Source organism: Lottia gigantea, assembly GCF_000327385.1.
Source record: "Lottia gigantea unplaced genomic scaffold LOTGIsca_75, whole genome shotgun sequence".
NCBI classification, from domain to species: Eukaryota; Metazoa; Mollusca; class Gastropoda; family Lottiidae; genus Lottia; species Lottia gigantea.
The window spans coordinates 705,714-777,802 of NW_008710508.1; the positions used below are offsets into that span (position 1 = coordinate 705,714).

At 32.3% G+C, this 72,089-nt stretch overlaps 2 protein-coding genes across 2 annotated transcripts; one reads left to right on the top strand and one right to left on the bottom strand.

The window, feature by feature from the left end:
• Positions 1-12,896: 12,896 nt before the first annotated feature.
• On the top strand, positions 12,897-35,818 carry LOTGIDRAFT_236119 (hypothetical protein; the record flags this gene model as incomplete). Its single annotated transcript, XM_009066315.1, has 20 exons — positions 12,897-13,271; positions 14,252-14,564; positions 21,418-21,564; positions 21,785-21,972; positions 22,405-22,546; positions 22,791-22,939; positions 25,587-25,686; positions 26,231-26,318; positions 27,678-27,786; positions 28,125-28,415; positions 29,163-29,234; positions 29,489-29,648; positions 30,052-30,204; positions 30,555-30,732; positions 30,999-31,139; positions 33,182-33,305; positions 34,343-34,586; positions 34,788-34,886; positions 35,027-35,118; positions 35,288-35,818. 20 exons carry the CDS (start codon positions 12,897-12,899, stop codon positions 35,816-35,818), a joined length of 3,696 nt encoding a protein of 1,231 aa, XP_009064563.1.
• A 1,572-nt stretch (positions 35,819-37,390) lies between these two features.
• On the bottom strand, positions 37,391-59,106 carry LOTGIDRAFT_221869 (hypothetical protein; the record flags this gene model as incomplete). The annotated part of the gene is made up of 21 exons (XM_009066316.1): positions 37,391-37,420; positions 37,556-37,647; positions 39,589-39,687; positions 39,821-40,064; positions 40,416-40,539; positions 40,636-40,776; positions 42,592-42,772; positions 43,726-43,875; positions 44,178-44,343; positions 45,178-45,249; positions 45,972-46,076; positions 46,338-46,535; positions 47,430-47,505; positions 47,646-47,724; positions 48,918-49,011; positions 49,203-49,351; positions 49,739-49,891; positions 51,232-51,336; positions 53,078-53,230; positions 54,294-54,597; positions 58,756-59,106. Coding segments are annotated over 21 exons (3,066 nt in total), but the record flags the coding sequence as incomplete, so codon positions are not given.
• Between the last annotated feature and the right edge of the window lie 12,983 nt (positions 59,107-72,089).

Consider the following 72,089-nt stretch of genomic DNA (forward strand, 5'->3'; position numbering starts at 1 on the left):
ATGGAGTAGTAGAATATGATTACAAATTACCATGAGACTTTCAGCAATTTCAGAACTTCAGGGACTTATATAATAATGTTTTAGTGTGGTTCCCGTGAAAATGTAATGTCTATTGCACATGGATGTGAATAGATTATACATGTATGATAAATGTTAGGTTTATATGAATATATATGTATGATAACATTTAAATTTATGTGAATATATAATGAAAATATTTAAATTTATGTGAATATACATATACGATAAATGTTGGTGCACATGGATGTTAAAGTAATATACAGGTAACGTTAGGTTTATTTGAATATATATGTATGATAATGATAGGTTTTGAAATATTCTATATCGCTCTACAATTGTTATGATTTAACAGTGAAAATAGTTATTATTGTAAATGTTGTATGATACATATTATAATATAATGTTCGGTGCACATGGATATCAAATGTTGGGTTTATATGAATATACATGATAAATGTTAGGTTTATGTGAATATACATGATAAATGTTAGGTTTATGTGAATATACATGATAAATGTTAGGTTTATGTGAATATACATGATAAATGGTAGGTTTATGTGAATATACATGATAAATGTTAGGTTTATGTGAATATACATGATAAATGTTAGGTTTATGTGAATATACATGATAAATGGTAGGTTTATGTGAATATACATGTAAAATGTTAGGTTAGTGTGAATATACATGATAAATGTTAGGTTTATGTGAATATACATGTCAAATGTTAGGTTTATGTGAATATACATGATAAATGGTAGGTTTATGTGAATGTACATTTAAAATGTTAGGTTAGTGTGAATATACATGATAAATGTTAGGTTTATGTGAATATACATGTCAAATGTTAGGTTTATGTGAATATACATGATAAATGTAAAGTTTTTGTCAATGTACATGTCAAATGTTAGGTTTATGTGAATATACATGTCAAATGTTAGGTTCATACGAATATAAATGTATGATAATTGTTCGGTTTATATGAATATAAATGTATGATAAATGTTAGGTTCATATGAATATAAATGTATGATAAATGTTCGGTTTATATGAATATAAATGTATGATAAATGTTCGGGATATATGAATATAAATGTATGATAAATGGTTTATGTGAATATGTATGATAAATGTTAGGTTAATGTCAATATACATGTATGACCAGAATGATATGAAAGTAATCAAATCCAAATTAAATGGTATTAAATGTTTATAATACGTTTAATGGTAATTATTTTAAATGGCAGGTGTTGAAAGATAAATTAATCCTAAAAAAACAGCAGGGATATCGTGTACGTGTATTGTATTTTAGCATCAAAGTTAATTGTTTCTACAGAATTATAGACTTAAAATACGTCTGGGTGACGTGATCACTTAAAACGTCTGGAATATAGATGGATAATTCAGGACCATTGTCACAAGACAAAGTCAGATGAGTTGTCAGATGAGTTGTCTAATAGGGTCAAGCTTGTCTGGGTTAAGTGAAAGTGCATCTTTAACATAAATAGACAGCTACTATTGAGACATACGTCCGGTAATTCAGATCCAACACTTGTATCCCTAGCGATTAACTGAAGCCAGTAAACTACATATGCTATTTAAAGAGAACGCATAAGTCAGACTCTTGTTTTGAAGAAAGTTTTCTTGAATACTTCTTGGCTTTGTCTGTCTTGGATGTAAGAAGGTGGACCCATTCCCTGAGTGAAATTTGAACTTTAGACGTAGATTTGAAATTAAGATACTATTTATGAATCGTCACAATGCATCGAAAGTTAAAATATCGAATAAAAAACAAGGAATTGTATAAAGACAATAGACGCTTAATAATGCACCAAGAAATGTTGTTCTATCAACAAAAGCTAATCAATCCTGTAACAGTTTTATGTCCCTATAATCATTATAAAAAGTATGTCATTGAATTTTGATGATTTCTTTAGTTAATAAATACAATAAAATCCAATTTTATTAGAAACGTGATATAAAACCTTGACGTTAATGTGAGGAAACGTACAAAGCCAATGACAGAAATACTAGGATATTCGGAAATATAATAATGTATGTCAGAAACTACATCAACAAGAATAAAATTACATAATCCTTTATTCAAATAGATGAAATTTTCAATCTTACTTCAGTAAAATAAATACATGCCAAGGTTTTCTGTCTCATATTGTAAAGATATCAGAAATCAAAAGGAACAGTTACATGCCATGAGTTTTCAACTAGAATGTCTTTGTCACTCGGTTGGCAATTAAGAATAAACTCAGGAGAGGGGGGGGGGAGGGTGTGTGATTATTCTTTATATTCTGCATTTTGTTATAATGAAATAAAAATTGCTATTGGGAAATTTGATAACCTCTCGGCATATTTGTTAAAATTGTTCATTAACACGTCTCTCAGCAGCATGCTATACAGACTTTTAGTTTTAATAAGAGTGTTTACCTTTATATTTTACACCTGTACCCCACTACTCTCTTATGTTCTTTACCTTTAAATGAAGTTTTAATAAGAGTGTTTACCTTTATATTTTACACCTGTACCCCACTACTCTCTTATGTTCTTTACCTTTAAATGAAGTTTTAATAAGAGTGTTTACCTTTATATTTTACACCTGTACCCCACTACTCTCTTATGTTCTTTACCTTTAAATGAAGTTTTAATAAGAGTGTTTACCTTTATATTTTACACCTGTACCCCACTACTCTCTTATGTTCTTTACCTTTAAATGAAGTTTTAATAAGAGTGTTTACCTTTATATTTTACACCTGTACCCCACTACTCTCTTATGTTCTTTACCTTTAAATGAAGTTTTAATAAGAGTGTTTACCTTTATATTTTACACCTGTACCCCACTACTCTCTTATGTTCTTTACCTTTAAATGAAGTTTTAATAAGAGTGTTTACCTTTATATTTTACACCTGTACCCCACTACTCTCTTATGTTCTTTACCTTTAAATGAAGTTTTAATAAGAGTGTTTACCTTTATATTTTACACCTGTACCCCACTACTCTCTTATGTTCTTTACCTTTAAATGAAGTTTTAATAAGAGTGTTTACCTTTATATTTTACACCTGTACCCCACTACTCTCTTATGTTCTGTACCTTTAAATGAAGTTTTAATAAGAGTGTTTACCTTTATATTTTACACCTGTACCCCACTACTCTCTTATTCTTATGTTCTTTACCTGTAACTTCAACAACAGGCTTGATGCCAAATATTTAGTCTATCACGAATAACTTGATGTTGTATAACACTCCAGGACATGTGGTGTCTTTATTGGCACTGGGTAGTTTATTTTTTACTCATTTTACCTATAAACTTTGGTTTATTATTCTATACTCACATAAGGAGGACAAAACATATAACTCCTGCCAACAAGATTCTTTACTTTACGTTAAAATGATAAAATCGTATGGAAGTAAAACAATCCACAGAATTGATCCACTTTGGGCCCGTAGCTACAGAGAGGACGCCCGAAAAAATTTATTATAAAGACGAATATCGTCATTGTCATATTTCCTTCTCTTGAATGAATATTGTGCAATTTTTTTCTAATCCTTCAAGAAGCTTCATTTCCAGTTCATATTACTGAAAAAGGTATTCACCAGTGAATAATACTTTGACCAAATATATAAAGGATAAACTGTAATTTGAATTGAATATTAAGTTATTTAACAGAACACTATTAACTCTGTCCTTGGTCTGAAGATGTGAAAAAGGTGTCAATAGCGTAACAGATCTCCGGAAAGAACGGGTGTTCCATTATCGGCGTGTGTTTTATCAGCTTATTCGTGGAAAACGGTGAAAGAATTCAGTTTGAAATGACACTAAGCGCGTGATTTACAACTACATTAAAATGTTCGTCAACTTCCTAGTACAGAAGGAACAGTGCGCTGCAACTGCAGATTTTATACAAAAATGGCAAATATAGCTATCTAGTATATCGAAAGATCTTGAAACCTGATCAAATATCGTGAAACAAGAAGTTTTTCTGTGTGAGAAAAAGTAAAAGTCAAATGATAAAGATATTAAAAGGAAGCGATAGAAACCAATAAGATTTGCCGTAGGCTGTCCATTTATTGTGAGGAGATGGCTATTCTTTGAGTAGAGTAGTAAGTGTATGGTGTATTGAAATGAGTGGTACATTGTTATATAGATGGTATTCAAATCCGGTTGTTGTTATATATAGATTACTAACTATCTTTCATTATCTATAGTTGACTCTTTAAAGCACGATAAACATATTGTTAATTAAAAGGTTTTCTTAATTGTTCTATTTTCTTGGATATACTTTGTAATATCACTTCTGTAAGTATTATTTCATATTAACTTTTACAAGTGTTCTTACTTATTCTTTTCAAAGTTAGAAGTAATTGTAGTGCGGATGCCGAATTGACACATGGACCTACTGTCATGTACCTCATAAAGCGACATCTTCATTTGTAACATGTTAGATGTTTGAAACAATTTAGTTTTAATTTGATACGCTTCTGGTGTTAACGGGTCAATACCTGTTATTGAGAATATCATTGCAAATATAAAGCGGAAATTTTTAATTAACACGCTTTCAAGTTTTGCTGTGATTTTTTCTTTAGGTCAGGGTCTTTTGGCTTTTGATTCGGTCATCCTTATTATCAATCTTAGGCCAATTTAAAATGTTACATGTGTGTGAAACTTGAAGCTGTCTGATAACAACGTTTAAGATAACTTAAAAATATGTTGTAAGCTTTAAAATTCTTTTTCTTTATTGCGTCGTGGCCACAAATAGCTTTATGTCAAAATTGATATATGAAAATAAAATTGAAACTGAAAACAAGATAGAATGTCAAGCTTAATTTTTAAAATTCTACTATTGGTGAAGCATTTATCGGTTTTCTTTACAGATGCGATTTGAGTCCTCAAGAAAAGGAGAATTTTCCATCATAAACATATTTGGTCTATAATATTGGTGATTTTTCATTTACGATCGCTTGAAATATTCAGATTACAAAAACAAATGTCTATATAATGGCAGATATACCAATTACGAAATTTAAGATATTTATGATAAAAATATCGATAAGTCGAAAGTAATTCACAAAAAGTACAGACAAGAGCTCCGGAAATATTGTAAATGGATATTCCAGACATGTAAAGTTTAATATGACTTTTATTTATATCAAGTTGTGTATAATATATTGTAGGTGATATGCCAAGTTAATCATATTAGACTGTAATATATAACTGACATCTCAAGACCAGTCGTCTAAGACAACAGATCTGTTTCAAGTCATCTTTCAGTAATGTTCACTAAAGGGTTTGATAACAGAAACCTTTCAGGATTTTCCAGACAAAATGCAGGCTGACCTTGTCCATCAAAAATGGCTTTAATATCTGTTCATTGTAATATTTTAACTTTGAATTTGTTTAGATTCCCTTGGAATGGGCTGAGAAAGCCAACTTCAGGCTATATATAGCCCTAGCCCATGCAGGCGTGTAAGTTTGAATGTAATGTGTCCTTGTGAAGCAAAGACTAAAATAAGAAAGAGTGGAATTAATAAAATTATTTATTAATATACATTTATACGTTAAATAGTAACTCGGGTGTTTGTAAGAATCTTTGAGTATGTCAATCGTTTTATATGTGAATGAACTACTACCAACCAATTTCACCAATAGTATATTGTGTTGAAATATGTTTATAAAACGATTTTATCAACCTCCTACGTTGATTATATCCAGAACACCTTTACCCAGCTGCCAGTTTCTTAATAAACGAGAAAATATATTCTAAATGATGATTAACTGTTTATGATGTCAATGAATGAATAAATAGCTGTCAGCAATTCTGTTTCCATACACATATTGCAAGATATATAACAATTTCTGAAAGAATATGTTAAATTTTTATTTTAGTCTTTTAAATTATCTTGAAAAACAATATCAGGCGACTGGTAATTAAATTGTTTAGATCATTTCAAGGTGGGGATGGGTTTCATGTCTACAATGGTCATTGTTTCTTCCAAATGCGAGTCCTTTTCACAGATTAAACGTGATAAATTGAGAAGGCATCACTAATTAGTAATAATAACACTTTGATCTGTAGTTAAATTCATCGTGGCTTTACAGAAGGTGATTTTGAAGTCATAATTTGGCAATTTTGATTGAAGTTTCGTTCTGTACAGTTTTGAAGCTGATATTCTAATTTTCATACAAATAATCGGTAAATTCGATTTTATCCCCATGAGTGCAAAGGCAGCAGGGTGATGTTTATGGACTACAAGTTTGAGGTTTTGTTGATTCTGTTTATTATTTCGGCATGTTATTTGCTTGTTGATATTTGATAGATGAGGCGTTTACAGTAATATAATGGTGTAGAGAGATTATGTTGATGTTAGCATGTTAATTATGGTCTATGATGCCAAAAGGCCAAAGTTCTTGGTGTCTGCCTTCTCGAGCTCTCCGTGTACCTGTTATACGTCCTGTTGATAACTTCTTCATAGACTATGAAGTGAGTGTTAAAGATGACCATATTAATCACATTTTGTATTTTAGAGGAATTAAAGATATGTAAAAACAGCATACAGGATCAAAACGTCTGCCGTAACAAATTGAAAAAATACTTCCATCGGATCATAATTTGACCAATGGCGATGGTAAATGTCCAAATTGGACCAAATTCATCCACAGTTGACAGGAATGTATATTGCGGTATTGATATTCTGGAGGTAATCAAATAATTACATCTTAATCAAGGTCAACATGTATTCATATTTCATTGCTTATTACAGTAATGATTGAGTAACAATCTCCATCTGTAGTTTATCAAGGTTTTCATATTTCGTATTTTCAGTGAGTGTAGAGAATGATGGAATATATACCAGTAATATAATACATGTTGATAAGATATACATAGATATTGACCCTAGAATGATAGTCCCGAACAGTTGTCCATGTTTACATGTTGATATGATATATGATGTTGAATGTATAATGTCTGTAAATGATAAATAGTATATATCAGAACTATTTACTATAAACATGATGCGGTCAGTATACAGCCCAGTATTTGGACGTCTTATCAATCCTAGACAATCATTAAAAAGAAACAAAATACCCATCTTTATCTTTCAACTCTTGGCTAATCTCTTTCGTTGTGTTGACCAGCTTGTACTACTTTTTTGAACATTTTACATTAGTTTCTGTTGTCTAGTTTCTGTGTATTCAGAATTCTTTTATGGTTCTGAAGAATCAACGAAATTTTATACGAAAAAGTTCACTTTGACCTGTGTTATGACCATTTACTGCATTCAGCCTGATATATCTTTTGAATGATCAAAGTACAGTTTATGTACCTTGACCAATGACACAATCAAGGTATCTTAGATATTTTAAACCATAAAGAAAGTTAACTTAAACGGACTGTTAATTCTTGCATTTTTATTCTTGTCGGATGTTCAAGTTTTCTGCAGTGGCTTATATTTTTTCTTCAATTACCATTTCTCTTTTCTAGATCGAAACGTCAAAGAACCGTGAGAGTGTTATCCTTGTATTAACTACGATAATTCCTCTATATAAAGGCAACAAACATTTCTGACTTAAAAACTTGATGTAATACATAATCAATTCCCCTTGGCTTACCGTGATTGTAGTTCCGTTTCCGCTGTCGACTTGATTTAAATGATAGGCTTTCGTGTTGGACGTTATTTAATAACCTGATTATACACGAGAGCATACTTGTTAAACATTCATTACTGCCATAGCATGCATAATTTGGTAAAATATGTGCTGAATTTTGTGGAATGCCTTGTTATTATGACAATGTCCTGTTATTTTATTTGTCCTTATGATGTAGCTATAAACCATTTATCATTAGTATATTTCGATTTCAAAGGTTACACATTTCCGATAACTTTGCTTCCTGGTTAGAGTTATTTAAACCAGTGGTTTGACTTTGATTTTTATATCAGGTGTTAATAATGAATAATGGAAATGAAATAGAATCTGTTAAGTCGTGTCTCTGTAGTAATAACACTCTAATTTGTACTGAGATTTGAGATAATGTTCACTTAAAGACGACACAAACTGCCCATTTGCAGATTAATGGACGTATGGTACCAGTGTTTGTTAATATTTATTTATTCCTATGGAAGGTATAAGATGGTTTGGACATCTCGAGGGATGGTGGATTATTATACACCACATCATAGCCAATTACTACAGGATTTTGGTCGATGTTGTTGTCATTCCCCGTCACAATTTCTTTTTTAACGAAAACATATTTTTTTCACAATAATGGACTGATTAAAAATTTCGTTTTGACGGATTAAGCAGTGTCTTATCTTATTATGTGATCATCGCCACTCCATGCTATCTTCCTTGCAGTGGCGGAGCAAAAAGGGGTGGAGGGGTAGCAGCCGCCACCGCTCGCAGATTTTCGGGCAAGGCCAAGACAAAAAAAGGCAAAACTCTCATAACTAGGTTAGAAATTCGGACAATCTCTGATATTTCGCCGTAAACGGACATAAACTTGGCTCCACAACTGCTTCCCTGCATTATTCTGACCTATTTTGTGTGACATGCTTAATATTATGTTTAATCATTCTTGGATGTTCGTAAAACAACAAATATTAAATATTGAAAACTAGGCTAATCATAATATAAAATCAGTTTGGTGAATTGTGTTATAAACGAAGCCACGCTATGAATGAATTATTATTTTCAGGAATCATATACAGAGAATGTGAGACAATATTAATATAGTTATACTATATACACCCTAATCGAATCATTTCTTATAGATTGATAATATCGGCACGTTTGATCTTTATATCAACTTCAATAATGTAAGTCAATATCAGATGTTGATAGGAAGTAAATGACGTATAGGAAACGTTTTTTCATAATAGATGATAAATGAAAAGTGTACAAGGTTTATGGAAGAAGTCATATGTGATTTGGAATGCGTAATTTATTGACAGACTTCAAGATTTCAGATCTGATAAAATACAATCTTATTTTTATCTTCGTCAAAACGAAAATAGACAATAGAGAATCACAAGAAAACACTTTTTCGGTCGCTGCTCGAAAGATAATATTAGAAACTGCCTAAATTGTAAGCACTCTTCTCCGTTAGAAACTGCCTAAATCATAAGTATTCTTCTCCCATTTAGAAATTGCGACGTAGTTATTATAGCCATGCAACGTTGTTATGAATAAAGCTAGACATTATCTCTATGCAGTAAAAAGATTAGTTGTCAACTATGAATGAATAAATTCTTTAAAGAGAAATATTTCCTTATAGATCAGCTATTCGTGATTTATGTGTAGAAAATTTCAATTTGATTAAGATTTTTTTTAAAAAAAAAACGGCACGAAATAAAGGCATTATAACGTCTAGTTTGTGACAAGCAATTATTTATTTTCTTTCTTGAATTTAAAACGGTATTGAGCTTAAAATAGAAGCTTAGGGTGACGGAAAAACATCTATGATATACATCAGTTAAAAAATATCGCTTCTATTTATCATGAATGCAATGATTCAGGTTGAATGTGCATTCTCCCGAAGTCTTTTCAAAAAACAAAATCTAAATGCTGGATTTGTGAGTCTCAAATCGGATAAGCTGACATAAAATGGACACATTTTATTATGCAACCATCTGGTATGGGTTGAACACACATCGACTGTTGAAAATCAAATATTCCACGAGAAAATTCCATCAGAAGCGTTTTGAAGTGGAAAGAAGTGTACGCTGTACATTGTGGAATTACTCTATAATTTAGTTGTTCAATGACACATTCAATTTTAATTCTTTTTATAGTTGGAGGATTTCGAGATTTTTTTATTTACGTACTATTAACGTTTATATTTTAATTTTAAAAAATGAAAAATAAAACTCAACTTTAAGCTTATATTGGCTCTCATGCAAAACCACATTTAGTAACATTCACGTGTTATCAAAGTTATTTTAAAAGTGAAATCTTAATTTTTTTTTTCTGTTCTAACCATTAACTTTTTTAGTTTAATTTGATAATTCAGCTGGTTCATCCCATATTCTCCTTGGGCGTCTTTAAAGTAAGTTTTATTAAACAAAGGAAACAAAAAATCACCCCTCGTATGATGCCTTTCAACTTACAACAACATCATGGCTTTGACTGGAAGGCTTAACTTCCACCTGGCACTGTCGCTTCAATATATCCATTTTAGTTAATATTAAATCTAAAATTGATAAATTCAGCAGTGTCACTTGATATAATGAACCTCCGCATTAACGAATTTGTATTTTTAATGTACTAAATTTGATATAATTATATTAAATTTAACTCCAGACTGGTGCTAAAAGTTTCGTGATGAAATGGATTTAGCTTTGTATGACACTAATTAAATTTATCAGAAGTTTATAACCAATCATGATGCAACTTGATAAAATCTTTACTGAAATAGAGTAGCATTGTCTAGTGAAATAGAGTAGCATTGTCTAGTGAAATAGAGTAACATTGTCTAGTGAAATAGAGTGAAATAGAGTAACATTGTTTAGTGAAATACAGTAACATTGTCTTGTGAAATAGAGTAATATTTTCTAGTGAAATAGAGTAACATTGTCTTGTGAAATAGAGTAACATAGAGTAACATTTTCTAGTGAAATAGAGTAACATTGTCTTGTGAAATAGAGTAACATAGAGTAACATTTTCTAGTGAAATAGAGTAACATTGTCTTGTGAAATAGAGTAACATTTTCTAGTGAAATAGAGTAACATTGTCTTGTGAAATAGATACATTGTCTTGTGAAAGGGGGTATGTTGATATGTTCAAAGTTTATATTAGTTGATGATGGATCTGGTTAAAAGAATATTTCATTTTATTAGGCTCTGAAAGGGGTAATCTGCCAATCTTGACATTCTTGATAAACATACTGTTTTATACAAATTTGTGAAAGTTTTTACTTCAACATTAGCTGATACTTTGATGGACCAAAGGCTGCGAGTTGATTATTTTGGTACAGAATACACAAACTGTATAGATGTTAATTTTAAGGAGTTGAGTGTAGATACTAGTTTAGATAGTTTAATTTTGAAAAATCTATGGATTTAATGATCGAGAAAAATTTATAAAGTTTTATAGATCGTTGGGGAATAGAATTTTTTCAATTTTGGTAATAGTTTTGTGAATGGAGTCATTTTGAATTCAAGCTGGGTTTTCACAACATTTGAAATAGTAAATAATGTAACAATTGATCTTATCAGGAGCTTTTACTATCATACTATTATACAAGCGAATGGAATAGAAAAGGCATTTTTTACCTATTGTTTTTTGTGTTTTGTTCATGTATTTTAAATTTAAAGGTAAAAGATTGACGTGGTTAGTCAGAAAGTTTTATTATCTATATTGTATTTGTTCACAGTTTCAAACTGATAATTTTAGAAACTTTTGTGTCGGCTTCAAAGTGATATTGTTTAAACCCAGTGGAGACTAATAACACAGACGGTACGGTATGATATAGACCTTTTAATTACCATTTGTTGGGTTCAAGTGGGATAACAAGGGGAATGGTAGAATTACACGGTTGTCTTATCTCACCTGTTCAATAATTTATTGTAAATTCAAACGAGATCTTACAATGCTTGAGGTAATGATGAATATAAAGTAATTTTGTGGATCAGTAACCAGTAAATATTTTCTTACAACGGATTATGTGCAATGTTCCTTACTATAGTGATTGGAATGTCTCGATTCTCTGTTAAACAATTTAGTACTGTTAATTGAAATAACAAATTTGTACTTGACTGACTGATAATAATAATGGTTTAGTACTATTTTCTTTAACAGTTAACAATTACCTGCAATATGCCATTCTTCAGCGTTTCGGTACTGCGCTTCACCAATATCTTAATACTGAAAGAAATAATTCTACAGGGAATAATAGGCATGGTGAATGGTGATTTATCATGACCATATTATGTCATCTTGTAACATGCAGTTTATTTCTTTATTATGTAAATATGCAAATCACATGTTATAATTAGTACATAATATCGAGAACTTTAATGACCGGAACCACTCATTAACTAACACACTACGTTTCAATTGTTAATGAACATCGTTGCGCCACATTAAATCAAATTAAAGTTATTTATGAGTTGCAGTACTGTTTGCCTTCACCTCAATTACTCGCCTTTTTTAAAGAATATATAATGATTCTATGATGAGCTTTAGGGAAGATTGACTAGTGAAAATCCAACGACTATCACCCTTCTTCATCATTCTAGCTTATAATTCATCGTAAATAGGTATGATACTGCCGAGAGGTTTGGTCATTCACCAGTTTCAACCACATTTCATATATATTTACTTATTAATGTGAATATACTCTGGTCGATAGAGTGCAAAAATTATTTTATTCTATATAATATGGTTTTAACACACACCAAATAAAACGACACTAAAAATGATTAGATTTCTTTTGTTTTAGCAATCATTTGTCACTCTAACCTACATTGTGGGTACGCCAATGTTTTGAGCTATCAAAAAGATGGACTGAAACGAAGCCATGAATTTAGAAAGAAGTGCATCACATATATACTAGTAGAAATCCGATGTGTCACGATAGGTGATGTACTGAGTCTATTGTATAAAGTTATACAGAACAGTGTGTGACAGTATTGTGGGATGCGAAGAGGTATTTTACGCCCTTTCTTTTACACAATATTGTATGTCACATGATGATTTGCGATATCAAGACTTATTAATGGTATTTTATCATTTCAGGCAACATACTATGAAGAAGAATTAAGGAATATTATGGTATGCTGTATATCAAAACATTGGAATTGTGTCTGGAATTGTGTCCGGTAGTAGACTATTAATGTATTAATAAGGTTAGATGGGCAGTAAAATGGCAGTTAGTGTACAGTTAATAACATTATGTATAATATTAATTGTACCAGATCTTTATGGTCATACCACAACTCTTCAACCAAAAGGCAATGATACCATCAATATAGCATTTTTCTTACACATCAGTAACCATGGTGAAGGGAGGCGATATGGTGGTGCATTTTTCAAAGCCTTGGATGAAGTGAACAGCGAATATGACAATTTGAACTTTACATACACTTTTGGTGATCCTATGGGTCAATCATGGGTAGCTCTAAAACATATTGCAGATCTTTATTGTGATAAGAGTACTTCTGCTTTAATTGGACCAGATGGGTATTGTGCTTCAGCCGCTTTAGCAGCAAAAGCTTTTGATTTACCATATATTGCTTATGTAAGTATATATTTATTGCTTGGTTGCAGTTATCATAAACATTTGCCTACCTATCCGTCAATACTACCTACATAGTAATACAATAATACCACTATGCTCGTGCACTTTTATCTGTTACATTCGATTATCTCAAGAATTGCAAGTGTGCTAGCGCTATCTCGTTTCAAATCTTGGGGTTAAAGTCCATAGTTCAGAAGTGATTTTACATTTGAACATTCAAACATTAGTAATTTTTCCTTACCCTAGATGAAACCAGTTGTTCTCGTTTCAGTGCAATTTGTTGCTTTCAAACTTGGTTTTTTCTCTCTTCTTTGTCTCTCGACTACGAGGACTTATTCCGACAACCCATGTTTCTATTTAATGAGCCTTATTTTTGAAATTAGAGCTACTATACCTTGCCGATTGCTGTGCACTGATCGGTAAGCGCTTAATCTTCTCGGGTCCTGGCTCTGTCTTTCTCGGATTGCTGTTTAAACCACATTATGATTTATACCGATTTGGCAAAGGACTGTAGATTAAAACTATGGCTCTATTCTAGTCAATGTTGATGAATTTCAGATGAACTCTACTTATCCTTGGACAAAATTTATTGACTGCCAACGGATATTAATAAATTATAGACTAATATAGATTGATTAGACCGGAAATATTTTAAGATTAGTCTTTTCGTAAGACTTAAATTGTAGAACTTGTAGAGATCATGGGCATTGAGAAATAAAGACTGGTCTATTACATTGAAGAATTACACACGGAATTGCCTGAAATATTTCTAAATGATTAGAGATCATGGGGGGGGGGGGGACTTTTATAGATTCCAGGAAAACTACACGAAGGCAAAACTTAATCCTAAATCGATTCTGATAACTGTGTTCCACATTTGCTAAAACTTGTCTTTCTCATTACATGGCTAGTCTGATATGAATAGTTAGACTATTACATGCAGAAATGATCCATTCTAATATCTTGTATTTCGTTTTCAGACTTGTCATGATGCTTTACCTGAAGATCAATACGGTGTTTATACATTTGTCAGTACAGAACCATCAACTTACAAAGTTTCTAAGTTTATTATCTCGGTATTTGATCAGTTCAAATGGAATACTTTTACTATAATAAGTAGTCATGAGCTAAAATGGCGAGATACAGCTCGAGGATTAGAAGATTTAGCAATACTGAACAATATCCGTGTAAATAATATAACCTACTCTTCAGAAATCGACTTCTTTCACCCTTTAGCAACAAAGAACAATCGTTTTGATGATGTTTTAAAAGATACCTTACAGAAGACTAGAAGTAAGTAAAACTTAAGTACATGTATACACTAGGTTAGATGTCATCTGTCAGAATCCAATACATGCTACAGGTTGACTTCTGTGATTATATAGATACTGGTCTTCATGATAACCAATACTTAGAGTATCAACAAAAAAAGGTTATCTTATTTCTAGATCATTTAACAAAAGTATTATGGAGTTTTACTTTTTATGTATTTGATTGGTGTAATTAATTTGGACAACGCCGTGCAATGTCAGGTACTTTTTGCTCTACTCTTCTTACAATTGTCAGAGGATATGTATGGACCACGATTTAGGTTCAAAAACTTAATTTTCAAAGACGTAATTGGTCCTGGAATTATAATAATATTATATCTTAAACTGAAAGTGTAGTTATTTATTAGAAAACGCAAGCAAAACAAGGTTCTTCTGGCTTATAATAATCAGACTTTCAAGAAACATAATGTCCCAAATGATAACTGAATACATTTCCATACACTGAATTTATCTCGTTGATATCTGGGTGAATTAACTGACAATAAATCACCTATATTATCAATTTCAATCAGATTTCAAACAGCTTATTCTTTATGTTCTATATTCATCATCTAATCATAATAACATGGTATCCATAAATCTTTTTAGAAAGTAACTTTAAAACATACAGGGGAATGTTTAACATATACAGACGTGTTTCACTAATACTAATAAGGCTTTGAAATGCAAGGCGATCCGATTTGTTCCATCTTACTAACTGATGTTAGAATATTAATATTAGAATATTAGGCTAAATGAAATTTTTGATATTAATACTTTGTATAACTTGAATGTGATGCCTCAGTTGATGACGTCTAGAATTCATGACTGCTTTTTTTTTATAAAATGAAAGCTATTGCAGTTTTTTTTCTGTTTTCCACTTGAGTAATCGTTTAATGTCTTCCAAAATAATGCCAGTCTGGTATTATTATTTTTGACATTTGTATTCATTTTAATATCCATAATCTCTTGTGATGTGTCTGCTTCCTCCAATATTTTGACGTTTTAAATAGTTAATTACAGTTGTTTCCAGATGTCTTAAACTAAGATTTTGGACTATTGCCCAATAAAGTGATCAGACAAAATACTTGTTTTGAGTATATAGGATCCAACATAATTGCAAATTTGAGCTAATAAAGTATACATAGTTATCCCAGATATCTCGTTTTTCATTCATATCATAAATAAGTAGTTTGTCCATGAGTTCTATAAACAGTTATATAAGTTAATTTATTCCATTTAATATCCAGAATGATTTATTGAATGAAATATTACATACAATTATATCTTTTTCATATCGGGGTTGAAGGGAACGACATACAAATATTATAATAACAAATATTACCAGAGACCTGCTGATATTATGCTATGGATCGGGATATGATACAAAAGAGAACAGATTAGGATTTACAACGAAAGTTTACACAATTTTCTTTTCTCATTGTAAACTGAGGAGGAGGGGGGCGCATATTGAAAATCAAAAAATGTGTTATAGGAGTTATTGACATTGCTTTTGAAAACGCTTTCAACTTTTAACTCGTAAACACTAAAAGGCACGATTCTTGGCGGATTTTGACAAAACTTGGTAATATTGTTCAGTATCATGACTGAAAGGTAAATAGTTCATACTGGTGATTGTTACTGTACTGCCAAATATTTTTAAATCTATAGGTTTAATTTAAATTGATGTTAATCAGACAATGCACAATGTCCATCGGGAAAGACCCTCTTCAGTAAATTCATTACATCTAAATGTACACGGATATTGTAAAGACGGATATTGGCATTTTATAAAATAACTATCAAATTGAATAACTCAATATTAATCATTGCAATGACGTTACTGTCAGACTTTTTTGATAGGTTTTCTGAGACCATTATTACAACGAACCGGAAATGTTAAAAAATCGATGGACGGTAGAAATTGGCTAATGAGGCTAATGGATGGAGCCAAATCAGTCTTGACTCAATTAAAGACTAAAAAAATCTGAAAATGTCATCCCAGAAATATGTTCTTGTTCCTGTTATTTAGGGACGAAGGTATATTTATGGTTGAAATAACCATCATTATCGCGAGCGATTTTAGTGTGGGCTATTTTGAAAGCAGGAAGCAGTTATGCGATTTCATTTATAGGCCGTTTATATTTAATAAACCTTGCGATTTACTCCTTACCTCATTAATAGCCTATAAAGTTATTGTAATTTTGCTGTTATAAATTGGAGTCCTGAATCCATTGTAGCTGGATCTGTTCAGCTGTCACTCGAGATGGTTCCAATACCTACATAAACTCTTGGTACTTCATCAGTACTTTTAATAGTCATATTGTCCTGTGATACTGTTGTTAAAACTAAAGATTAAATTGATCACCTTTCCATTCGATTTTTAGTTCAAAATTTCAAGTAAGGTTTTTCAAGGTATTTTCTTTGAACAATTATAAATCTTCTTTCCTTGACCAACGGAAAAAAAATTCAGTAAGTGGTATTTGCAATTTGTTTTTTTTAAAACTGGAGCAAACAGTCTTGGAAGGTTATAAAGATCAAAGGCTAGTGAGCTGTTGGCACTGTGATATACAATGATTTTCAATCACGTTTGTAATGTATTAAAACACTATTATCACAAGGAAAACTGATGTCAGTGAAAATGACATAGATGTACGTCAAAGAAGCCGTTTAGTATATAATATGTGTCTGGAATATTGAATATATTATATGTATAGAAATACTCCATAATCAGAATTTCAGTTTTGTTTAAAAGTAGATCACCACTAAAAAAATACACTTACAATATCTTAACTAACGGAATAGATGATGACAATGTAAATTTTTGAAACGTTGTGTACAATCAAACACGGGAGTAGTGTAGGCTACCATAATATTACATGTTGTGTTATTTAATGTGATCTATAATATCCTAACAATATCTTGTCTCGAGATAATGTATGCCCTTTCTATTCTTCCTAATTACATTGGTGAAATAATACCACTTAAAGATTAAAAAGACTTGGATGATCTAACTTATTTGCAAGACTTGTAAATCTCCATAGTCATCTTTTATTGTTTAGTTCTAACGAACAGACTTCAAGTTCAGAAGTAAGAAGTCGTTGTCATTGGCTATCATTATTTCCATATATGATTTCAAGGATAGAGGGAACTAGTGTTTAATTATATACCACCATGTTCATATCTAAATAACAATGTAAATCCATTAGTCCAATTACAGGGGTAGTATAAATTAGTTAACTTAAAAAACATATATAATCAGCCAGAATTTAAAGCTTGAGGTAAATGTTAATCACAATAATTGTCCATAGTATAAGCTCTAAAAGAACTGTCCTTGTTAAATGTTGAAGGTATGAAACAATGGTCATAGCGTACTAATGATGTTAACAAAAACATAATTTAAAACAGTTATTTCACTTATCATTTGATTTACTGTTATCATAATCATAAACGAAATAATTAATTCGTTTAAACGAAATATGTGATAAAAATGTGTTGTGTTGAAAATTGCGCTTAAGGGGCTCCGTATCATACTACTGTAACTGAAATGGTTATTTTCTATACATGTTGATCATGTTTGTATGTAGTAGGTATGTTGACTACAAAGTTACTACATTTTTCAATAAATCGTGACAATGAACGTCTAGTTCACCCCAACCTCAAATTCTCTGTCAGGATTCTATGTAATATTTACAATTTTTTTATCTCTTTCTTAAAATATAAAGTAAGCCTACAATAGAACCCGCCAAAGTTAAAAGTGAAATTGTTTTAAATCTAGTTTTGTCATCAAATTACTTAACATAAGAACCTAATCATAAACAACGCACTGGATTTAAGAAAAAGTAAACACTTGGTGCTGTTAATCAACAGTCATTAGTTTTGGTTCACAACTCTCTAAGTAACACCGAGAAAAGTGTTTTAACAGAACATTATTACATACCGGGTAGGTAACTCTTCACTACGAATTAGTCCCTAAAATAAAGGCCATCTCAAATATCTCTACGTTGATACGTAGCCAAAATGTTAATCCATACGTTTTTTAAATTTCAAAATAGAACAACTAGGTTAATAATGTTAGTGTTTTTAAATGAAATACCCGAGACATAATATTAGTCGATATTTGTGACGTAGTAGTCAATATTACTGGAGTACTGGAGTCGATATTTGTGACGTTCTAAAGTCGATACCATCCTGTAGAAGATACTTGTGACGCCCTGTTGTCGAAGTTAGCTATGTTCCATAGTCTATCCAAAGATTGCTACATTTCGTAAAAGTGTGTCGTTAAGTAAAAAATGCTACATTTTGTCATTTTGTTACGACAGGTCAGAATTGAGGTTGTTCTCAATGTTCAAATTTATATTCAAACGTCTCAACATTATGCATTCTCATGATTTTTCACGGATATTACATTATAAGAAGCTATGTAAAGCTAGAACACTTCATGGCAAACCTCCATCATCAATTATGTTCATTTTATTAGAATCGTTGTTTGGCATAATGTATTGACAGCTCACACTCTCGGAAACAAGAACCTAGCTTCAAGCTTATGACAACACCACTTATCCTGAACTTTGATTCTAATCATTAATTCTCGGTCATAGTTTCTTAGTATTTAATCATCAACATCATATTGACTTGAAGACATTGAATTAACCTGACAGTGACCTTCTACAATACAATCAGGCTCCAAATTGATAATCCTAATTAAACAACGTCCTATTATCTCTAAGGTACATCATTATAGTTAATCTACTAGTTGAATTCGTCGTCACTATTAAGTGCCTTTTACTGTCAAAACCACTGTGAAGTAGTCGGAAGAGAAATAACGCAATTTGGAAGTACTAAAATCCTTCTTATGTGGTTAATAGCTATTTATTGGTTGATTGAGGTTTATTCTATACTTGAAGGAATTTTGCTGGAGAAATTAGATTCAGAAAGCTGAAAATACTATTCTATTTTTTTTTTCATTTTGACAAGAAACAACCAAGGTTAATATAAAAAATATTGACTATGGATAATAACTTCTTTCTAAAGTGAGATTCGATGCAGTTTTATACAACTCGAATACACATATTTTTAGGGCTAAGGTTTACTTCTTTTCTTAGCTAGAAAGAGCTACCAGGACAGAATTTGAACAATTTAGGACTATTACGAACAGTTAGCAGGGGTAACAGCATTGGTACTCTTTAGAAAATACTTACTGTGAAACCCCTCCAAACCACACCCTCTGTAAAACAGCTTATAATTGACAGTCATAAATAACAGTAAATCAAATGATAAGTGAAATAACTGTTTTAAATTATGTTTAAAGCGCAATTGTAAACATATTTATTTATTATTTCGTCAAACTTTGAATTTCTTCTGTTTTGCCCCAAATCAAGTTTTGAAAATAGCTTTAGTATACAGATATTTCTGTCAAAAGATTCAATAAATATTTTCTGGGTTCAAATCGCAATTGCTCATCAGCAGTGTAGCTTTTCGATAGGTGTTTTACTTGTACTGTAGTGCCAAACGTCTGTTGCCCATAAAAGTGTATGACTGAAGGTTGAATATTTCATTTTGTTACTGTACTGCCACTGTATTTCCGTCACCCATGTCCGTTCGTCCGTCCACAATCGCTCGTAAACACTCTACAAGACATAATTCTCGACGGATTTTGACAAAATTTGGTATGAATGTTAGTAGTCACCCAAGTATGAACCCTATTGAAAATCAGAAGAATCGAAAAATATTTAGTATAAGTCATTGCCCTTGTTCTTGAAAAATCGTTCAATTTTCAGCTCGTAAACACTCTAGAAGGCACAATTCTTGATGGATTTTTACGAAACTTGGCATGAGTGTTTGTTATCAACCAAGGATAAACTCAAAATAATCGAAAAATATTTAGTATGAGTTATTGCCCTTCTTCTTGAAAACGCATTCAATTTTTAGATCGTAAACACTCTAAAAGGCACAATTCTTGACAGATTTTGCCGAAACTTGGTGTGAGTGTTCGTAATCACCCAAGAATGAACTCTGTTGAAAATCAGAAGAATCTAAAAATATTAAGTATGAGTTATTGCCCTTGTTCTTGAAAACACGTTCAATTTTTAACTTGTAAACACTCTGGAAGGGACGATTCTTGACAGATTTTTAGCATGAGTATTTGTTGTCACCCAAGGATAAACCCTATTGAAAATCAGAAAAATAGCAAAAATATTTAGTATGAGCCCTTGGTCTTGAAAATGCGTTCAATTTTCACTCTAGAAGTCTAGAAGGAACAATTCTCGGCGGATTTTGATGAAACTTGGTGTGAATGTTAGTGACCACCCAAGAATGATCCCTATTGAAAATCAGAAGAAAAGAAAAATATTTAGTATGAGTTATTTCCCTTGTTCTTGAAAACGCTTTCAAATTTAGCTCTAAAACACTAAAAGGCATGATTGTCGCTGGATTTTGACAATACTTGGTTTTATTATTCACTCCCGCGCTGAATATTTGCCTTCTAGAGTGTTCACGAGCTAAAATTTGAACACGTTTTCAAGAACAAGGGCAATAACTCATACTTGATATTATTCAGTATCGCACTAAAGAGTTCAAAAGAAGTGTATGACTGAAGGTTGAATATTTCATACTGGTAATTGTTACTGTACTGCTAAATATTTTTATTCAAAACCAAAGCTGCCAGTGGGCGTATATTACCTTACCTGGCAAGCTATCTTTTTTTATAAAATCAAAGCTGCCAGTAGGCGTATATTTCCTTGCCTGCGAAGCTATCTTTTGAAAAGAGGGAAAGGAAAGCTTTTTTGTACATATACTTCTGAACGTCTTATTAATTTGTCACATTTTTCTTCAAGTCTATGTATTTTTGGGAGATTATCAAGCTTTAATAGAGTTTGCAAGAGAAATGTATGATAAATTAGGCGAGAAGAGAAAAGATTATGTATTAATTGGTGTTGATGATAGACAACCAGTTACTAACCACGATGAATATTTTATGCACAGTAAGTAACCACACAATCTTACTAACCACAGTTTACTTGATTCCGAATTCTTCCCGATTCTGCATAAACAAATGAGTTATTTCAAAATAAATTTCAAAAGAAGACATTTCCTAGTTAGATTATCTTCAATTTTCATGGCAAAGAAACTGATAAGAGATAGTAATAAAATTGAAAAAGTATTTAGAAGTTTTAAGATAGTGATACATTTCCTATTTTACAGATCCGTTAGAATTGAATAAAGTAACACCAACTAAGGAATATTTAGATCCTTTCCGTAATGTATTAATACTGACGTTAAGACCAACAACTAATAAGAATTGGACGAGTTTCTTGGAATCAATCCACGAGCGAAATAAACTTCATCCTATCTATTATCCAATACCACCCCCGTTTCTAAAAGAGAAAATCGTAAGTATATACAAACTGACACAATCGAAATCCATCACAACATCATTCAGAAGACTGAGTCGGCATGCTACAATAAGGGACCACTTTCTTGTATATTATTAAAAAGTAAATGATGCATTTAGTTAGTCACCATTGGAAGGTAGAGTTTACTGAAAGACTCTTAACACCATCCTGCCTTTTGTTCATGAACTTTGTCTACCAATTTTTATTATGATGGTAAATTTCAATTTTCACCATGCAACATATCATTTAAATAATTCCGTACTGACTCGTTTTCACTCACACTTGTTTGAATTCTCTTGTGTACAGCTAGGGTATGCGTTCATGAACACCGACCTGTGAGATCGCGAAAATATATAGGCTTTAGCCTGGCAATAGATGTATAACTAGTTACATTTATGACACACAATTGTGTTTTCATTTCTTTTTTAGCCTGATATACCTATTAAAGTAGCCTACCTGTATGATGCTGTCAAGATTTATGCAAGAGCTCTAAATGAAACGTTGGCTAGTGGTGGTGATATCACAAATGCTTCACAAGTCATCAGTAAACTTCGTGGTCGGTCATATATAAGTATGTTATTATTTTGTTCCTCGTATTAAAACAGTTAAGTAATAAGTCATCTCATTACATTTTCATGCATCATAACATGGCATGTAAGCTACACCTGAGTAATTATATGTTCAAAGTTCAGAGTCAGGTTTGGTAGACACCAAAACTTTACAAATCACAACTCATTTTTGGTAACTCTGTAGAACTTTATTGTTATTTTGATGTTTAATTTGATTAATAATTCAAATGATGGTTATGTTTCAAGGTATTCAAGGTTTCTCTGTGTATATTGATAAACATGGTCAGAATGAAGGTAATTATTCATTGATGGGTATTAAGTTAGAGAATGGACAAGCTGTTAGTCAAATGATTGCTGTAGCAGATTTCGCCAGGTCAACTAATAATTCAATACCGGTAAATTGACGCTGTTATTAATTAAACTTGTTCGGTGAAGTGTAAATTACCCAAACTTTCAAAACTGCGTCGTCCATCATTAAAGTCCAATTGCATCAGCTTCGTACTTTTACTGAACTCGACTTTTTATAAGCCCATTTGTAAATGTGGACGTATATTGTCGTTGCCCCTGTCCGTCGGTCCGTCCACATTTCTTGTGATCACTATAGAGACTACAGTTTCTATTTGATTTTACTGAAATCTGGTGTGATGATTTATATCAGTGAGATCTTGGCCAAGTACGAATTTGACGATGAACTGTTTTTGAATTATTGCCCTTGACTTAGTAAAAACGCGTCCAACTTTGTTAGTGAGCGCAATAGAGAAGAATGAAATTTGGTGTGATGATTTATTTTCATGAGATCTCAGTCAAATTCGAATAAGATGATATTTTGATGAACAATTTTTGACTTAGGAAAAGCATGTCAAAATTTGTTTGTGAACATAATGCAGTTTTCAATTGATTCTAATGAAACTTGGGTTTCAAAAATATAAATATTGTGCACATTTCACATTGTTAGCCTTTTTCCATAAGAAGGAAAATATCGGAATTTTTGATGAACACGATATTGTTTTGAATGCAAAATCGTTATTTTGAATATTTAGGTATTTTTTTTTAACATTTTTTCCCGGAAGAAATATCAAATCATGACTAATTTTATTTACCATACCATGCCGTGGTAAATAGCTGTAAGGGTACTTATGGCTATTTACCACGCTGACCACGCCAGTGTGATCATTTAAATTGATAAGAATTTAGTAAAGTTCCAATACAATGATTTTTCGATGATGGGCATTTGAGTTATTGCTATTGATTTGAATGTTACCTTGCCTGTCAAGCTATCTTTGAGTGTAGGTTTTGGGCCCTCTTTCTCTACTCAATGGACGATTTACAATCTGATCACCTCATTCCATCAATTACTGAATTCAATCACTTAAAGTATCTACAGCGTGGAATGAGATGAAATAAAACATGATTTACATGGATTTCTCACAACACAATTAACATATGTTCTAGATAATTGTTGTTCTGGCACAAATTGTTTAACGAAATGAAAAATTAAAATTCGAAAATTGTGGAGAATATATAAAAAATGATGTAGAGGTAGAATATGGGTTAACGTTTTGCATATATTTTGGAACTCCAATACACATTATCAAACTTTAAGTGAGGTTAAAGGCTAAATCAGAGTATAAACACACATTGTACAGTTTGGAATAAAGGAATCTCGCATTATAGAAAGATGCTCTTTATTTCTACACGAATTTACAAGATCTTTGTTATTTCTTTCTTATTTTAAAAGCGTTTTATTTGCTGTCTGAAAGTTGATCCAATATTATGCTATTGTATAAGATTTTCTTAATGATTCGGTAGCTATCAGTTTCGATGAATGCATTTGTTACCATAGGATTTCTAATTCATGCTTAATGTCGCTTGAGATGAATATAACAATAAGAAACATGTTTGGTGTCACTTGCAGTTTGATTGCCTTTCTTTTAATCACACCAGACAAATCAAACAAGATCTTATTACACTTTTTATTCCTTAATTTACATTGGTTGGGACAGAACATTATGCAGCGAATGTAATGTTAACTTCGTATTTTCAATGTTCAATTAAAACTTCTTCAGACGGGTTTCTCTTCATTCATGCCTCCTTACAATTCACTCCACTCTTTCAATTACTTTAATCAGTGTTCGATTACAAATCGAGTTTTGTTTGAGCTCTGTTTGGTGACTTTTACTAAAGCGACTTGACAAAATGCAACCGATTTTATATGCCCACATTATAATGCGGTCGTAAATTGTCATCGCCCCTGTCCATCGGTGCGTCGGTCCGTCCGTCCACAATTGACTTGTGAACGCAATAGAGTCAACAGTTTTTATCTGATTTAAATGAAATTTGGTGTGATCAATTATAATGATATCTTAGACAAGTTCGAATTTGACATCTTTCGATGAACGTTTTTGAGTTAGTGCCCTTGATGTATGAAAAACGCGTCAAAATTTGTTTGTGAACACAATAGAGAGTACAGTTTTCATCCGATTTAAATAAAATTTGGTATGGTCATTTATAATGATGAGATCTTAGTCAAGATTGAATTTGACAATTTTTCGATCATTGGAATTTGAGTTATTGCCATTGACTTAGTAAAAACGCATCAAAATTTGTTGGCGATAGAGGTGACAGTTTCTGTTTATATCAGAATTTTTTTTTAAATGATGTGTGTTAAATCAACAATATCTTGCACAAATTAGATTTGTGGTATGATTTGACACAGATTGGTGACCGCTCTTGATATACTGAAAGTGAATACGTTTAAATTTGATACAAAGCTGCAATATTTTTCAAGGAACGATGGTACTTATTGTTTATAAGTATCATTGTAAAATGTCTTGAATATCAAATAACGTATTTAATTCAGTGATGCCTGAAATGGAACGATAATTGTTGTTTGAAATTACCATTTCGGCAACACTTAGAAGACAATCTATTTCCAAGTTTTCGCAATTCAAATTTTTACTTGAAACTCTGTCTTCGGTTATTATAAACTACAATGGTAGCAATCAAACTACAAAACACAATAATGATGTTTTTCTCTAACAGATGATGTTACCAAGTTCTATAAATGAAATAAGTTGGTTATCTGGAGGACCACCACCTAGTCAACCAGAATGTGGATTTCAGGGTGAAAAATGTAACACGAGTAAGTTAAGAATTTTTTATTATATCAATAATTTTAAGTGTGTTATTGGTATTCTTTTAGGCTATTTATGTATGTTTGATAACCTAATCTTACTTGTCACACAAACCTAACTTGACTATTTCAACATGTCGCTTACTAATTTCATTATACGGTTAAAACATTAAAATTAATTCTATTCACGTTTTCTACTTAAATAGCACAAACGTTTGACGTCTTTTAGTTTGTGTTCAATTATACCAAAAGAAAATCAGCTTCATCGGAGCTGTTAAATTCCCTTTTATATATATTAATTCAATGATGGAGCATCCTTATCACTTGATACCATTTTACCATTTATTTTGATATAGCCTAATCTGATTAAAGTTTACGATTGTCCATCAGACCTGAAAACATTTGATAATTCCAAAGCAGCTAGAATAAAAAAACTGCCCACCTAAATTTCCTGTGAGGTTCTTGATGTTTCACTACAGACTATTACCTAAAGCATAATCTAATATAGCTTTTGTTATATGTAACACAACTCATTTGAGATTTCTCTTTCCAGATTGGGAATTGGTGGTAATTGGAAGTGTTTTAGCAGCAGCTGTTATAGTCCTGTTAGCGTTTGGTTTGGTCATATTGAGAGTCTCAAAGTAAGTCTCCTGTTTCTCTCTTTGAAACTCGTTTACACAGATATTATCTTCTATAGAAGCCGTTCTAATAGTTGTCCATCATATAAGCCGAAAATCATTTTTTTAACTTCCATGTATTTTGTGTAGTTACATTAATTAATATATGAGGTGAAGCAATTTGAAATCAAAAGGCCAAGATTGTACGTTTGAAAATATACTACCTTAAAACTTCGATGTCGATTTCTTGTATAAACCTTAACATGATTTGGTAACCGATCTATCATCGGTTGAACATGATATGAAGCAGAAGACGACGATGGCACTAAATAATTGATACTGTAATTAGAAATAGAAGATACATTTAGTGGATTGATGCGTCAGTTTATTGATGTTATATTTGTAACTGAGGTTTTGATAAATGATACCATCTTTCATTTCTTATTAAAATAAATTAGTCAAGTAACACGCTATGCCTTCCTTATTTTTGATATCATGATCATCTTTAGTAAGCTCAGGGAATAGTCAAATTTCTTTTTTAAATGACATTTTTTAGTTTTAGTCGCCTGCTTTCTTTCTAGTTGTCAACTATAAATAGGTTACTACTTCAAACTTTACAAGTTTTTTGTTCTTTCCCAATGCAAATCTGTCTGATAATGGAGTACTGTTTTTTGTTCCAAAAAAGTACATTCACAGATGAAAACAAACTTTGGGGTATTTAACCCATTATTTTAATGGATTGATTTAGTTTCGCAAATAATTTGATTTATAAAGATGACAGCATAACTACTGTTCTACTACTGAACTAATGTGACCTCTTAACAGACGTTAAACTTGTGAGATTTCACTTTTTGCCATTCACAACTGCAGCATTTTGTTTTGAATTTCGGGGAATTTGATTTGGGTGTGTTGGTGATCTTTTAAGCGTGGAATTTTTAAGTTGGAATTATATTAGAAAGTGGTACACAGTGTTTCTGTGGTATCTAATTACTTGGTATGACCAGGTGTCGATAAAGCAGTCAGACAATAGTAATTAAAGAATAGAAAATGAAATGTTATAAATAAGAAGCCGTCATTGTCTTTGAACTGTAACTCCAATTCTCCTTTAAATGTCAGACAGCCTACCGTATCCAGTAGTCATTGACATTATCTGTGAATTTTGTTGGACTATATATCTTTAAACAAAAGGTAACAGATATAATGATATATGACGCATCGTATGTCATCGGATCTTTATATAGTAACAAAATCATATATGACCAAAACAAGTAACAATTATGGCCAAAATAGATCATTGCTGGTGAATTAGTTGGATATTTTCATTCTCGTATTTAAAAAACTTTATGAAATGTTTTTACTCATAGTTAACTATTGTGTTTATAGATATTACCGTTATGAAAAGAAGTTAGCCAGTTTATTATGGAAGATTGATAAAGAAGATCTGAGATTTGTAGATTCTGTCAGAGATTTCTATTCACCCGCAAGACAAAGGGTAAGGAAAACAAGACGAATATGTTATATTACGATTATATAAATTATATAAATGACAATGATCTAAACTGTTATAATAGTATTATACATTATATGATTATCATATATTATACTATTATTATAAACTGTTATAAAAAAACACAAAAACCCTTCTCTGAGGAGTGTAGTTCATCTTCAAATTTCAAAATTCTTTTGAATAGTCGAACTATGCTAAAATCAGGGAGACGTTTTAAATTACAGTTGATTTACTAACATATATATTGGGTGATTTAATAAAACTGTAGGATAAGTCTCATTTTGATAGGATCACTTTCAATATTCCGCCTTTATATTTTATAGAAGAAAGTTTATAGTCCGTGGAAGTTTTTACTATCTGGTGATAATGAGAGTGATAAAAGATCTTCAATGAAAGCAAAACAAAGTAACACACATGTTGGTTCATACCGTGGTACCATTGTATTTATTAAACAAGTTACCAGAAGAAATTTAGATGTAAATAGAGAAATGAAAAAACAGTTACAGTTACGGAAAGAATTAAGCCATGATAATATTAACAGATTTATTGGTGCTTGTATTGAATTGCCTGAAGTGTATATAGTAACACAGTATTGCCAGCGTGGTAGCCTACAGGTAAGTTAACAGGCAAACACCACATACACGGGTCAATGGTCCTACGCTTCTCCAAGGAATTCTTGACCAACACATACCTTGTAGGCAATAGATACTTTGCATATAACATACAATATTAACACCATGTAAATAATGTATAACACTAACATTCTGAAACGATTAACAAAACCTTAAAAATTACAAAATGTCATTGTGCCACACCTAAACCTTATATATATAACATACAACATTAACATTCTGAAACGATTTACAAATCTAAAAAATTTACATAATGTGCTACAACTAAACGTTGTATATATAACATACAACATTAACATTCTGAAATGATTTACAAACCTAAAAAATGTACATAATGTGCAACACCTAAACCTTGTATATAATATACACCACTTACACTTACACCATATTTATCGTGTACAACTCTTAAACCTTATATAAAACGCCTACCCCTTGTACATGATTTTCGTAATTTACAAGTATACCAAGTATTAAAAATATACAACATTTACACCCTATTTTAGATATACACTACTTACGCCTCGAATATGAACATTTACAATCTTTCAGTTAAACAAACGGGCGTTTCATTTGAAACACAGCAATTTCGTTGTATAATTCTTGAATTCATAATGGCCAAAGCCAAATTAAGTACTCAAAACTAAAATTAGACGATTTCTAAAACATAACTAATAAGCAGAATAAAATAATCAAGATTGTTATTACCTTCATTTTATGTGATGATTCCAGGATATATTAGCCAATGAAGATTCAACATTAGATGACATGTTTGTCAGTTCATTAGTGGCAGATCTAATTAAGGTAAGGAATGAAAGAAAACGATTAACATCGTTAGTGTACCGCAAAGTCATTGTTTAAAAATTGATCGCATGAGATAAATTGGAACTCTTATTAAGTCATGGTAGTTCTATGCTTGACCAATAGGACCAAATAGGCTCCATTCGATATTTTAAACACGTTTTATAATTGTATTTTGTTTTCATATAGCTTGTACTATGAGCTACAATACAGAGATAACAACATGTAATCACTGACATCACAAATATTTATTACAGGGAATGGTGTTTATACATGATAGTAATATTATATCTCATGGTAATTTAAGATCCAGTAATTGTCTGGTTGATAGTAGATGGGTTTTACAGATATCAGATTTCGGTCTGCCATCAGTCTTTAATCAACCTGCTAATGCCAAAGATGACAATTATTATGATAGTAAGTGCAACGTAACAGATGTAAATAATGTGAGGGCGCTGATGGTTAAGTACATACTACATTAAATGAATCAAATATGCATGACCAGAACATGGCTAATGAAAATTGTGCAGTTACCTCCAAATCTATGAAATAATTCCCTTTATAGGGATGTGTCAAGGATTCTGGAAGATTCTTCTTTTGGCAGTAGAAAAAGTGTAATTATAATATAATATTTAGGTGGCACTATATTGGCTATTTTACGCTCATGCAGAATACTCGAGGCACAAATCAAAGCGCTGATCGTTCTTTTGTTGCCAGAATATTTCTATATCTGTTAACAGCTTTTAGCATACTTTTGATTTCCCTATAGGATGATAGATTGTTTAAGAATATTTATGATATGTCTATCCTTTTTTCACAGAATTATTAGTTAAAGCGCCAGAAATATTAAGAAATCCCCAACATCATCACCCACGAGGCACACAAAAAGCTGATGTTTATGCCTTTGCCTTTATTATCTATGAGATGTATGTGAGAAAGGGACCGTGGGGAGATATTAATATGGATCCACCGGGTAATATTATATTTTTATTTCTGATAATTTCTCTATAAAAGAAATACATTTGTCATGCGATGGTTGACATTATTGGATATATTCGAATACAAGGTATTTATTTGGATTGAAAGATACTCTGGACACAATTAACTTATGACAACTGGGTCCTTACAATGCACGCAAAAGGAGTCCAAAGGTATAATTGTCATAAAAGTAAATGTTAAGCAATGAGGAATTCTTTGTGCAGTATTAATTGGATTTATCAATCCTAAATGGTTATCCCAATTGGTGTTTGGGAAATACACCTTTACAGTTTGAAATATATTTTATTTTGTAATATATTATATATCATCTACTTGGTATTTCAGAAATAGTACGACAGTTGAAAATGGGCAGTAAATTAATACCATTTAGACCTAATACTCACCAAATGACATGTGAATCATATATAACCAATTGTATTCAAGACTGCTGGACAGAAGACCCAGAAATGAGACCGGATTTCAAAACTGTTAGAAACCGACTCAAACCAATGCATCAGGGATTGTAAGTTCGTAAGAAAAGCATTTTAGAAAAGATATTGCAAAAAGTCGTATATTGACATAATACAAGAAAATCTGCAATATCAACAGACTTAATATAATGGGCATAAGATGTTAAAAGTGTACGATTTAATGCATCTTAACAAACAAGTGTAACAAACGCTTACTGTTACATTTTGAATTCAGAAGAGTATCTTGTACTTTCGCTAGTAATTTGAAATTGACTTTATTATTTGGGATAAATAGGCCAATCTTTAAATTCATTTTAAGGAAAGCAAATATCTTTGATAATATGATAGCAATGATGGAGAAATATGCAAATAATTTGGAAGCCCTGGTAGCCGAGCGAACAGAACAACTATCGGTGGAAAAGAAAATGACGGAGAACCTACTGTTAAGAATGCTACCACGGTATGATATTTCGTACGTTTTCTTACTTATTATTCTATATATCTTTTATTTATTCTCACATAGATAGAGAAGTTCTAATAAATAACCTGTACAAGGATCAAGAGAACCACTGAATCTTTAATGGTGTTTCAGTAAAGAATGTGTATTTATCAACCAATATTTAATCTAAATTCACTTCTGAAATTTGGCTGTTCACATAAATTAATACAACAGAATCTTGAACTTCTCTATTTATCAATTTTCTATATTCTGGTTCCTGGGCTTTCTCGCTGTGTCAACTAGCTTATTTCTGCTTGTTTTTCTTCTAAATGGTATTTCTTATTCATTATGATCTAAGTTTCATTATGCATATGTCAAACGTCCGTATCGATAAAATATATATATTTTGAATATAACTAACTGGAAAACAGAACTGTTTTGGCCTTCTGGGCGCCATTAGTGCAGTGCTGAATATATATCATACCCCATAGCAAGGCCTTTCTCCACGTAATATATATTATACACAATAGCAAGGGCTTTCTCTATGTAATATATATTATACACAATAGCAAGTTCTTTCTCCACGTAATATATATTATACACCATAGCAAGGGCTTTCTCCATGTAATATATATATTATACACCATAGCACGGGCTTTCTCTACGTAATATATATTATACACAATAGCAAGGGCTTTCTCTACGTAATATATATTATACACAATAGCAAGGGCTTTCTTTACGTAATATATATTATACACCATAGCAAGGGCTTTCTCCATGTAATATATATATTATACACCATAGCACGGGCTTTCTCCACGTAATATATATTACACACCATAGCAAGGGCTTTCTCTGCGTAATATATATTATACACCATAGCAAGGGCTTTCTCCACGTAATATATATTACACACAATAACAAGGGCTTTCTCTACGTAATATATATTATACACCATAGCACGGTGTTTCTCCAAGTAATATATATTACACACAATAGCAAGGGCTTTCTCCACGTAATATATTTTATACACAATAACAAGGGATTTTTTTCTACGTTATATATATATTATACACCATAGCAAGGGTTTTCTCTGCGTAATATATATCATACATCATAGCAGAGGGCTTTCGCCACGTAATATATATCATACACCATAGCAAGGGCTTTCTCCACGTAATATATATGATACAAAATATCAAGGGCTTTCTCTACGTAATATATATTATACACCCTAGCAAGGCTTTCTCTACGTACCATATATTATACACCATAGCAAGGGCTTCCTCTACGTAATACATATTATACACCATAGCAAGGGCTTTCTCTGCATAATATATATTATACACCACAGCAAGGGCTTTCTCCATGTAATATATATTATACGCCATAGCAAGGGCTTTCTCCACGTAATATATATTATACACAATAGCAAGGTCTTTCTCTACGTAATATATATTATACACCATAGCAAGTTCTTTCTCCACGTAATATATATTATACACAATAACAAGGGCTTTCTCTACGTAATATATATTATACACCATAGCAAGGGCTTTTTCTACGTAATATATTTTATACACAACAACAAGGGCTTTCTCTGCATAATATATATTTTACACAATAACAAGGGCTTTCTCTGAGTAATATATATTAAACAGAATAGCAAGGGCTTTCTCCACGTAATATATATTATACACCATAGCAAGGGCTTTTTCTACGTAATATATTTTATACACAACAGCAAGGGCTTTCTCTGCATAATATATATTTTACACCCTAGCAAGGCTTTCTCTACGTACCATATATTATACACAATAGCAAGAGCTTTCTCTGCGTAATATATATTATACACAATGGCGGGGGTTTTCTCTACGTAATATATATTATACACCATAGCAAAGGCTTTCTCTACGTTTAAAATTGATAAGTTTTTTGGATTTTTTTTTAGATATAACTAGTATATTATAATATTATGAGACAACATAATTTGGCACTTTTACTTTCACGCAGAATTCGAAAATCTTTATGTTAGATTTATATATTGTTACTGATTTCAGACCAGTTGCAGAGCAATTAAAACGAGGTAATCCAGTAGTACCAGAACAATATGAATGTGTCAGTATTTATTTTAGTGATATTGTTGGTTTTACAGCCCTCTCTGCAGCTAGTACTCCTATGGAGGTAAATATTAGATTGTTTATTTCGTCTGCTCTGTTCATAATGCGTAACGAGAACCCTTTGATAATATTCTAATAATGGCCGACTCAAGACTTTTACGTAACTAAATGATCACATAATGTGCTTATATAGAAGTCAGGAAAAAATACTACCTATAAATAGGTTAAGTGCTTAGTACATGAGGTCGACGACTGCAGTATTTGGATTAAATGACGTCATTTCCTATTCATTGAATTAAGATGATAAGGTTAAATGACATTGTTCTAATGTATAGATATAAAATGTATTCTATGGTTTTATAACCAACTTATTGAACTTAGGAAAGTCCAAAGGCTAATTGTTTATAAAGGAAGTAAAGGTCTGACTCCAATTCTCTTCGTAGAACAATTATTTTGCATGTGAACAGAATGGTGATAGTGAAATAAAAATGTGAATACTCTTCTACGTATGTATCGACAGATGTTGGTGATGAAGAAGGGCCTCAAAACTCATATCATGATCATTAAGAAGCGCATGTTCCTTTACATAATGACGAAAATATATTTTTTTTGGAAGACTAATAACTATATGATTAGTCTTTGTAATACCTTTAACATGCGTAATCAAATCACGTGTGTTGTTTTATTCTATTATGTCGTCACCTCGTTTTGATGACTTTTCCTTGCTCTTTTACAAAACATTGACATCACCCCTCCTTGAAATCTCAACTCAATTATATTGACTTTGATCTAATTCATTATCTACATTATCACTGTATACGATAGCCACTTAATGAATCAATTCGCGGTTAAAGAAACACAATTGCCAATATACGGTTATTAAGTCTAGTTTAGTGAAATTATCTCTTCATTATACCACTACGCACGTTGTTTCTATTACCGTAAATAATTCTGATTCATTCCTATCGAAACTTTATCTATACCGAAGTCTATGCAAAATGTGATGATATTTTAGATGTATATGATGTGTAAGGCAGTTAAATTATTTCTTTGTAATTGATGTAACTCTTCGTGAACCTCTTCTGGTTGGATCTCTTTCAGGTTATTGATATGTTAAATGATTTGTACAGTTTATTTGATTCTATTATTGAACATTATGATGTATATAAAGTTGAAACTATTGGTGATGCCTATGTTGTTGTTAGTGGATTACCAATTAGAAATAAAGATAATCATGCAGGCGAAATAGCTTCAATGTCCCTTAATTTATTGGCTGGATTGAAAACGTTCCGATTACGACATCAGCCCGATTCTTCAGTACGGATTAGAATCGGTATTCACTCTGGTAAGTAAGTCTATTTGATTCAGAATGATTCAACAATTTTTCCCAAATAAACTGTAGTTGACATTAAGAATCATCTTTTCTTGATAAAATGAAGTATAAGATGGCATGTTTGCCAAATGGGTAGTGGGGTGAATTAGTACAAGAATTCAAGGCCAAGAGTAGAGCAGTAATTATATATCAATTCAATAATTGTCAATTCAGGACCATGCTGTGCTGGTGTTGTTGGTCACAAAATGCCGAGATATTGTTTATTTGGTGATACAGTCAATACAGCGTCCAGAATGGAATCTACAGGAGAAGGTAAAGAGATGTAATTTTTAAAAGTAAAACCTGCTATAATGACAAAGTAGCTGATGCATTAACTTATGTGTTGAGATATAGATAATATGAAACATATATTTGCTATCAAATTAGTTTCAAAATATTTGTTTATTTTCTAGCAATGAAAATACACTGCAGTCAGGAATTAAAGACTATACTGGATAAGTTAGGAGGGTATTATTTAGAGGAACGAGGCTATATAGCAATGAAGGTATGCAAAGTTTATTATTAGTCCTTTTTAAGCCAAAGAAAAAATGAATTATGTTAGGAAAATATAATCCAACTATTTTTATTTGTATTTCTTTTTATATAGCCTATTATAATTATATAAAATAGGCCTATATTTCTTTTATATATTCTTTCTAAATGTTGATTTTCAGGGAAAAGGTGAAAAATTGACTTACTTTTTGGTGGGAGAAGACAAGAGCCACAGAATTCGTAGAATTTCAGTGGACCAATTGTCTAATGATCGACCCATTAGTGATAAAATGCCAGAAATAGTCGAAATCATTTCCCCGAATAATGTTTTATATAAAAATGGAGACGTTCGTAAAAACGCATCTTCGCTGAAAGGAATTGAAAGCAAAGATTCGGAAGTGAAGTCAGATTCGAATAATATAAATTCTAACTCAAAAGACTTCCCTAGTCGTGAAATTGTTCGACGTCATACAATGAACTGTCCGTCGTTCCCGTCACGTGATAGTTCACCATGTGATTCTCAGTGCAGCGAGTGTGAACAGATAGCATTTACAATCATTGATGATCCCAATGAACGGAAGTGCCTCTTGAAAACAAACCCCGCCAAAAAGTGCCAAAAGTTAAAGAAACATAACTCTGAAATAGCTAGACCACCACCAACGTATGAGGAAACTAATAACAAAAATGGTGCTCTTCCAGAAAGTTTAGTGTAGCAACAAAATGAACTATACTATTAATTGTGATGAACTTTTAGCTCGGTGCCTGAAGAAGTATTTCTATGTTTGTTCTATTGTTGATTCGCTATAAGAGATTTGTTTATTTTGTGTTCTATTGTTCAGCATAATAGTAATAGTAAAAGGGTAATAACATGCATTTGTTAAAAAGGTTTATAAGAAATGTGTTCTGCAGTATTATAGTTGTTTACAATCAGGACATATTATAATGTATAATTGTTATTTTTTTTAAATGTATAAATATATATACGTAATTACAACCAGCAATGTAAATATATAATGTCACTCATACCAGTTTAATTCGATCTCTTATGAAAGGAGAGTAAAATAAATTATTTCCTGATATTACTCCATAGTGGAAAATTCTAATTTTCTAAGCCAATACGATCTTAAGTAATAAGGATTTCTTAAGGAATCCTGGTCACTAGTATCGCATCTTGTAATATATTTCGTCTGTTTTCACTATTCCATAGAGGGAGTTTAGCACATCCTCCTGGACCACTCTAACCCATCGAACTGGTTATTATTTTATTAGCTTCTCGCTTTTGATTTGATCTGAATTTGATGTGACATGATGTACTATTCTACAAAAGAGAATTTTATATGTCAAAAATGTTTGTTTTCTTTTTACAATATTATAACAATACACTTAAAATTTTGTTGATCGCATTCTTATGAATAAATAGATGAAAATAAATATATTATCTTAACAATTAATGATGTCATTATCCTATAGATTTTCAACAAAATGAAATCTTTTCCAGCCTGTTACAAAACAAACATGGTTATTAACACACTACGTTCCTTACTCATTCACTATATACACCACTCAAAATATCACACAAAAATATTCTATTTCGACACAACTATAGTATAATTGTGTATGATAATTATGAAAATATATCACAAATTATGACAGCCTTAAATATAACATACATTCAGTCAAATGAATAAATAGATTCAACATAACATAATAAAACATTAGACGACGTGATCTGAGAATTTCACATTATGTTTAGCACATTGAGAACCATCACTGTCTGTACGAGGTCTAATCACATTCAGAAATATTGATGAGGTATCATTAGAAGCCAGTTCGGGATGTATCTTGTTTACTTGAAACATTCCACTTTTTATCGTCGATTTAGTACTTTTTGGCGATTCGTTATTCATTGAATTAGTTTTTAGCGCCCTTGAGTGTCTTAATGATCCATTTGAGCGTCTTAATGAGCCATTCATTATAAAGTTATTATTGATATATCCATTGGATAAACCGATATCACCTAATGCCGTTGGAACTGTTTCACCGGTTATGTCGTCATGTGCCACAACCCGAGAGTGCTCGAAATCTCCAGTAGATCGCGGTGAGGTATGTCGGTCGAACATATCCGGAGCCCGAATACCTGTGGCAAGATTTAAGTGTGGCATGCGTCTGAAACTGGAGTGCCCTTTTGACCTTGTTCTATTGAATTCTGAAGGCTGATCTTCCGGATCGACTGTTTTGATTGTATTTTCTATTCTGTTCTGTCTCACTTTCTCATCTTCGGTCACTAACCAATATGTATGAACCTCTCCTTTCCCCTGTGAAAAGAAAAAAGGGAAGATTGCAAAAATGATATTTGAGTTATTCTCTGCAGTTACTGCAAAAGACTAGGCTTCATGAAAAAACTTACGACTAAAGGTTCTCTCCTTTACAACATAATTGATAAAGCTCACCTTGACTTCAATTGCACCCCGACTTTCTAATTCATAGCCACCCAGTTCATCTAATAACTGCTTACTTTGTGGACTAGCGTGAATCTTTAAAGCTAGAATTAAAATTGGATAAGTTTAAAAGTAATTGATGATCATTTAATATCAGTAGAAAGACATAAAAGCACACATCTAAAGCTCACAAGCAAACTGAAAAATCAAATAAATTCCTTCTTGTATAAACTAATGCTCAAAAGAAAGTACCCACTAGGTTTGACCAATTGTTAGGAGAAAACAAAAGCAGATAGAAATGAACAACTATGTAATTCCAATAGAATATTCATTTCTACAACAAATTTACACAAATTTAAGTAACAGACAGTCGTGTTTACTGTTCGACCGGCACACAAAGACAAGAGGGGTCGGGTTTACTTTTACAGAAATTCAGAAGGCAAATTGTCTTTAAAAAATAATCAATATTTATTTATCAATTAATTAATTAATAGCAAGTGTGACTCCCATTAGCAGCAATGCAGGCGACAACACGTCGACGCATTGATGATGTAAGACGTTGGATGACGTTAGGCGTTATTCTTTGCCATTCTTCTACGAGACATTGTACCAGCTGTTGAGCAGTGACAGGTTGCGTCGGTCGATTTCGGATTTGCCGATCGAGGTAATCCCATAGGTGTTCAATCGGATTCATGTCGGGAGAACAAGCTGGCCACGGTAAAACAACGACGTTGGCGTTTTGAAGAAAGTCATTTGTCAATCTTGCTGTATGTGGCCTTGCATTATCGTGTTGAAAGACAATGCCACGGGGTTGTTGCCGGATAAATGGTAGAACAACTGGTCGCAAAATCTCGTCTCTGTACCTTTGAGCATTAAGGTTGCCACGAATAGTCACAAGTGGTGTTTTCCTATCATCGCAGATCCCTCCCCACACCATCACACTACCGCCTCCAAACGCTCTGACTTTCTGACCACAATTTGGTCTTAAACGCTCACCTATACGTCTGTAAACACGAGCACGACCATCATTTTTGTAAAGACAAAACCTACTCTCGTCCGTGAACATCACACGTTGCCAATCACGAATCTGCCATCGCCGAACTCTCCTGGACCATGTCAATCGACGACGTCGGTGTTGAAGTGTCATGTGCACTCCTCGGTAGGGGCGACGTGCTCGGATACCACGTTCCCTCAGTCGCCGGTACACTGTGTGTCGACTGATACGATGCCCCAATGCCGCCGATGCCGTTGCTGTTGCAGTAACGAAACGATTCCTCAGATGAATTGTCCTGATGTGGCGGTCCTCACCTGGCGTTGTGACACGTGGTCGACCTAGGCCTGTCTGATGTAATGCCTGTTTGCCTCAAACGCTGCATCAATTTTGTTACAGTTTTTCTGGAGCAGCCGAAAGTTCTTGCGATCAAGGTGATGTTTGCTCCATGTTGCGCCATTCCCACAGCTCTTTCTCGTTCAATCCGGCTCAAACGTGGCAAACTTTTTGTGTTTTTCTTTATCCTCTGTTGCTAACTTGTCCAGTAAACTGATTTATACCCTCATCATGCACGTGCATTTCGTGCAACATCAGAATTTGTCGCTTTTTATTTTTAGCGTCGTTTGCGTAATTCGTTCACTTTTTTCATCATTTTTTCATGTGAAATATTGTGTTGACCGTGTGTGAGATGTATTACAGTGGTTTAATCACTTTATTTTAATTTTTGTTAATCGTACTGTAAATTATATAGGTGGGTACTTTCTTTTGAGCATTAGTTTAGTATAATTAAGAATAATTGGTGTTAGCCAACTTTCAAATCTAGATCAGTAAATAACCACCAACGTTTATTTATTATGGTTTTCAATATGCCAATAATAATTCTTAAACTACGTATCAAATAGATAATTGTTTCTTTACAGAAACGCAAAGTCCTGTTTTCGTAGCAATAAAAAATACAAAAATACAGAAACATACATTACAATGGGTTCCCTCTTTTAAACTAAAGAAGGCCATAAAGAATGATTAATAGGAAAAAGTACAAGTATTTTCTTACGTTCTCCAGTAGATTCCATCCTTGAGGCGGTATTTACTGTATCACCAAATAAACAATATCTCGGCATAGTTAAACCAACAACGCCAGTTACCACAGGACCTTAAAAATGTTTGTTTCCTATGTTTATTTCTTACAATGAAAATTTACTGAGAGTATTAATCATAAGAGGGGAAATAACTACTGTTAGCATAATAACATAGAGACCTTGAAATTTAGTACTAATTCGACTTACCAGAATGTAGTCCAATTCGCAATTTAATGATTTCGTTTGGCATGTGACGAATTTTAAATTGTTTAATGGATGATAATAAATGTAGTGACATAGAAGCTATTTCTCCGGCGTGGTTGATGCCATTACGTTTAGGTAAACCACTGACTACCATGTAAGCATCACCAATTGTTTCAACTTTATATACATCATAATTCTTTATAATAGAATCAAAAAGAGTATACAGATCGTTCAACAAATCAACTACCTGTAAGTAAAATAATAGAAGTAATTATTCTAGATCAACAACTTGATGGGAAGTTAAAATGTATCATTATTAATGAAGAAACCAAACTGGGCTTTTATGACTATTGATGGAAATGTCATCGATAAAGGCCCCTCTACAATATGAAATCAGAAACGAGTAGGCTAAATTTACTGTCCTGGCAAAGGCCCAATCAAGAGCAGAAAAGATAGTGTAAAATTTCATTTTACTTATTCCATTCCCACTTAATTGATTAATTTGATTCCAATCTAGTTATCTTATTTGTAATCGGCAATATAAACATGAGCAACACATCGGAAGAGACGGAAGGTTTGAATATAGAAACATCATTACCTCCAATGGAGTACTTTTTGCTGACATGTTTGTAAAACCACAGATATCACTAAAATATATCGTTACATTCTCAAATGCCTCGGGAATAACTGGCTGACCTCGGACTAACTGGGCAGCTACAGATCTAGATAAAAAAGTAATTTTAAAGTAATTGCTGTACACTTATTAATGAATTTATCGTAAGAAACTTTCAATCTGAAAATATCAACTTATACGGTACCTTGGTAACATGCTGTGTAACAATGTTTCTGTTTTCTTCTTTTCCTCTGCTAATTCTACAGTTCTTTCAGCTACCACAGCTTCTAGATTATTGGCATATTTCTCCATCATAATCATCATATTATCAAATATGTTGGAGTGCCTACAGATGTAAATGTATAGTAGGCTATGGTCATAATATATAAGGAAATACCAATGGATAGAAGTTACTAACGGTCTTTAGCTGATATTTGAAATAATCAATAAATCGCATGGGCCCATATCTTATATATTGATACAAAAGAGGTTCCAAATCCCGAAAGTTAAGACTAGTTGTTGTAATGTGTTGAATATTAGTGTTCTCTCGTTAGTTAATATAACGATTATTTTAATCAACCATTCATTTGACGTAAATGTTGCTTCCAATGTTCAGTCCTAACTTTTACTACCAAAAAAAGAGTATTCTGTACTGCCCATGGTCCAGTGACTATAATTAGTTGGTATGTCTACTGTAAACAATATGTCATCAGGTCTTTACATTGCAATAAATCTGCCCAATTAAAGTTTCAAAATAAAGTTCGGCCCTAATGTTTGACCAGTATCATATTACATACATACACATCCTTATGGCCTCTCTTATATTAACTTTTCTTATTGACCTTCATTCAATTTTTTTAGAACCATTCTATAAACTCCTTGGTTTCTTTTGTATCTTGTTTTGAAATAATTCAATAATAACTTAATGAGTATTTCAACTGGTTGCGCTCGGCACTTGCAAATTGGCGCATGAATAGACTTTGAAAGAAATGAGCAAACAGTGAAATAATTGAAAATGAAAAGAAAAAAATCAGCAACTTCGCCTATGGACCCCACTGAGGCCCCTTAAGTGGGCCACACGCTGCGACTGTCGCTTTACTCGGTATGCATGTATGTCCATAATGAGTTGCTGTTTCTGTCTAAATGTATTTTGCTGTAATGTAAAACACTTTAAAACCTCGGGAACCCATCGACCATCTATGGCGCTTCAGCAATTTCAGTCATGAAAAGCGACAATTTTGTTCATTTACTTACTTAGGCCTACCCTATTTTAGACTGCCAATTTTATGAGCACAGATTTAGATGCATTTCCTACAAGAACTTATTTGACATTTTATGGCTGGAATTATTATTCAATATTATTTTGAGGAACACCTCTATTTATCTGAATAGATACGTTAGCCTCCAAACTTTTTATATGGTTTTGAAATGCTAAAACTTTGCAGCTTTTTAAAAATTGCAAAATTTTATCACATATAAAATTGTGTTTCTATAGTGGTTAGATTTGTTTGTTGATATTCCTGATTGATAGGATTCTGATCTGATTTCTGAAATTTCACGACTATCTTCCTTTCAAAGAACAGGGTTTTGCTAAGGAGAACCAAAATTTCAAATTTAATCTAGTGAAGAAGGGCTCTGTACTAAATTTAGAACATGAAATCTAATACCAGGGTGCCAAGAACAGGTCAAGTTATGGTATCTTCTTAGTGAGGTATTGGGGACAAGGTGCAATGTAAATTTGTATCATATCTGTCAAAGAGTAATGAACCATCACATTCCAGTTTTGGCTGTAATGGCCGCCAAGTGGTAGTAAAAGTTAGGACTGTGTTTCGCAAATGTTGTTTTGGATTTCTGGGGTTTTTTGGGGTTCAGATCGTTAGTACTTATATCTATTTGCGTTTTTATACAAAAACTAAGTCCATCTGATTACAAAGATTATATCACTACAGACTTTGGAGAAGAAAATCGTGGCCCTATTTCACGATTCCGTGATCTTCCAATAAAATATGGTGTGTGGAGAAAGATCTTACTTATTTCCACGCTTCGTTCACGTGGATATGAACTCCACGTATTAGAATCATTATAACCAGTAAGCAATGTGTTCATAGTACGTTCATACTATACTATACAATAAGACTACAGATAAAAGAAAAAATCTTACATCCCCTTCTGCATCGGCCTCAATCGTTTCCTACAGGTCTTCATATCAGGTCTAAATTCAGGATTCTCTGACCAACAATCCCGTATCACCTCCAGTATATATCCTTCACAATCTAACTGCGCTAAGCTAGGTCGGAAATATACACCATTCTCTGGACCATTTTTTATACGTTCGATGATTTCTTAAATAAATTCACAATTATTTAAAAATTTACCGTGGAAACTAGTAATGAAATAAACATACAGAAATGAAGCCGAGCGCAAGAATACCAAAGTCACAAAGCCAGTCGAAAATTCCATGTACAGGACAAAATCAGGTGAAAAACAATCGGTAAACAACAATCCGGAAATGAAACTAAATGAAAGTGGACCTCTCTCGAGAGATAGTATAAGGTGTTCCAGAAAGAGTGAACATACTCTGCCTCGTGCACGACACCCGCCAATATCTAGATAATCAGTTTTAAAGTAGGGGAAATGAGACCGATCGCAATTGAATATTCCAGGAATAATATTAGTCACAAATTAGCAAATGGTTGTCTACACCCAACTGAAACGAAAATGTCAGTCAACAACTTTGACACAGCAATCAACCAGATCATGGTGACGACCATAAAACTTTTTCAAGGTAGAAACCAATCTGGGTGTTATGTAACATTGTGTCAACAATTTAGAAGTCAGCAACGATGCTCTCAGCACAAAATCATCATATGCGAAAGAAGCTCTGGCATAACGTATCAGTTGGGAAACCTAAACACTATAAGCGGGAGAAGTTGGAATATTGCTGCTCAAAAAAGGAAAGTTGACAATAGGAATGAGAAGTCGTCTCGTTTATCAAACAGTCGGGTGGACATCAACCCTATGTATCATGATTCAGTAATTCATCTAAATAGGAGGCCGAATATTTCGACTCTGTAGTGCACTTGGATAAATCTGACTCAGATATTTTCTGAGTTATTGGCGGACAAAACATCGTCAATATATCGATATGAAAAGTTGAAATAGAAATCATTCAAAATAATAGTTAGTAATCTGTGTTTCTTTTGTGTATTTTTATAACTTGCCTATCAACTTAAGTTTACCAAATCAGATCAAAATTTATATCGGTGTTTTTACATTATATAATAAACATATATACCTTTTGGTGTCAGCAGACAATCTCCAAATGGACCGCATCGTGATAATATTTCATATAGTAAAATACCAAACGAATAAACATCGCCTTTCTGTGTTCCTCCTGGTGGAAACTTATCTAGCCTCAATAACTCTGGTGATGTCCAAAGATATCCTTCAAATGTAATAGAATTACGAATTATTCTTGTGTAACCATAAACTTAATCTAAAGTGCCGACAGTGATGGCACCATTGTATTAATCTTACGTAGCTCACGAGAGGCGCATTTCAGTATTTAAAGTTTAACATGATAGGTTAATAAACTGTCGTACTAATAATCGTAAATCGTTACATGCGGACAATTCCACTAACTCATTAGCACGCAATTAACGATTATTCCATCACTCTTTATTAATATTGTTTTCATTTTCAGTACTAGGGAGAAAAAAGGGAAATTAAGTATGGATGGTAACTTACGTTTATAAAAAGCATGTTCACCGTGATAGGGAATTTCACTCCCAGCTTGGAATTTACATAAACCAAAATCAGTTATTTTCACAACCCATCTACTATCTACTAGACAATTAGCAGATTTTAAATTACCGTGGGATTGTATATCACTCATATGTAAATATATCATACCCTAAAAGAAAAATATAACGCCGTTTATTACCTATTTTAGTACATAATCGTAATAATCTTGTGTATATGTATTTTTCTGTATATAGATATTGGTTAAATTGTGAGAATTTGTACACCTTTTGTGACCACAGCAACACAGTCTGTCCATTTAATACACATTAAATGTGTATTTGTTAAACAGGTTGTCCATCGAGGTATTCATTCATTCATACATAGGCTACATACATTCATTCATTCATTTTATTGTCCTCATGGGCTGAATGTCAGACAAATTCAATAACTATAGGAGCAAGGATGCACCATAATGCTAATCATGTATGAAAGAAATAAGAGCGATCCATTGGTGGAAGCTGTGAGAGGTAGAAAAATCGATTTCGTCAACTTTGAATATTGCTGGCACGATATATCGGTAAATCGATGTATCGCGATGCGACATCACTTGTATTGTGTATTGTATTGCTATACCTTTTATTCCATACAAAAGTGCGGATTTTTATAAGTTGTTTTATAATAGGCTACAACAATTTTATTCATTGAAATTGTTAGAAACTTTTTGTAAGACAGAGGACGCCAACCACTTCTATCAACTATATTACCAAATATCACAGTTATAAAGTTATGAATTAATATACATATTGTATATAGAAACTTTGAAGATAAAATGTTAATGTTTATCCCATTACCCCATATCGCGATATGTATCGTATCGTGACCCTTGAATCGCGATACGAATCGTATCGTAACATGATTGGTGATACCCATGGCAGCACTAATTTTGAACTGCCAATAGTTGAAATTGACAACAGTCCATACACAGAACATAATGGATAATTACCTTTAATATGTCAGCTACAATAGAAGCTATAAACATACTGTCTAATTTAACATCATCATTCTCTAAAATATCCTGAAAATATCAAACAGTGTGTCAATCAATATCAACAAAAAAGAAATTTAAGTTTAGAAAAAATGAGAAATTCTGGCAAACCATAAAAGTTAAGAAACCGGAGCAATTGGACAGTTTTCGACAATGATCATTCTGTGATGTACGGAGAAGAAATATTATACAACTTGTATGTTTTGCTTCCTGTTTCAAAATACCATAACATTTTAATGTTACAAACTTCCACCAATAAGTACTCCAGCAGCAAATAAACAATATGTAATAATATAGTGAAGTGTTGGTTACAGGCTTCTTTAGATTAAACTTGTTCCAATAAAATATTGCTAGCGAATGTAATATCCGGCAAGATATGACAAGATTAAAGCTCAACCCATATCATCATTGAAAGAAGGAATCAACCAGACGCATTGATAGCTGAAGACAACATCACAGTAAGGTTACACTTATAGTAAAGAATAGAAATAGAGAGCAGCCTGACTTAACAAGCTCAAAGGAAATTTTCCTCATCATCAAGACATTTTGGTGGATTTTGGCACATGTTTTAGGTCAAAACGTCAAAAAGATTAAAAAATTTGCTAGAAATGAAGTGGGGGTACAATTCGGTGTACAAACGTCTTTCAAATGCAAATGCAGAGCATAATACAATCATGAGATAACACAAGTTTGGAGCAGTGCTATTTGTTATTCAATGGGTGACCACATTAAGTTAAAAAAAACTATCTCACCTCAAGACTGCCTTTAGGACAATATTCTGTAACAATATAAATTTCATTTTGATTGACACTAGCTCCTATAAACTCTGTAAGATTTGCATGTCGTATGTCTCGCATCTAAACAAAGATATGAAACAAATTATATGTATTCTTGTCCATCAAAACCACCATTTCGTCTCGCGTAAAAGGTTGGCATATGCCAAACGAAAAATGTTTTTATTGTTCCATCTTCAGTGTAAAAGCTCAAGAAGAAAAAATGGCATGGATGGAATTTTTACTTGCATGAATAAATACTTATTTCAGGTTGCACTAAGACACCAATGGGATTCGTACTCATATTGCAAAATTACCATAAACAGATCGACTGAAATATCACACCTGTTTTAATTCCAGCTTAACTTCTCGGGATAAATCAAGACCTTTTTTCTTTCTAACCAATTTTAAAGCAACTAAAACACCTCTATATACACCTGCTTGAGTAAATGTTTGTTCATTTCTTTCATGACTTATTGTAGTTTGGCTGCTGAATAAATTCTGAAAGAGAAGTAACACACTGTCGCAACTTATACGTAACGTCTGACCCGAAGCTACAATTATGGGGGATGGGGCAACACCGAGCTTGACTCTCTCTGGAAACGCCAGTGCTGGATACGATTATCCTACTGGACAAATGATTGCATTATCAGCAAATGAACAGATTAGACTGGTGGCAACTATATACAGCTAAAGCAAAATATATTGATTATTTCTTCAATTAAAATACTATTTATTCTGATAGGTATGTAAATGGATGAAAGTGTTCCCCATCACCCAACTCTATTTCCGAACTCACTCTGTAGACCTTTTGTCATTTTACCACATTTTATGTATATATATGTGAACATGTAAACATTTCATTATTGTAATATATGTATAATATTATATACATATTGATTAATATCCGATGTAAAGAAATTATATCAGGTCATGTGGAATCAGTATCTTAATAGCTGTGATAATATCAACTTTCACATTAGTTTACCATTGATATTCAATTGTGTCTGTTATTTGATATAAAGAGATATTGGTACCTAGAAAATCGGTTAAGTTTTCAATACCAAATTATTGTACTTAATGACTTGGATCCGATGTTTCAGGAAATAAGGAAATCCTGTCAGATCTATTACTGTGAAGAGACATACAGGTTATTGGAAGATAATTATGATGGTCACGGATTAAAATTAGGATCGTTTATCTGTCAACTATCAAGAATGTCAAGTATTTTGATAATGAATAACAAGATTACTGGTTTATTACCTGCCTAAGTTAAAAAGGCAATTCAAGACGCAAAACAACTTGTATTTTAAGCGTTACTTGTTCAGTCTGTGTATGTTAGTGATTTTTTCAGCTTTAGTGATGTTGTCTTTTAAGAATAGTTCTAATTTAACTTACAGGCGTATTACTGACAAAAGACAAAGCTGAATGGCCGACATCCGGTTGTAGCATTATCTCTTTCAGATCGATTTTCCAGATTAAACTTGCTAATTCTTGTTCATATCGCCAGTTTCTAAAAGAAAAGAAAGGTAGATATTAAAGCCACAGACATTATACTATCACAGAATTCTTGGAGGTTTTTTTCTACAAAATCTACGTATTAATGGATGTTGTAAAATAGAATATTATAAAAAAAAAGAATACTGTACTTACCTATATGCTATAACTACCACAACTACAATAATTAATACAACACCACCTAACGTACCACCAGCGATAAAAGCTACCAGATCTAGAAAAGATATGTTATGGAGTTTTTTTCCGAAATGTATAGGGCAATAATTCTATTCCGTTACTAGAGCTCATCTGGGGTTCTTAACGCATGTATCCACTACCACAAACCTGCCTGCAGTAAAACGTGCATCGACTCTAATTACTATTCTTCATCAATATACATTTTAACACGTATACAAGTTTCATAAATCTTTTTTCAAATCAAAACAAAATCTCATCAATCAATTTTCATAAAATACAATGAAAGCACATACATGAACAAGTTTGTCACGAGCTAATTTTGATAGTTTGACTCTTCTAACCTTTTATCAATTATTGCATTACCATATGAAGTGCCATCAATATTCGATAAAAAAAAATGCTTTTTATGAAAGCTTTTAAGGTTAAGATAGGAGCAGATTCGTTCATCCACATTTTAATGTTGGCGTATAAAAATGACGGAATACAAGAAAATATTTGATTGAAATGAATCTTAAATACGCCTAATGTCTCAGGTCTAATTATACAGACTCTTTCATAATAATGTGATTTTAAAAATATAATTATATCGAATATGATAATTGTATTTATTATACATGTTAAATGTCTAGAGATAAGAAGGATTGTGACATCCAGACTGGCAGGATTGTTATTTAGAAATCAGAGTAAACCAGCAGAATAATCCTGTATCATGAGCGATACAGTTTCTGGTACAAAAAGTACATAAAGTTAATGTGTTATCTATATTCGTTAGATCTAGAAAATAGTAAATCCTACATAGATTAGTTACTAAATACTATCAATAATATCATTTGGTCTGGAACTGATATCCGCGTTATGAATATTTATGAGATGATAGAAGTATTGCTTTATATTTCCTTTCAAGGTAGAACATAAATCACAGTACTTGACGTTCTTCAATAAGATATCAGGTTCTAAATAGATCTTAGTTATATTTAATAATAATTCAATAAAAGTTTTGAAAGAAAGTGTTTACCCATTAATAACAGTTTCTATGTATTTTTTTTAGATCGATGACACCGGCAATAGCAAGAGTAATTTAATATTATTTTGATCGCTGTTCACACAGTATAGAACAATATTTAATCAGAAAAATGATATTCTGGAAATCTTTTGTGCAAATTTGTACACCAAACCTATACGTGGGTTTTCTCCAAGAAGAACGCCGTATGACTGATGTAGACTACTTACTGGTGGGTGGTTTACATTTTTCTCCATCATAACCACAATCTGGTTCATCTTTAGGTATCACTCCATCAAATATTTCATTATAACTTCTATACACCTAACAACAACATAAAACAAAAATATCATTAACTTACACATTTTTAGATAGCGGGGATTTTATGAACAGTGGAGATTCAATAAATACTGGACGATTTTTAATTATTCAGACAGTGGCAGTTAAAACAAAGAGAGGAATTGGTTGCCATGAAATGGTTTTACAGAAAAAGCAATTTTAGTAATACTCACAACATCCATAGCTGTATCAGGATCTCTCAGAAAGGCTCCAACCGGCTTCAGTCCATAACCAAATCTACTATCATCAGGCTCTAGAGCTAGAACTGTATAATTTGCTTCTGCATCACCGTTGCCGTCAATATAACCTAACAGACCCATTATACCTATAGAAACAATTTTTGATGTATTTTGAAAAGACGATGAAAACGATGTAACAGAGAGAATATGGTGTAATATAATATTACTTTATTATAATCTTCGCATCATTTTTGATGCAACTGCAAGGTACTCTATAAGTTAGAGTAATTTGTGCAACAACACTGTGCTACGATTTCAATTAGCGAATTCAAAACTAAAAAATACGAAATAGAAAACGTCCCAATTTACGACAATTAATTTTATGTGAGGCGATCTGGTGTGGTCTGGTGTGGTCTCTTAATTGAGACGTTCAACGATGATAACTTGAGAGAGTTTAGAACAAAGCAAATACGGTTAAAAAAAGCACAATTATTGTGCATATCATCTTAAGTTAGTAATAACTATAAACCTACTTTCAAATGTTCGATTGTTGATTCTCATGATAAGACTTCTGCCATCATACGGATCTTCACCATTCTTTAGTGCTTCATCTAAAGCTCTAGCGTAAACCATCACAGCATCATATAGATAGGCAGCAAATATATCAATCTGTAATGTATGGTTTACTCTTGAAACGTCTCAAGTCATAAAAAATTCTACTAGCTTTGTGGTGTAGTTTGAAGGCTATGTGGAAAAGTGTACATACAATTTATAACGCCAAGTATAGCATTTCATAATCTGATTACTGGTTGAAGACATTCACAACTCTAAATTTCTCTATTCCAAGGACAGCAAGAAATTTTGTTGGTTACTTGTGAGAAGCCACGTGATTAGCGTAGTATATTAGGTTATACATTTTTGAATGACAAAGGTTAATCTTCTCTCTATGGTCAAAAAAATTGCCAGAAAGCCGCCTGACAATACTAACTGGAATATGTGTTCCATGTGTTCATCACCAGATATCGCCTAGAGGTCCTTAAAGGGATTGAAAAGAGGTGTTTATCACACTGAGAACACCGAATCAATATCTGTCGGACGTCTGTGGTTCTTGAGATTCCACAAAAACTTAACGTTTTATGACATCACTATCCCAAAAGCTGCTAATAATAAGTTTTACTAGAATTGGAAGAACCACTGACGTTTGTCTCTACACAACCCCTTTAAGCATACAGACAGTTCTTAGGGATGGTGACTTTCTCTATTAATATGGTAGTGGGAGAAATATATTGAAATTATGTTAGAGATTTTATGGTCAAGGGTGTCTATGTACACACATCTATGATTCAAGGTATAGATTTTCTTGCTCCTTACTATTTGTATATTGTCAGACTATTAAGTATTATATTCAATCAAATGGAATGTTTCAATTCACATGGAAATAATTTTACAAATAGTCTCAAGAGACGTAAGAGTTTAACACTGGTTTTAGCCCGATACGTGTCTTCTAATGATAGAATATCTAATTTATACGAAATAAATCAAAAAATGAATTAGCCATTAGGAATTACTCAATAACGTAATGAGAGATAATCCATTGAATAAAGTTCCTGGTTTTGATAGAAAATTTATTCAAATGAAGCCGCAACATTTTTGTTCCTGGTAGAATGTGTGACGATTGAATAACAAAAATAGAAGGTTAAATATATTAAAGATAGAACAGGATATATATTAGAATGAATATTACATTGATTACTAATTATTTCTATATAATGACTCAAGGAGGAAATACACACTTGTATTATAGCAAAACAAGGAAATTAACAGCCAATATAACAGAAATGAAAACCAGTAAAATGTTTTATTGATTTCATTTCCTTATATCTCTTATCTCACCAATAGTTCAGATTCTATTAAATATAACATTTATTGTGGCGTCAATAATTAAGGTAACATAGTAAATAAATAATGACATGTATTGTTATAATAAGAATTGTTATAGTTTTAAATACTAATTGGTAGAATGTACTAAATGGTGTTAATGATATTATTGCCTTGAGACTTAATATAAAAACTAACATCAAAGGTCGAGTAAAATCTCTTCGACTGAGTATGATACTGAAGTTAATAAATACTTGAGTGAGTGACACTTAAACACATGGAAACTTCTTGGGGGAATTTAAATGACCCTTTCAGTCCACATTTTTTTGTCTTTAAATGTGCAGTTATTTACCATACCGAGTATACAGCTTTTTAATACACAGCTTTATTTGCTATCAAAAATATATTTAGAAACTGGTCTATCGAATGGTATTGTCTGATTGCTGCCTAGTCACGAACGACATACAAATAAAATGTTTCAAAAACGTTGTTGACTCTCTATTTCTCTTGCAAATAGTAATTATGTGCTACAATCCAAGTTTCCAGATAATGAATATAAATTTTTCCGTCGAAGCTTGATTTTGTTATGTATAAAGGCAGCCTGCCTGACCAGAATTAGCCTCTACAAATTGTAAATATTTAAATGTCTATAGAGATTATAAAACTCATATCAATGTTGAATGCAACAGTTAAGTAACATATAATATCATCTATTTAAGATGGTCCGTAACGAAGTGATAAATCTTTAATAGTTTGAAACGATCTGTTTGACGGTAATATTTTGTGAATAGAAAACATGAACAGAATTAAAGTGATAAAGAGTAAAAGGAAACTGGTAATGAGTTTTTATGAGATAGTTGATAAGCACTTTGACATTGTATTTGTTCTACCAAGCATGCTAATGTACGTAATACAGACATTTATCATATGTTTTACCACCTGATTGTATATTAATATATCGAGTTAATAACTACTATCACCTATTGTAATTAATCTTCAACACTTTTATGTCATTCAGGAAATCGTTTGTAAATTCTATAGATTAGATTTATTGATTGCTTATATCCTTTTTCAGATTTAACCTTGTTAATGTCGTTTGTATAGTGTGGCTCTACGCCTAGATTGTTTTTTTTAGGCCTACCATTTAAATAACCATCCATTAACTAACATAATTTAGAGATGTATAATTCATAGAAACAGTTGTCTAATTCTTCACATTAAATGACAATTTTAGAATGAAATTTCCTGAACGAGGTTCGTTTAAATGAAATAATGTAAAAAGCAAAGTGTTTTCATTTGACTCTAATATACATCACCCAAAAAGACATTAAGGTTGGGTTTTCTTAATAAGGAATTATTTGATTAATTAGCGTGTCTTATGAATTACCATGTATTCTCATTCATAAATGTCCATGTATGTACGGTCTGGATAAACAAAAAAAGACAATTCTTTTCTAATTTAGCTCATTATGAATTAATTATGTGGGACAAACTGGTCATTTTCTAAGTCATTAGAACAACTTAACTTTCTATTCATATAAATACAATGTATTGGCATTTTCATAAATGGAAATAAGGGAACCCATCTCTAAGTACAATTATTTACCTCAACTTTTACACCAAGGGCCTGCTCAATAGTTGAGGGTGGAGGTAAATTTACAGGCTCTGCATACAATAAATTCCTGACATTATCCTTCCATTCTGTATAATTGGGATTGGTAGCGGGACTGGTCATCAGTTGTAGAACTGGACGAAATGCCTGGACGGACGAATTTGTACGAGTTTCAGCGAATTCAACATCTAGAAAAAAAAGTATACTTATTTCAGTTCAATCTTAGTACAGCAGACAGACAACAATAAGATTTTAAACAAGATCTTAAAACAAGATTGAATTGAACTTATAAAGCTTTGCTGATGCCACATATTATGTCAATTTTTTCAAATTTCTTTTCTGGATAAAGTTACCAGAACCAATGGCGTATTAGTGAGCATACCTTGGAACATCAGATATTTATTTCCAGCTTCATCAAACACCTCATCATTTCTGATACCAATAACAACATATTCACCGGTATCTGTTAATCCTAACTCCTGCATAAATCTTACAAAATCTATAAAGGCTGGCGGATAGGAATACATTACATACACTGAAATATAACATAATACATAAAATATATAAACTGAATTGTAACATAATACACTACATAAACTGAATTATAACATAATACATTACATACACTGAACTATGATCTAATGCATATTATACACTAGAATTTAACATAATTTACATAATATACACTAAAATATAAATTCAATATCATGTGCATAGATATCGCATATATTTTTTCATAACATGTATATCTCATTTGAAATCTTTTAAAAATGAAGTTAAAAAAAAGAATAAATATGCACTTGAATGTCGTATAAGAACCACCGTACTTGATATCAAATCCTTCAGGCTCTAATATTTATAGCTGATTGAATATTTGACAAATAATTTTTTTTTTTTATCAATAAATTTCTTTTTGAGTAATTGAAAATTTCTTAGCGCATTGCGACTTCTAGTTCCTTAGGCGATACCTAGATATCACTGCAGGATTGATAACAAATATATTATCAATATTGGTGGCTGATAGCCTGATACATAGATATTTTGAGAGTTATCGGCTGGAGTCAGGAAAACTAGGCACTGTTTTATAGGAATTTTTAACATCTCCAATGATGGGTTTTTTTCTAACATAATATCTGATTACCTTTACGATGTGTTGGGCATCACAATATTTTAGCTTTGTGAGTATGATTAAACTACAAAAAATATCTATCATTCCAAATATATTATCTGGGTTTAAAATAAATAGTTTTAAAAACAAAGCCTATATTTTCTGTCTCTACACCAGCCGAAAACTTTCAAAATATCTTTAAGAGGCTGGAATAGACGTGCAGATGTTTCTATCCAGATGGTTGATTGATAGAATTGTTTTAAACCGTTTCGTTGATTTTTTAATTTTAAACCGAAACTTACAAAATACAATTATAACGTGACCCTTGTAAAAGCGTGTAGTCGTTCGAAAAAGATTCTTGGATCAAATTTTCTCCAGTGCAAACTGCATGGCATTGCGCGTCTTCATTGGCCTAATCAGGTTAAACTCCCTTCATTTCATTTTTACGATAACTTGACAACCAATTCGTAGTGTCTTGACAGGTACTCACCTCTTGTTTTTCTATAAGTTTTCATGACAATTGACTGGATTTCATTAAAATGTTCAAAGGATCCATAAGGTCCTGTAAAATTCACTAAGGCATTGACAGTCATGTTATTGTGTTCTGCTAATGCTTTAAGTTTTTCGGCTGCACGGGTCATCAAATCTCTCTTTTCTACAACAATTGTGAACTTATTCCAGTTATGATGTTGCATTAACGCTATCACAGACTTTGCTGACAAAGTACTTGGTGGTTGAGTTCGAGCAAATGTTGGAAATCTTGATTTATCCGACACTACTGGGTCATCGCATTTCTGAAAGGAAAGTATACAAAATCTGTCATCTTTGCACACTCTTAGGAAGTCTTAGTACAAACATGGGCAACATAATATGGCATTTCCAGAGTTTGTGAGATAGTTGAAATATGGCATTTTAAGTTTGTCTGATGCTTTAATAATACATAAATTCGGCATAAGGTTTTATAAGATCACAAGTAGAGACTATGGATTTCAGTATTGGAATACATCAATTTGATAAGAGGTTACCTACTTCTGGAGAGATTTACAAGATAAACAAATAATTCAAAATTGCAAAGCGATTGTTTCCAGGAGTTAATGAAAGGAAACTGTTGTAATTGGTCTAAAGCTCTCCCTTTGCAATTGCTTGATACCTTTTCTATGGGCATCTTCAATGAAATGATTGGTTAAATTAAAATGTTTAGCGATTGGTCTGTCTTTTTTGTTAACGAGTGCGCAACGCTCAGTACTTCGTATCGAAATCGAGTGCAATATTATATATAGAGTATGCCCATATATCGTATTTGAGTACAATATTATATTATATAGTATGTCCAAGTATATAATTTGGAAGGTCAAATATAAAAACATGACCCGTATTTAAGATATTTGAGTGATGTGTAATTAGAGCCCTGAGTTCAGTCTAACACATTAACAATCCATGTTGAAAGTAAATGAGGCATTACCTTCTAACAGAACCTTTAATGTCATTTTCGTTAAAAAAAAGTGTAGAGGTCAAGAGGGCTTAAATTTGATCAATTTAATGGTCAATAAAACAAGAATGCTATTTTCAAACTGAAGCTGAAGATTACCTTTGAAAACATTTTGATTTCCAGTTATTAACCATGGACAGTACAGTGTATCAATAATGGTTATTTTCTGCTTTCTGATTTTTCCTATACCTTTGTGTTTTACATAGAATGAATAACTGAATTGTGTACTCGTGAATCTATAAATATTTTAAACAATACCTAGCAGCAGACAGAATTTTTTTTTTAACTATTTTGTCAAACTAATTAAGTGATGTGAAGAGTTGTTTATGAACAGTGCGTAACTTTTGATTCACTATTAAAGGGATTGTTAAGAGGATTTATAAAATTTTCATGCTTATCGGGGACACTGATTGCATCAATTTGCACCATTCCAATTTCCAATCAGACGTCTGTGGTACCTGCAATTCCACTAAAACTTAGTGTTTCATGACGTCGACCCCTCAAAATTTACTTGTATAACATATGACATTTGAGGGGGTCGACGTCATAAAACACTTGGTTTTAGTACAATTGCTAGAACCACAGACGTCTGATTGAAAATTGGAACGGCGCAAATTGATGCTATCATTGTCCCCAATATAGATAGAAAATTTAGAAAACCTCTTTACAATCCCTTTAACTTAATTAAAGTAAATTACATTATATTTCGTGATAGTCATATTATTCTGTGGTGCCTACAAACATTTAAACACGAAAACATGAATGTCGGATGTTCTAGACATGGAGAGTTCTGTCTAGAACATTTTTGATGTAATACCTGTTTTAACTCTAGGGTTTTATTACATCGAAATTGCGATTTGTTTGTTCTAAATTGTAAACTGGCTTTCTCGAATTATTTTAACACTGTTTTTATATCTTTCCGACATTGAGCTTATGACGAATCTCTAAGATTTGGTGGATGATTTTGACCTAATTATTTCAACTTCAGGGTTTTATATTTTCGAATTTGAGATTGTAGAGAACATCTTGACCTATTTGATTTAGCTTGACGGTTTTATATTTTCGACATTCAGATTGTAAAGATCATATTGACCTACTTGTTTCAACTTGACGGTTTAATATTTTCGACTTTGAGATTGTAAAGATCATTTTGACCTATTTGATTTAGCTTGACGGTTTAATATTTTCGACTTTGAGATTGTAAAGATCATTTTGACCTATTTGATTTAGCTTGACGGTTTAATATTTTCGACTTTCAGATTGTAAAGAACATTTTGACCTATTTGACTTAGCTTGACGGTTTTATATTTTCGACTTTCAGATTGTAAAGATCATTTTGACCTACTTGTTTCAACTTGACGGTTTAATATTTTCGACTTTCAGATTGTAGAGAACATTTTGACCTACTTGTTTCAACTTGACGGTTTAATATTTTCGACTTTCAGATTGTAAAGATCATTTTGACCTACTTGATTTAGCTTGACGGTTTTATATTTTCGACTTTCAGATTGTAAAGATCATTTTGACCTACTTGTTTCAACTTGACGGTTTAATATTTTCGACTTTGAGAACGTAAAGATCATTTTGACCTATTTGATTTAGCTTGACGGTTTTATATTTTCGACTTTCATATTGTAAAGATCATTTGACCTATTTGATTTAGCTTGACGGTTTTATATTTTCGATTTAACTTGACGGTTTTATATTTTCGACTTTCAGATTGTAAAGATCATTTTGACCTACTTGTTTCAACTTGACGGTTTTATCTTGTCATCAAAGGGATTCTATGTATCATTTTGACCTACTTGTTTGAACTTGACGGTTTTATCTTGTCAGCATAGAGATTCTATGGTTCATTTTGACCTACTTGTTTTAACTTGACGGTTTTATCTTGTCAACATAGAGATTGTGTGGATCATTTTGACCTACTTGTTTGAACTTGACGGTTTTATCTTGTCAGCATAGAGATTCTATGGTTCATTTTGACCTTCTTGTTTGAACTTAGCGGTTTTATCTTGTCGACATAGCGATTGTGTGGATCAATTTGACCTACTTGTTTCAACTTGGAAGGTTCTATTCCGTCGACATTGAAATAGTGTAGATCATTTTGACCTAAATGTTGCAACTTGACGTTTTTATATTTTCGACATTGCATGATTTTGACCTACTTTACAAAAACATATTTGTAAGATGTAAGGAAATATCATACGCAAATTACAGTTAATAATCATTTTAGCTTTTCTCACATGTCAACATTCCTGGACCATTGATAATATTTGAAGACTAAAATGAGTTATCTAGTTTAGTTCTAAAGCCACCAGATTAATTCAGAAAACATTTATTAAATCAGAATATACTACTTACTTAATACTTGTATCTAATAGCTTAATTATTTTTGAATCAACTACGTTCAACTTAAATATGAATTTGACCAACAGCCAGGCTGAGGAAACAGATAATTCTCATTTCGTCATTTCGTCAGATCATTACATTCTTCTCAGTGGAACAGGGACTCCTTTTATTTAATTCACAATCACTTAAACTCCAACCAATTTCACACATTACATTTCTTCTCCAAAACTTTACAAATATGCCTATGACATAAAGAAACCAACTGAAAACAAGGCTTGGCTTTTCCTCTCATAATTTTTAAAAATGTAAACAGAATATTTATTTGATCGCGACAGGCTATAGATTGAAATTCTTTCTTTCAAAAATTATGCAATTGTCATACAAAACTTTTTTCAAAATCTTTTTCACTTCATTTTCATTTTCTATGACTTATCGACAGATTCCAATTTATTTATAAAGTAATTTTGATATTGAAATGATAAATATTTGGTTTATGAAGTTTACGAAGTTTTTTTGTCAGAATTTACAATAATGAATGTGCTGAAGTGAATGACAACCAGTGGTATAATTCTCGACCCAACCCATCTAAATGTGTAAGATATCAGCTATACAATTCGAGGTTAGTCACAGTACAGTCATGCATGTAGATATATAAATCCCAAGCCCCTTTATTTGGTTATTGAGTACATATTTTCACTTGTATCCATTGTATATTAAATCTTGTTTAAAACGGTTTATTCACTATATATTTCGTGTGCAGTCCCAACAATTTTAAATCATGTGGCACATCGACTTTTTGCTCAGTGAGCTCATCGTTGGGGAAATGTAACATAATCTTGTCCTTACCACAACCTTGAGGATTATTGGATGAAAACTAAACTTTAGTGTGTTTATTAATTGTATAAATAATCTGAAACCCTATCTTTACATTGTAAAATGATTTTGATTTTAACTGTATTAATGTATTAGACCTACAGCTTTAATGGTAGAATGAGAAAGGTTTTTATGAAAAAATAGAAAATTAACTAATTGACATATATTTTTACACAAAAACTTATGGTCAGAGAATGAAATTTTTCAAAAAAGAGACTTGATTGTATTGCATACTTACATAGGAGATCATAGGTATATTCCATGATGCGGCCACATTGGCCTCTATTTCACAGTAATCCTCGGGTCCAATAAAAGCCACAGCACCATTTTTCCATTGTTCGGTTTCAACCCGTACACTAGTGAATGGATCATCCAAATTATCACCGAAAAGAAAATTTAATGTATCATTAGGTAAAATGTTCGGATCATTGTTCACATTTTGTACCGCTAAAGACATAGCCCCCGAAATTTTCCTTCCCTCCGCTTTACTTTTATCCTTACCATTTAAAGTAGTGATATAGCCTATAGTCCAATTTTTACAACTATAACATTTCAAATATATAATAAATAATACACAATATACAAACATCAGCTTCATTGTAATTTAATATTTATAACAAAACACCTGCTTATTTCATCTTCAAATGGAATTTTGCCTGCAGCCAGTCTTTTCTCTCCAAGATTGTATCATCCTTATTTATTCAATAATATAATTGCCTGTATATTCTGGCACAATAGAGTTCCACAGTTCCTCACATTTTTCAATTTCCTGCTTAAAGCAAGTGTGTATTGCTCCGGCATCGTTTTATGCATGGTTTTTAAAATTTTCAGCTGTAGTAAGTTCTGAACGATCTATTAGAGTTCAATATTAAATCTCTGCTGTAGATAGAATGGTATATATTAATAAGCCAATCATTATTCAATTCCCTCTTCTCTATCCAATAACATTCACTATAGAAATATCCTCTTCCTTCAACACTTCAATATGTCATTGAGAGATTTTTCATTCAGAAAATTATTAATCCCCTTAATTTTTGCAATAAATCCTTCTGAAAAAAATTGAATGTCAAATATAGGTGGTTGAGAAAGTCAAAATCTCGAACAATTGGGTCATGCGTATGACAATCACAGTAAAACGGTTTGTTGATGTTATCATTAGGGTTTCTCGTCGGCTCTCAATATGTGCCCTAGGGTACGAGCTACGCTTTACTGAGTTTTACCTTTTCGTTGATGTGCCATAACTTGAACCATGCTAAACTTTATCTATATGTTAAATGTTGTGAAATAGGCAATATCCGCCTCCAGTTACCCCGATCTATCTGATTTTTATCTATATCTCGAACCAATTTTATCGCTGCTTCAGGCTCTGATTCTCACTAAGGCGTAAAGGACTTTAGACAATATTTTCTCCGTGTTTGATTTCTTCTTCATCTATTGGTTACTCATTCTGTTATACAAATACTTGATCAAACTGATTCCATGATAAATACTGAAAGATTATCACTCTTCGTTAATCGTGACCATCTCTAAATGGTGTAATTAACTGTTTATATGTACATTCTGACGTTATTTTTCACGTACACATTGTACTATTATACATTATGGTTATTAAGATGATTTCGTCTTCTTTGAAATGAAAAAAATATATAAAACAAACAGAACAGTTGTAATGATTCTTGTATTGTTCTGTAAACAAAATATATCTAACTTTTCATTTTATAACTATCTTTTACAGTGGATGTAGTAATCACAACAAAACAATTAAGATCTCAATGAAATGAAAAATCGTATTTCCATAAAATAGAAAATACCATGGAACCACCCAAATAATATCTGAAAATAAACTAACTATATTTCTGAACAAAACACGTTATGGCCAATGGCGATATTTTAAGTCAAAAATCTGTATAATTCATAACACAAAAAAAGATATATTCTACACTTTCATCAATTATCTCAGTGATTATGACAAGCATACACAAATCCATGCTGCTTTTACTGCTTTTGGCAAAACAATTCAATCATTTGAGAAACGGAAATGTGTGGCAGTTATTGTAATTCAAAAATAATTCTGATTGACATGGATATAATCTATAAAGGAGTTAATCAGTAAAACTGTTCTGTTTACTATTCTATTTATCTTTTTGACAGTCAATAGAACTATTCTGTTTATCTTTTTGACAGTCAGTAGAACTATTCTGTTTATCGACAGTCAATAGATCTATTCTGTTTATCTTTTTGACAGTCAGTAGATCTATTCTGTTTATCTGTTTGACAGTCAGTAGATCTATTCTGTTTATCTGTTTGACAATCAGTAGAATTACCCTGTTTATCTTTTTTTACAATCAGTAGAATTACTCTGTGTATATTCTGTGATCTTCGATCACGGGGTGCACAATTGTACACTTGTAAATACCATGAGTTCATATTAGTACATGGTATATCACTGATATTTTATACTATGTATCATTTATAACAACCTGTTATATACTACTTCAACCCAGTTTCAGATTTCTAGGTCATAATCAATTGAGAACTTTTAAAATCGCTGCTGAGACTAGTTCAGAGTTACAAGGGAAAAGCCTTTTTGTCTCATGATCTCCAGATTGTGCTGTTTGTTTTTATTGAGATAAACTATTTCATTTTGATAGAATAGCCATCTTATTGAAATGTTTTGAGCTTTGTGTCGGTAAATTGTCCTTCGCAGGAATTTTTCGAAATTGGATGCGTACATTTGTACACAATGTGTTAATTTCTCTGTAATATTCCACTTTTTACCTCAGAACGTGTTATTTCTTTTTCCGATTGATGTTTTAGCATTATTTTGTTATTGCTTTGAACAAAAAATTTTTAAATTGCTAATTTTTGTATAAATTGCTTATAAATGATTAATTTATCATCAAGGGCGTGACTGAGAGGGGAGAGTCAGTAGAACTATTCTGTCTTTTCCACAGACAGTAGAGCTATTCTGTTCTTTTTTTTCCCTTTTGGGGGAGGGGGAGTGTTGGGGGTGGTTGACAGACAGTAGGACTATTCTGTTTATCTTTTTTTGACAGTCAATAGATCTATTCTGGTTATCTTTTTATAGTCAGTAGAATTATTCTGTTTATTATGTACCATCATATATATCATATTCTGTTAAGCAGTCAGTAGAACTATTAAGTTAATCAAACAGTAGAACCATTCTGTTAATCAATCAGCATATTAACTCTGTTTATTAGTTAGTAGAACTATCCTGTTTATGCATATACCAGTCAGTAAAACTATTATCATAAAATCTATTGTTAAACAGTCAATAGGACTATTTAGGTAATCAAACAGTAAACCCATTCTGTTTATCAATAAGCATATTTATCATGTTTACTGTTATCTGTTTAAATGTAGAACAACCATTTTCTTTATCTTTGTACAACCTGTAGACCCATTTTCTTAATAAATAGTGTTTCATAGAATCGATCATTTAGATTAATTGTTTGCCGAGAAATGTGTTATTGTCATGCTAATAACTAGCATCATTTGGTATATTTAACGATTTTTATCACAATCGACCTGATCATGAAGTTAAGATATGACATCATTAAATGAAACATTTTTTTTCTATATGGTCCTATTAAAGCAATTTCTTAAAGATTCATGCGCCAAATGACATAAGAGTCTGACTTTGAACAATATTAAATTGAATCATTCCCTTGGCTAAACCGTTTTAATGAACTCGGTCATTTACGCTATTTAGCATCTCTCACCTTTAATGAATTCAATGGGCTACAGAGACTAATGGTTTTGCGTCAAAACATTTTTTCAAGTTTTAATAAAAGAAACCCTTATTATATCGATATTTTTTTTAATTCTTTGGATTTGCAACGGAACTCATGTAAAGGTATTTCACTTTTTAGACAAACGATTATTTTATATAGGTTTTCAAAAGTTGATAAAGTCTTTTTCTCTTTGAATTATATAGTAGGTCTAATATCTTTTTTTCGTCAATGAAAACATACAAATGTTCAATTATCATTGGTAGAGAGATGCACATATCCAATAATATTCTTTTTAAAGCCTTTCAAATTTTCTCTATAGATATAATAATCATAATGATTAATTAATACTGTACAGTAACTGATTCGATCATCTATAATCGTGAGGTTTTTTGTGTTTTTGTCGCGTTTTATCACTACATGTATTAAGTAAAACATCAGGTTTGTGGATTTAAAGTTACTTTAGAAACCATGTCTCTGCTTAGTTTAAGGTTGTCACAAGTAAAGAATCACAGATAAGGATTCCATGCCTTTTCAACAACAAATTCTATTTCATTTCGTAAACATTTCTTAAACTCAGTTCTTCTCTTTGAGTTCAATTTATTTTAATTTGATATAAAATTTTTTTTTACTCATTAATTTAATTATACAGTGGTGTACCCTATATTTGTGCATATAAGGATCCAATACCGAATTTATTCAAAAAATTTTGTCTTAGATGTTTCTTCGGATATTATATAAAATAATTAAAATTGGTTTGATACGATTTTCTTTATGAATCTCTCACTTTAACCCATATTTCATGAGTAACCAACTCGAAAACAGAGGCAAAATGCGTCACCTATTTTCGTATACAATGTTTGATCTATTGTCAGAAAAAAACACGTTGTTTAGTGGTATAAATATCATTTCTTAGTATTTATCTTTAATATCAATTCATTATAACTAATGACAATTCGTATCAAAATAAGATAAGTAAAACGCAAGAGTAATTTATTGCTAAAATTCATTGAAACAACATAAGAATATGGCCCACATTGGGTTCCATAGAATTTTTCTGATGACTTGGAATCCGCTAGTTTGTCACCTGACTCACTAGAATATATTCTAGCAGATGACACTTGCAATTGAGAATTATAAGGAAATTTGTCCGATAAATAATTGTGACATTTGGTAATAACTGAAATCCGCCATTGTGTTTATATGAGAAATAAATAATAAATTTGACATTGCTTTGTAACGATAGGTATCTGTCGAGATAACCCATGCAAATGTGGAGATTGCGCGAGGTCGCACATGTAACTTATTTATCATTTCCGGAGATGCACGAAAGTTGTTTCGCACTACTCAATTTCCCTACAAATATATTTCAACCAATAACAATTATTAAAATACATAAAATTATCAAATTCACACTGCCCTGGAGTTGAAAGGAAAAAAGGCAAAAATTAATTCAAAACCCGTTCTTTCAATATTGTTACTTAATTTGAACTGATTGCATCAGATAAAATTCCATCACTTAAGAAATTGAAATTGTAACCTCTAATTAGTCTTCAAGTCAAATCTGATCAAGGGCAATAACTCAAAAACCATTCATCCAATAGTTGCCTCATTCGAACTTGACCGAGATGTGATACAATATCTACATGCCTAGTTTCATCAAGATCTGATAAAAAAAAACTGTAGCCTTTAATGTGACGCATTTTTATACGCCCACATGAAATGGTGGTGTGGGGGGGGGGTAGGGGGGGGGCGTCGGGGCGTATATTGTCGTCACCCATGTCCGTCCGACCGCCCGTCCACAATTTCTCGTAAACACTTTACAATTCTTGACTGATTTTGACGAAACTTGGTATGATTGTTTGTAATCGCCCAAGGATGAATCCTATTGAAAATCAGAAAAATCAAAATATAGCCTACTTAGTATGAGTTAGTGCTAAGTGCTGGAACGATATATAGGTGAATCGATGTATCGCGATACGACATGCCACGATAAGCGTATCGTGACGTCGTGTATCGGTTCTTGGCGATAAAAAGTCTTTTTATTCCTTAAAAAAGTGTGGATTTTTATAAGTTTTATAATACATATAACAATTTTTTTCACGAAAATTGTTAGAAACTTTTTATAAGACAGTGGACGCTAACCACTTCTATCAACTATATTACCAAATATCACAGTTTTAAAGTAATGAATAAATAGAAACTTATTACCCCATAATGCAATATGTATCGTATCGTGACCCTTGTATCGCGATACGTATCGTATTGTGACATAATTGACGATATCCAGCACTAGTTATTGCCCTTGTTGTTGAAAACAAGTTCAATTTTTAGCTCTGAAACACTCAAGAAGGCACAATTCAGACAATGACAGATTTTGACAAAACTTGGTGTGAGGTGTCAACTATCTGCGGGTGTGACTTTTGATTTTTCTACAACTTGGTGATAGGACCATAAGAAGGTGCGTTTCTGTAGAAATAGTTAAAACCTTAAAATCATCGGGTTCCCTCGCTCCTAGTTTAAAGGTGCTGAGAAGGAATCTGTAAGGAATCTGTAAGTTCTTCTAATGGTCGGAGATAGCTTTGGGATCCATTGAATATCGTCCCCTCTGACCTTAATAATGGCATCTGCTGCTGGAATAATGGTTGTGTTCGGCGGAGCACTGTTGGCCATCAAAGAGTTGAATTTCTCTAAGTTTTTGCTGCCAACTTTATTCTTCAGTTGGAAAGTATGAGCAGTGGGTATAAGGATGATAAAGATAAGCTAAAGAAGTAAGATTGGTCATTTTTTTAAAGATATTCCAATTAAGAGGGGCGGTTTAGGTATCCCCTCTCCTCCCGGAAAACTTGTGAATTGTACGTATTACAGCAGTGCTTTCTGTAGAGTTATTGCTATCTTTACGCCCATTGGAAGCCTGGAAACACGATTTTCTGAAGCCTTTCCTGACATTTCCTGGCGAATTTAAGGCTTATTTGTATAGATACAGTGGGACCACTACAAGAAAATTTTGAGAATTTGACGCCCAGAAACGCGATTTCCTGACATTTCTGGTGAATGTAAGGTTTATTTTATAGGGACTGTGCGGCCACCACAAGAAAATTTTGAGAATATGACGCCCGGAAACGTGATTTCCTGACAATCCCCAGCGAATTTAAGGTTCAAGATTATTTGTATAGGTCCTGTGGTATGCCGCTGAGAAAATTTTGAGAATTAGACGCCAAGAAACGCAGTTTCCTGACATTTCTCGACGAATTTAAGCCTTAAGATTATCTATAACAAAGACTCCACTCGATTCAGTAAAATGAATTATTGGGACAGAAATAGTTTTTGGTCAGTTTTCAGGACAAGTGAACAGTTTTTTTGGGCCGTGGCTATTTACCACGGCGACGTAACTAAAATTAGTCATGATTTGATATTCCTTTCCGCAAAAATTACTTAAAACTACCTAAAGAACGATTTTGAATTCAAAAACTCATCATGTTCATCAAAAATTCGCTTTTTGAAAAAAAAAGTGGTGTTTGTTTACAAATAAATGTCAAGGCCGACATTGAAGAGTTCACGGTTCAAGGCTGAATACTTCTCAATTCAAACCTATCTAAAAAGTTCCTAGTTGAATGAAATTTAGTGTACATTCATTTGCTCTTTCGGCAACAGATCTTAAATAAAAATTAGTCAAAATTTATTTTTAACTTTGTTAATGAATTGGCAAGTAACTAAAGTGGCATATTTAGAGGGTAGTTCCCTCTAAAAGCCAAAAAGCCCCTGATCACCGTCAATGAAATCTTGGCTAAGCCACTGAGTAAGTAATGTATATTTCCACAAAATGTTTAGATATGTGTTATATTGTCGAAGTTGGTCATTTATGAATTAAAAAATATTGACTTGCTAGTCTTTCATTCAAACCATTTCCAATTTGTTGTCCAGAAACTTGCCTTCACTAACACGTGTTGTTTCTCCAAACGATTCTATATTCCTTAAAGTGTCCAGAATTAACATGAACATCGAAACAAAGAAATGAATTATTTAAAAACCGCAATTCCTTAAAATTCTCAAGAAAGTGGTAACAAGGCCCACTTTTCAACTCGATTCATGCAGCATTGAACAATATTAATGCACCTAGTCTCAGAAACGGGATTTTTTTGGCTAAGCAAATCAGTTCTAGTATTCACAGATCATCGTCAAAATTTGAGCCTTCAAACTCACGTGTGTCCAGAATTATCCGTGTTTGAAACTAGTATATAGAAGAGATCAGTAATAGTACAGGTATTGACAATGTTTGACTGTAGTTTGTAGTAGAGGTTAGTAATAATACAGATATTGACAATGTTTGACTGTAGTATGTAGTAGAGGTTAGTAATAATACAGATATTGACAATGTTTGACTGTAGTTTGTAGTAGAGGTAATGATACAGATATTGATAGTGTTTGACTGTAGTATATAGTAGAGTTTAGAAATGATACATAATTATATTATATTGATACTTTTTGATTGTAGTATGTAGTAGAGGTCAGTAATGATACATGCATTGATAGTGTCTGGCTGTAGTATGTAGTTAAGGTCAGTTATGATACAGATATTGCTAGTGTTTGATTAGTATGTAGTCAAAGTCAGGAAAAATACAGATATTGATAGTATTTGACTGTAGTATGTTGTCTAGGTCAGTAATGATACAGATCTTGATAGTGTTTGACTGTAGTATTTAGTAGAGTGTAGTAATGATACAGATCTTGATAGTGTTTGACTGTAGTATGTAGAAGAGGTCAGAAATGATACAGATATTGATAGTGTTTGATTGTAGTATGTTGCCTAGGTCAGTAATGATGCAGATATTGATACTGTTTGACTGTAGTGTGTAATCGAGGTCAGTAATGATACTGATATTGATAGTGTTTGACTGTAGTATGTAGTAGAGGTCAGTAATGTTACAGATATTGATAGTGTTTTGCTGCTATGTATCGAGGTCAGTAATAATACAGATATCGATAGTGCTTGACTGTAGTTTGTAGTAGCGATCAGTAATGATACAGATATTGACAGTGTTTGACTGTAGTATGTAGTAGAGGTTAAAAATGATACAGATATTGGTAGTGTTTGACTGTAGTATGTAGTAGCGATCAGTAATGATACAGATATTGACAGTGTTTGACTGTAGTATGTAGTAGAGGTTAATAATGATACAGATATTGATAGTGTTTGACTGTAGTATGTAGTAGAGGTCAGTAATGATACAGATATTGACAGTGTTTGACTGTAGTTTGTAGTAGAGGTTAATAATGATACAGATATTGATAGTGTTTAACTGTAGTGTGTTGTAGAGGTTAATAATGATACAGATATTGATAGTGTTTGACTGTAGTATGTAGTAGAAGTAAGTAATGACACAGATGTAGATTAATACTACAATCAAACACTATTAATATAATATGTATTATTACTAATCTCCACTATACACTACAGTCATACGTTATCAATATCTGTATTATTACTGACATAGACTACATACTACAACCAGGCACTATCAATATATGTATTATTACTGACCTAGACTACAAATTACAATCAGGCACTAACAATATATGTATTATTACTGACCTAGACTACATACTACAATCAGGCACTATCAATATATGTATTATTACTGACCTAGACTACAAATTACAATCAGGCACTAACAATATATGTATTATATATAGACACAGCTTTATGGAACAACAATCACTGGTTAAAGTTTTATGCAACGTTTCGACGTGTTTCCCCCGTCGTCCTCAGGCACATAATGAGAAGAAGTGATGGGCAAACTATATATACATTAATGCTTATTATTTAGAACACACAAGAGATAAATGGTTTATTGATACATTACATTAAATTTTAACAGGTACAATAAGAGGTACATAATTCTTAGAATAACATACAGGCTGATTAAGTAAAATAATTGAAATAAAGTAAATGAATTAAAAAAGATTAATTGAAGATGACATAAACAACTATTGCTGGTATTGGAGTCTTTTATTAATAGAAATTATATTGTTTTAAATAACTATGGTTAAAGTTGAAAATGTTTATTAAATTGGATACATTTATGAATATGAATGATTACAAGTTGATAAGTTTATCATATACATGCGATAAACGAACACCTTCATCTCTGTTAAGGTCAGACTGGTATCTTCTGATTTGGATACCTTCATGAAGTCTCCTGATTTTATCTATGTGCTTATTGATTGTCAGTATGTTGTTGTTGTCAAAGTTGACTTTATCTCCTGTTTTCCTTCCCATAGCAAGATGTTCAGCCACAGCAGATAGCTAAGCGGGTTGATGGTCTATTGGGATTAGGCTGTTGGTTGGTTGGTTTTGCCATTAATACTGATTGAAAAGCTTGATGTACAAAGGTTGGGGGGTAGTTGTTGTGCAAGAAAAATACTTTCTTGATATGTTGTAATTCTTGTTGAAAGTATTCTGGGTCACAAATCCTTTTCGCTCTTCTGACCAGTGCTGTGATGGCTGCCCTTTTGACATGTTGAGGGGTGTTGGAATGGTAGTTCACAAACTGATCTGTATGTGTAGGTTTCCTGTACACGCATGTCTTCAACTGACCGTCTTCAAAACGTTGCATAAAACTTTAACCAGTGATTGTTGTTCCATTAAGCTGTGTCTATATATCGTACTCACAATTGCTAAATGCCATTTAGACATTATTCTATGTATTATTACTGACCTAGACTACATACTAAAGTCAATATCTGTATCTTTCTTGACGTCTGGAAACAAACAATTCAGTTAGCTAAAAAGAGGGAGTCAGTCGAGTATAAGATAGTTTTTCAGGCAATGTAACATTTGCCAGCTTTGTTTAAATTAAATTTCGAAAAACAAGGGCAATACCTCATATTTGATATTTCCCATTTTTTTCAATATGGTTCATCCTTGGGCGATGTTAAACATTTGGCAGAACCGAACCCATCACCAGTTCATTATATTCAACCCTTTGCCATACACTTCTTTCAAACGTTTTTTTGGTTTTGTATACGGCTCTTCTTTAAGTGAAACAGAAAAGTAGGACGTTAACTCCATAAAAATTAATAATTCCGTCCAAATCTGCCACGAACTGTAAGAGTGTGTTCAAGCTTGAAATAGAACGCTTTTCAAAAAACAAGGAAAATAACTAATTACATAATTTTCAACACTTTTAATGAGGTTTCTAAATGGTTTTTATCAAGTTTTATGTAAATTTATCTAAATTTATCAATAATTGTGCCTTTTACATTTACTAGCTAAAGAACAAGTTATATTGTGATAGGGTTCATCGTTCGGTGATTTCACTAAGTGTCGTCCAAATCGTTAAGAATTGTGCCTTCTCGAGTATTTTCACGCTACAGGCTGAACTCATTTCCATAACAATCAAAACAATGAAAATCATTCATAATAATCACTCATATCAAATTAGATGTTGTTTTCCTTGCAACAGCAGTCCAAATATAGGAACAATGTCGACAAATCCTACGATAATCATCGGCCGCATTGAGTCTCCTGGCTTTAGTTTTTATGGCTAAAGTGTCGAGGTTCGCTTGGGTTTGTCGTGTTGAAGGCACCAGAAATGCTGAAACTTTATAATTCTTGTCCTACAATAGTTAGTCGCACCTTACACCTCAGGGGATGAAACGAAACCCAGACTGGGAACCAGGAATATACAATATTATAGCTTGGAATTTAAAAATTCAATAAAAGTCTGTCAAAAGTATAGCTTTAAAATGTATATATAAACAAATTGCTGACGCAATCCTTATGGTTCACATCAGAGTCGTGTATATACGGATTTGGTTCACATCATATGGCGATTGTAGAGATGTTTTGGACTGTGAAATTTAGCGTCCAAAATGCCCGAAACCCACAGTCACCGATATTAAATATGGCGGATATTTTCCTTCGCTAGTGATATTAAAATGCTTATTTGAGTGAGCTAACAATGTGAAATGTGCACAATATTTATATTTTTGAAACTTAAAAAGTGTGATTTTTTTAAATATTCAAAAAAATTGGATGAAATCCAACAAATGAAAAAAAAACGTGGTAAAATTTAAATACCACGTTTTCTCTCCATAGACTAATATGGTGACATTTGCTTAATTTAACAAGTTACCACGCCGTGGTATATAACTGTAAGGGTACTCATGACTATTTACCACGCTTACCACATCAGTGGTAAATAGCCACTGCCGTTTTTTTTTTTAAGATTGACACGACAATTAAAAGGAAATAAACACAAGTTATTCTTCTCTGACTCTGAATAATGCAATAATTGTTCAAACTATTTTAGCAACATGAAATAAGCCTACAATTATCTCTCTTAGAGCTACCCTCAATGTACAATATATCGATACCCAGGTTTTTATGTTTGCCTTGACCCAAGACTCTATAAAACTAAGACCCATAGGACTATAAAACTAAGACCCAAAGCACGATGAAACTGAAATCCAACTATAAAACTAAGACCCATAGAACTATAAAAGTAGCCTAAGACCCATCTAGAAAATTAAGACCCACAGGACTATAAAACTAAGACCCAACTAGAAACTGAAAAATAATGTTTTTGAGCGTGTTTTACTATAGTGTGTGGCATAGATTTAAGTGGCCAGACCATTTTTTTATGAATCGTATCTTTGTACTTTTGAAAAGACGACTCAAAAATGCTGAACACCTTACATCTACTACACACACCGGTGAATCAAGTTCAAAAAAACTTTTTTTCTTCTTTCTTGTTGGGTCTTACTTTCCTAGTTGGGTCTTAGTTTTATAGAGTCTTAGATCTTATGTCTTAGTTTTATAGACACTAAAAACGGGTCTGTTCTAGAGCAGAATGAATGAATGAATAAATGGAGTTTTACGTCCTACATTTCTACACCATGTGGGCTAATGAAGACGGGCAACGCCATGCAGGGTGCAATGAGGGAAATTTTGCTAGGACGGGGACATTAGCCTGCTCTTTTTCGATTTCCAACTGTCGAGGTATCTTTAACGTGCACAGCCTGTAGCGCACGGGGCCTCGGTTTATTGTCCCATCCGAACGACAGGGGGAAAAATCCGAAGGTATTATCTCGACCTATGCCGGGATTGAACCCTGGATCTTCGGGTTAGCGAGCGAGCGTCTAACTCACTGAGCAACCGCGAGCAGAATAGAGAACACAGTTTTCATCTGATTTTAATAAATAAAATTGGTGTGAGTTTCATTTTGCTAAATTTTACAGTAATTGATGTTATTGCCCTTGAAAACGAGTCAAATGTTTTTGTGAGCTCAATAGAAGTTACAATTTTCAATGGATTTTAATGAAAAATTTGGTGTGATCATTAAATATTAATAAGATCAAGTTCAAATTTATGATTTTTCGATGAAAAGTTTTTGATGTTATTGTCCTCAACTTAGTAAAAATGTGTTTGTGAGCTAATTAGAGACTAGTCCGAAACATCCGGCTATTCCAGCCTCTGATAGATATTTTGACAACTAGAGTAGCCTATAGGCAGAAAAATTAGGCTCTGATTTTCCACACCTACACGAAGATTTGTGTTTTTTTAACATAGGCCTAATATTAAATTACCTCTACGTTGACTGTAAATAAATGTTGGACATCACCATATCTTTCGTTTTGTTAGTATCACGTGACTCTTGTGAGCCTTGAACTTTTGGCATGCAGTTTTAAATGGCCAACGAGAGATCAGTTTCGTTAAAAAAAAATATGATTGCATGACTGAACAACAAAAACAACTATCTTTCCGAATATTTGTTGGTTCACACCAACGATTCAAATAAGTAGGATAAAAACCAGC